Raw genomic sequence first — 72,089 nt, 5'->3', positions numbered from 1 at the left:
AAATGCTCTGGGCCTTATATAGTGTCTATAATCTGTGGTGTTCTGTAGTCAATAGTGTAAGAATAGTGTAATAGTGCATCAGAAAACAGTGTGTGTTTTGCAGATTCCAATAAACTGGACCTAATCTATGGTGTTCTGTTACCAATACTGTACTGCAACAGAATACTGTGTCTATATCGTGTTATTTGCACTGTGTGTATGTGTTATACGGATCCTTCTTTGTGCAGTCACGATACTTAGTAACATTTGGTATGGTATTTTCAACTATGTGAATGCAATCAGTTACATTGTAGCCTTACCCGTTTTGTTAAAACATTGCCATGGTTGCAGTGTTCCGTTATTACAGATAAACAAGGGAGGACAAAAAATTGTTGGCCTGGCCAACAATATGACGGTTCCTCAGGGGATCTTTAATGTAATGTTAGCCCCGAAGAAGCGTCAACGTGAAACAGCCGGGCCAATGATTATTTTTTGTCTCCCCATGTTTATCTGTAATTTGGCATAGATTGAATAAGCTGTTGAAACAGGATCGGCGAGTGCAGCTTTATGTATTCTATGGAAGATAAATGTTTAATTTTGGAGGCGAGCACTACAGAAAGGCTGTGTGACTGTCCGGGAAATTCTGTATTGTTATTAAGGGTTAATCCTGTTGCAGAGGAGTGGTGCTGGTGCAGTGTTGATTCGTTGAGGTGATGAATAATGCATACATTATTTGTACTTTCAAATATTCCAGAGATGGTCACAGACATGACTATTGTGTTTAAGAGGACATTTCATAAGCTCACTCTCAACTATCTCTGGAGCAAGATCAAAGAATCTGTCATCAGGTCCATGGTGCCCTAATCTTTCACACTTGCGTTCGGGGCTCCGCTTGTGAGTTCCGTTTTAAGGCTCTCACAAGCGGCCTTGGACAGATCCGTACGGCCCCAATGTATTCTGAGTGGATGCGGATCCGCTCAAAATGCCTCAGTCTGGCACCGTTTGACCTCAGTTCCGCTCAGCAGGCGGACACACGAACACTGCTTGCAGTGTTCGGGTGTCTGGTCGTGGGGAGCCAAACGGATCCGTACAGACTTACAATGTAAGTCAATGGGGACGGAGCCGTTTGAAGTTGACACAATATGGTGCAATTTTAAATGGATCCGTCCCCCATTGACTTTCAACGCAAAGTCTGGTTGGATCCGTCTGACTAACTTTCTGACAGAATTTTTTCTGAAAGATAATGCAGACGGATCCGTTCTGAACGGATCCCATCATTTGCATTATAGGAGCGGATCCGTCTGTGCAGACACCAGACGGATCCGCTCCGAACGCAAGTGTGAAAGTAGCAGGCCAGTATATGTCACTTGACTTTAGATGGCGAGACAGATTTCTATTCATATCACTATATTGGAGATAGTGACAGGGATCTGGCCAACCAATTTTGGGTTCTGCTTTGGACTAGAGATGAGCGAATTTATTCATAAGAATTGATTTGTTTCATCAAGCAGAATTCTGCACCTGTTACTGTGTGTCCCTAAACTAAGGACACTATCCTTGCCACTTCATTGACAGACCCGGACATCTCAGCCGGGCTGAGCCGGCCATGACACTCTCGCACTGAGAAGCAGCACAGGTGCAGAGCATGTGCCGCTACTGGCGCATGCAAAGTCGCTGCTCCACTAGTAGAAGCAGAGCCTCAGTACTTGCACCACTACTTGGAACAGCAGCATAGGTACGAGATTCACATTGTCATTGAGATGTTTGGACTTCTCAATCAAGCGGCAGGGGAAGCATCCTCAGCTTTGGGGATACCCTGTCGCAGGTTCAGAACTCTGCTTGATGAGACGAGTTGATTTTTTCAAATGAATTCCATTATCTCTACTTAGATTATTGGAAAAATTTATTTCTCCATTAGTGTGCTTTTTCTACATTAATTCCAGCTTCTTATTGTATTAGTGATATAACTAACCACTTTTATTTTAGTGGTACAGGTCACTGCTGCTACCCACTAACCTTGGGGCCATTTCATTCAGAATATTTTATTCTCCCACTGTATTGTAAATAATCTAGCTCCTCTGGTAATTCTGTGTCTCCACAGAATAAATAATCATTATTAAATAATGTTTCTAAAATTGGTAGGTGCTACACTCCCCTGCGCAATATTTGTGCATCTAACTGACTGAGCTAGTTGGGAGCAAATAAAGAAAGAGCGTATTAACAAATAATGATATATACCAATCTCCCCTTAACCAACTGACTAGTGGTCAACGAGCTACTGATAGAATGGTATGTACTACAAATATCGTTACAGAACATTTAGACATACTTTTAAGCACTTGTGCTTTACAGTTCGCTAATACACTGAACTGGCTCTGTAAGGAAACAGGTCCCCTGCTAACTACACATGATGCCAATACTCAACATATTTCTGTGCTGGGATCATAGCAGTACATCCTTAGGAGTAATACTAGAATGATGAGACTCCGCAGCTGACCGCACAATATCATAAAATTCATAGACAGTCAGTGTCCATACCTGCAACAATGTATTTAGACCACTACTCTAGTATCTAGTATCATTTTTTTAAATAAGTTGTTACATATTTGTTGTGGTGACCCCTGGTGTCCTATTTTATTCCACCTCAAAACATTTACGTAATATAGCATGTGTAGTGCCAAAAGTCATACAGCCTCAGCTGCTCAGTACTACCGCATGGAAACTCCTGTACAAGTGCGAAGGAGCGATTCCTGTTTTTCTGCAGGCCAGCCCATAAGAACCTATTTAAGTTTTCTTATTATCATGCGTACCTAATAAACTTTTTAGGTATCCAGTGTAGCTTTACTTTAATCTCAGTTTGCATATGGAATGCAGATTAGGGGGAGATTTATTTAACCCATTGTCGGTTAAAGAAAAATAGAAAAAATATATATATATTGGATGGCACTCAGTTATCTGGTGTTGCATAGAATAATCAAATACATTATTTATGCAAAAATATGTTTTTATTATCAAAAATACATGTAAAAAATTAAATTAAATTAAAAATGAATAAAAATAGAATGTTAATAGAAAAAAAAAACTGAGATGGAGATACTAATAAATGATTACTAATACATACATCTATATCATAGTAGGTTGAGCATTGCCCCTGTATGGTGTTGGTTTGCAGCCACAATCAAGGTTATCAATAGCCACCTCTGTAGCTAAGTTTAACTAACCGCTGAGATTCACCGGCTCGGCTGGTGCAGCATCCCATGTGGAGTCCCACGTGTTTGGGAAACTGTTACTTAAATGGTCCGCAGGATAATAGTATACAGGTTCTCCAGCTGTTGCAAAACTACAACTCCCACCATGCTTAGACTGCCTAAGGCTGCGTTCACACGGGCGAGATTTCCGCGCGGGTGCAATGCAGTAGGTGAACGCATTGCACCCGCACTGAATCCTGACCCATTCATTTCAATGGGGCTGTGTACATGAGCGTTTTTTTTCACGCATCAATTCTGCAATGCTTTAAAATCGCAGCATGCTCTATATTCTGCGTTTGTAACGCAGGACAGGGCCCATAGAAATGAATGGGGATGCGTTAATAACGCATTGCATCCGGATGCAATGCGTTGCGTTCCGTTTTTCACACAGGTTTCAACACTTGAAAAAGAAAGTGATAGACAGGAAGGAAGTGATTTTTTTCAGAGCTGCATGTCTGAAGCTGGATTGTTGTGTCTGCTGTTGCTGTGAGGTAGCTGGCAAAATGCCCAGACAGCCAAGCAAGCCAATGGACGTCGAAAAATTGATAGTGGTGGTCCAGGGCAGGCCCTGTCTGTGGGACACTCGGTCTGGTGAATACCATGACCGCTACAAAAAAGATGCTGCCTGGGAGGAAGTGGCCAAGGAGGTTTTTTCGAATGTTTGGGACAAAACTCCAGCAGTCAAGCGCCAAACTTTAAGTAAGTGCACTGTCCATATATATATATATATAGACATTTGTGATATTGGCTTTATGTTCAAAGTAGCATAGCACATGTGTAACATTGTCCTCCATTTTAACATAGCACATGTTTTATCTGAGAAGATAGTTTGCCATTTGCTATGCTATAGAGCAGTGTTGCACAACCAGTGTGCCTCCAGGTGTTTCCAAACTACAACTCCCAGCATGCCTGCACAGTCAAAGGCTGTCCGGCCATGCTGGGAGTTGTAGTTTTGCAACACCTGGAGGCACACTGGTTGTGCAACACTGCTATAGAGGACATCCCTACAAATCCACATGGTAGTCATACAGTATATATTTTTTTTTTTTGTAGTTGATGAAGTTAAGAATAGATGGCGGAGTTGTCGCGATCAATTTCGGAAGGAACTGGCCCATCACGGCCGCAGTGGTTCAGGGCCACTGAAGAAAAGGCCCTACATTTATAAGGAGCAGCTAATGTTCCTCAGACCCATCATGGACGTGCGCCCGTAAGTACATATGTTAATCCTATATGCTTACTGTTAAAAAAATACTAAATAATAAATATGGTATGTTGTCAAGGTAACCTGTCATCAAGTTTATGATAACCTCCCTGAGGACAGCATAAATTATAGTGACACAAATGCTGATTTCAGTGGCCTTTCACTTATATTATATGACCGAAAAGGAAGTAGGTTCTGAGAAGCAGGATCAGAATCATTGCAGGCCAGGCCTAGGAAAAAGTCAAATCTACCTGAGAAGAGTCATGGTTATTCATAATCTCCAGCTCTTCTCACCAATCTGCTAATGATGGACAGACTGACAATCAGCAGGTGACTCACCAGTCTGTACTTTATTCTGGCGTGATTATTATGGCCAGCATAAAGTTGATGACAGGTTCCCTATATAAACATGTAATTTAATAATGTTTTCTCAATTGAAGGACGGAAGACAACCTGGAGGAAGAGACGGAGCAGGCTGCCCAGCAGCAGCAGGCTGCTGCTGAGGAAGAAAATCCACCTTCCCTGGAGACAGAGGATATGTCCGAAGCTGGCCCATCCACCAGCTCCACGCCCCACATCCCTCCTACAGAGTATGCACCTTCACTACAGCTGGGGGCACGCCGGAAACGGTCAATGCCCACAGCTGAAGTGGAGGTGAATACTCGGGTACTCGACTACTTGTCGAGGGTCCGGCAGGAGGACCACTATGAATTATATGGGCGCAGTATTGGTGGCCTACTAAAAAAAGTACCGGAGGATCTTTATCTGCGGACCCAAGGCGCCATTGGGATCCTCCTTGAGGCAACCATACCGCCCAAAGATCCAACCGAAATATTTGTTGCGCTAGAAAATTGGCGCCTATATGGGAGTATCCATGGGCCACCATCTAGGCCTCCATCTATGTTTCCCAACAGGCCACCCCACTACCCTCCTCCTCCTCCTCGCCAACCATACCTCCCTCCACCCCAACAATATGGTCCTGTATATAGTACTGAGGCATCATATGCACAACCTGCACCCTCCGCAGCTCAGGCTGCTCCACCCCAGCAATTTGCCCCCTCTTCTCAGGGCAGTTACCAGCCCTCACAATCAGAAGTTCACCCCCCCACACCATCACGTTACTACAATTTGTAAAATAACGGAAGTTTGTTATTGTTCAAAATTTTATTATTTATGTCAAATATGACAATTTATGTTGATATTTTTTTTTCACTAAAAAGCAAACCATTTCAAACCAATTCGACTTTGTTATTTTTTATTACTAGTACAATACACAGTACAGAAAAAAACAAAAAACATCCATCCAGGATACATACAATGTATAGTCATCTTCACTGTATGAAAACAATATTATCTTTGGCCAGATGAGAACGGTTGTTGATTAAATGTAAATGACCCAGCAGGAGACATGAAATAGTCCGAAAATAATTCTCTGACTCTCAGTCCTGCTGAAGCTGCTCTTCCAAGTAGAGAAGGGTCTCCATGGGCTGCTGAAGTCAACACCTCTGCATCGTCATCTGGACTGGAGTCATGCATGCGAGTGAAATTATGGAGCAGTACACACGCTTTAATAACATTGTTTACATTCTCAGGGGCAAGCTGAATATCAGAATGAAAAATACGCCATTTGCTAGCTAAAATTCCAAAGGCACACTCAACATATCTTCGGGCCCTGCTTAAACGAAAATTGAATGTGCGCCTTTCCTGATTTAATCCTCTCCTAGGGAAAGGACGCATCAGGTTTGGCGATAGAGCAAAAGCCTCATCACCAACTATAACATATGGCGCTGGTGGGCCAGAAGAGCCAGGAAGAGGAGCTGGCTGGGGAAGGTCCAGTTGGTTGGACTGAAGCCACCGACCCATTCTGGAAGCCCGGAAGATGCGAGCATCTGCCGAACTTCCATAGGCCCCGATATCTACAATTATAAACCGGTAGTTTGTGTCAGCCAAGGCCAACAAAACTACCGAGAAAAACTGTTTATAATTATAGAATCGGGACCCTGAGCTCGGTGGCTTCTTCACCCGTATATGCTTGCCGTCAAGGGCACCAATACAATTAGGGAATTGTGCCCTATCCTGGAAGCCCTGTGCAATCTGAAGCCACTGCTGCCTTGTTGGTTGTGGCAGCACAGCAGCTCGCAGTCGCAACCACATGGTGGCACAGGTAGCCCGCACTATTCCTGATATTGTGGAGGTCCCCATGCGGAATTCAAAATGTAAGGAGGCAAATGAGTTTCCTGTTGACAAAAATCTGTGAAAAAAAAAAAAAAAAAAAAAGTTTACAACACTATCACCATCACATTTGTCATGCTATCATGCAGCTTACAATCAGCTATATATCGAACATAAAATACATGGTTTTTATCCTGACTGCAAAAAATTTAACATACCTCAGGGTTATAATTAGCCGTTCCTCAGCTGAAACACAACGCCGCATGTTGGTATTCATGAAGGTTAGGCCAGGCCTCAACTCCCCCAAAAGCAGATCAAATGTAGGGATGGACATGCGGCAATAACGAAAAAATTTGGCAGGGTGCGCACGGAGGTCAGCATACATAGTTAGAAACTGCCCTTTGACAGCCCTCTGTGCAATTATTGGGTGAACCCACATCCTCGTCCTCCGCGGTTCCTCCTCAAGCATTTCTCTCCGCTCTCCGAAACAACGAAATACCAGCCAGTGCAAAAGCACAAGATCAGGAGTTGATGCGGGCAAAGACGACATCCTGCTTACAAAAGGAACACCTCAAAATAGAATCACCACACTTCAGATATAGATCCACACAAAATGGAGCTGCCACAAACTGAAGAGCATGTTGGGTGTGTTTATATTGTGTCTCAAGTGAACACGTGACTCAACAGGATGTTTGCGTTTTTTTTCACGCACGTTAATAACGCATGTCATCCGGATGCTATCCGCGCGGAAATAACGCAAACACTGAACGCAATCGCTGTGAAAACTGACTTGCTTTTAAGCAAAAATCGCACGTTTTTACCTGAACGCATCCTGAGCTAAAACGTCACGCCCGTGTGAACTCAGCCTAAAGCTATCAGCCTGCAGCTGATGGGAGTTGTAGTTTTACAACAGCTGGAGAGCCGCAGGGTGTTGGAAAGAGGAATACAAAAAAAACACTAGGCTTTGTTAATTAGTTCACTTGGAAACATAAAGGAGACTTAAAAGTAAAGAAGCCTATTTGTTATAAATATAATCCCTATTTCGGCACCTGGAGGTTTAATGCGAGCTGTGCTTTTTCTATACAAACCCAGAGAGTGCACGATACAAAGTCCAGAGCAAGGCAACTTTCACAGACATGGAAATCTGTACATTTCTATTACCCCAGAAAGTTCTAGTATAGTGTATATGTGTAGTATGTGTTAGTATAATAATGTGTGTGATATATACTATATGTTAGTATAAGAATAATAATGTGTGTATTGTATACTATATGTAATAATAATAATAATAATAATAATAATAATGTGTACTATGTGTTTGTATAATTATAATGTGTGTGATGTGTACTATGTGTCTGTATATATGTAATGTATTATCAGTGGCACCCTACTTTTATTTATGAGGTCCAACTTTTATGCTTAAATGAGAAAAGCAGCGATTTCTGTCCATTAACCCATTCCAGTTTTGTCAATTTCTTTTTATTAATTTACTGACCTCCTGCCCATTAACCTTTTTTCCACTAACATTGCTTTATTTGATCACGGATGAAGTGGTGATATAGAAGAGGGGGGTGATTTACAGTACTGTACTGTGTATGGTTCCACCCAGCACTCCTGTTTTTTTAATTATTCATTAAGTTAATAATACTGAACATATAATTAATTGGAAAAAAAATTATAGGTAATAATTCCTATTCCCTTTGTTCTTTAGACTTCGGTTGTGCATTATGCCAGCAGCAACATACTGTACTGCAGATGGTGTATAGTATCTACAGATACTACAGGCGCTTCTGGCTTACTAATGAAATTGGATAGCGCTATGTGCTGACGCGACTCTGGAGGGAGCGCTAGCGATCCCTTGTATTACCTTATTGTATTATGTATGGTATTGTTTAATATGTCATTCATGCAATTTGGCAGGTAGACTTTTTGTAATATATAATATAATTATATATAGTATATTTCTATTTCATAATTATAGTGTAGTAGACAGTAATAAAATAGGTATAAATATATAATATTAAGTGCACAGATTTGTCCACCACAAGAACAGCTATCTATGAAATTATATGAATGGCCGAACTTGATCCATTCCTACATATATATCGATATGCATGTTATATTATATTACTAACTGCACTGAATTGTGCACTACAAAAAAGGCTACCTGCCAAATTACAGGAATGGCATATAGCAGTTCCTGTTATTTGGCAGCTAGCCGTTCTTGTAGGGGACAATCCTGTGCTAATGATATAGTGCGCATATTTTTAGAATATAATGATATAGTGTGGGTATAGGGTGGCTAGAGTTCCCCCTATAAACAGCAGACATTCTGGATTGACTTGATTAACATCACACACCTCTCTACAACTAAGCAACACTATTATTGTCATTATTAATAAGTAATATTACTAATAAATAAAATTAAAAAAAATTAAATAAAGGGGGACAGCATCCTTGCCTCCAGAATAATTTGGACTGCCATTTTCTTTTTGGGCTGATCTTTATATAACCAGGAGGTGTGTTTTCATTGGTTCCACAAGTCAAATGCCTGCCCATTCACACTAAAAACTAGGTTTCATTCACAGAATAGGCAGAGCAGGGGAGGGCATGTGACTTGTGGAACCAAAGAAAACACACCTCCTGGTATATAAGGATCAGACAGAAAAGAAAATGGCAGTCCAAATTATCTTGGAGGCAAGGATGCAGCCTCTTTATTTATTTTTTATTAATCAATATTTATTAGTAATATTAGTTATTATTTAATAATTACATTAATAATGTTGCTTAGTATTAGAGAGGCGTGTGATGTTATTCAAGTCACTCCAGGATATGTGCTGTCATCCTTGTCCCAGGAGGATGAACGCTGTTGTCTACGTTATAGGGGAAACTCTAGCCATCCATATGTATTAAGGCTGATTTCAGCCTGTATTTGTGGGCAGGGCGTAGCTCCCTATATATACCTGCTAATGCCTTCCCTCAGGTGGTGTGTCTCACTTACGTTCGTAGGAGGAGCCACATCTAGCTGACCAGCAAGCTTCACGTTTCTTTTTTCTTCGTCAGTGCAATTTGCTGCACGGTGCTACATTCTGGAGAGAAGTCTTTCTTGTCAAGTAAGTTCCTGGAGCATGGTGCTCCCGTATGTTCACGGCCGGCAGCAGCGCTCCCCTCAAATCTGTCTTGCGGTCCAAGGTGGAACGCACCTACTTCTGCCCGCCTCCTTCAGTCACTTCCAGCAGAGCACAGATCGTTCCTCCCACACATACCCGCCGGAGCCGCACCGGAGACCGCAGTTCAATAGCATGAGGTACCGTAGTTCGACTGAAGCGGGTGGCGCATGACTCCTTGTCTCAACATCAGGTTTTTGTCTGTTGCTCACATGGCGATACGGCCAGACATGCAGAGGATGGGTCACAAACATCACACGTGGCGATGTTTTCTGGTGTTGTGCCGTTACAAGCTGGTCACTCACTCATATAGATCTTCATAGGTTGTGTCACTGCTTCTGTTCAGACGGATGAGGTCTGAGAAGAGTTCTGTCTCCAGCAAGGTCCAGGCTCTGTGCCCCCCACTCCCTGCAGTTGACCAGCACGCCCCACATGTCACTCCACAAAAAAATAAATAAATCCCTAGCACATAGCCAGTTGAGTCATCCAGCCCATGTAGGCCAGGTTTTTTTTCATGCTCAGGCTTCACCCCGCCAGCAAGTGCCAAGGGTCCGAGTTTTCCCATGGTAGTCTCAACATTCCATATACACGGCAGGCTGGGAGGTTTCGTCATGACTCACCTGGATTGTCCAGGCTAAGGTCAATTTTGTATGTCACCTGGATCGTCCAGGCCATGTTTCATGTTTGTGTCACTTGGATCATCCAGGCCTAGTCTAATGTTGTATGTTACCTGGATCGTCCAGGCCAAGTCTGATGTTGTATGTTACCTGGATCGTCCAGGCATGTTCAATATGTTATGTCACCTGGATCGTCCAGGCCATGTTCATGTTGTGTGTTACCTGGATCGTCCAGGTCGTGTTTCATGTTGTATGTCACCTGGATCGTCCAGGCCTGGTCTAATGTTGTACGTTACCTGGATTGTCCAGGCCAAGTTTAATGTTGTATGTCACCTGGATCATTTATGGCATGTTCAATATGGTGTGTCACCTGGATCATTGAGGCTGAGTCTGGCGTTCTATGTCACCTGGTTCGTCCGGTCCAAGGTCGATGTGGTCACATAGATTGTTTAGTTTCGGCTGTCACTGATAACATGTCACATCATTTGTTCTTTCCGGGTTACCCTAGGTTGAGTCAAATGTTGAGCGATAACTGGACCTTCAAGTTAGCCACTGCTGTATCCACGTCATATGTCACACCTTGTTCGCCACACCCCATTCTAGTCTGTCTAGGCTCGGCTTTAAGAGATCAAGGGGTCTCACGGTCCCCATCCTTTCTCACGGCTACGTTATTCAGTTTACTTAAATTTTTCCCTCAGATTCCTAGAAGTGTCTCCAGCCACTATAATTCCCAAAGTAGGCTAAAGTCCCGCAAGGTAAGATATACGCAACAAGGGTTATAGCACTGGTAGGTTCTGTTCTCGCATATTTCAGTCCGTATATACCTTATCTAGCTCTTATTGTTGGTTTTTCTGTCCGCGGCAATCCATATCAAGTCATTCATCAAAGTTCGGTTCAGTCAAAGGCGGATCCAAGATGTCCCAGGTGTCTGATATAGAAGATAATGTCTCTTCCTTAGGCTCATCAGTTTCAGGTCGGGTCAACAACAGATCCCTCCGGAGCTGGACCATTCCAAAATTAATTGCCAAGCTGAACAAAAAAGGGATCCGGTATCCAGCATCTGCCAGAAAAGCAGAACTTTATAGACTTCTGATGTCCGAGGCTGGGCCCTCTGGGGAACAAACTTCCCTGTCATCAATACAGCTTACACTGTCCCAGCTCCAATCCTCCATCAGTGGTTTAGTCAGTTCGGTCTCGGACATCCAGTCCAGAGTTGAAGTTCTGGAAGTCCAGCCCTCAACATCCGGTCAAAGCCAGGCTACCACATCATCTCTGGCCGCCCCACAGTCTCTCCCAGGTATTCACATACCTACCCCCCAAATTGCCCCATCCCACTTTCTGCCAGAGAGTCTAAAAAAGGATATCGTGGCAGGGAGGGATATAAATCTAGCTCCTCATTGCGTCCCATGATGTTCCAGAAAATCGTGTGATTAACTGTGGGGACGTGTCGATAGTTATGAAAGCTAAAGATGCAGGTCTCAATAGGAAGTTGACCATTCCAGAATTCGTGCTAGCCTTCAGCGTATATAAAGATGTGGTCTGTTCAGCCCAGCCAGACAGAAGGGAGGAACTGGACAGATATCTTTACCGGGTCACCGACCTGGGTCAGAAATATGGTGGATCTGCATTTTACGATTACCACCGGTCCTTCTCTGCTAAAGCAGCAGCAGCACTTTCTCAATTCCAGTTTGTCACTAATTGGGCGGAGATGGACACTGAGCTATTTTGCCGGCACTTTGCGGGTCTCAGGGCCCCTACCTGCTCGAACTGCCAATCCATATTTCATTCAACAGATTGGTGCCCGAACTCTAACTCTGACACGCCTCAAGGGGTGTGGCCCGGTCCCTCTGGTACTCAGGGAAATTCCAGTTCAGTGGACAAACTAGGCCGGCCCATAATATACCTCGGCAAAAGCCAATTATGTAATAATTTTAATTTGGGAAGTTGTGCCTTCAATGCGTGTTGGGCCCTGCACATTTGTTCATTGTGTTTCAGAGTCCACCCTTGTTCCTTGTGCCCTAGTAAAGCCTCAAAGCAGTTATGACTAACCGACATCAATGTCGAACTGCTGTCGATTCTCCTAAAAAACCATCCCGACCGAGTCTTTACTGAATTCCTAATATCTGGTTTCCATGAAGGTTTTCACACAGGGATAATTGCTCTTCCTCAAGCTAACTGGGAGGGTCGTAATCTACTGTCAGACAGTCATGATCCAGATGCAGTCGAGATATTGATCCAAGCAGAGGTCAATAAAGGTTTTTTGCTGGGCCCCTTTTCTGACGTCCCCTTTCAGCACTGGCGCATCAATCCTATTGGTATCGTCTCAAAACAGTCATCAAATAAAAAACATCTGATCTACGATTTGTCTGCTCCACATGCTTCGTCCACTCCCAGCCTGAATTCACTGATTCCATCAGACGAGTACTCGATGAGATATTCTTCTATCGATCAGGCAGTCCAACTTATTTTGCTCTCAGGCAAGGGTTCTTGGCTCACCAAGGCAGATATAGCTGACGCCTTTAAGCTGCTGCCCATCCAGCCACAGCTTTGGGGTTTTTACGGCATCAGATGGTCTAATAAATTTTATTTTGCAAACCGTCTCACTTTCGGTTGCAAAAGCAGTCCCTGGCTTTTTGACCAGCTAGCACAGGCCCTCCACTGGATATTGGTTCACCACGGTGGTTTGCCGATTGTCATCCACTATCTGGACGACTTCTTGATAGTTGAGAAGCAGCATCCCCACCCGACCGGCTTAAACACTTTGAAGAAATTCTTTAAACAGTTACAGGTCCCGTTAGCTTAGAATAAGACAGAAGGGCCAGCCACACAGGTCACCTTCCTAGGTATTATCTTGGACACGGTCCGCATGGAAGCCAGGCTTTCTTCAGAGAAGTTAATTAAAATCCGAGTAGCCATGGACAGAGCTGTGCTAGTAAACTCCATCACCAAAACGGAACTCCAGTCTCTTCTGGGAATGCTCAATTTTGCGACCAGGGTCATGCCGCAAGGTAAATCGTTCATGTCAAGGTTGCTGCAGCTTCTTCCCGAAGCTCAGGATCAGGACAGCATCATTTCTTTAGATACTCATGCCAGAGCAGATCTGTACATGTGGAAGTCTTTTTTGTCACACTGGAACGGCATTTCTTTATTTATTCCTCCACGAACCTCACTCTCACCCATCATTTTTTCGGATGCAGCAGGGTCAGCCGGGTTTGCTGCTATTTTCGGCAACCATTGGTTGGCGGACAAGTGGCCCCCGGAACTAAGCTCAGACATAGAAGCCTTAAAATCATCCCCCCTCATAGAGCTTTATCCCATAGTAGCAGCTGCCCAAGTCTGGGGTAAACAGTGGGCCAATTCCTCTGTCCTTTTTGTCACGGATAGCCAGGCATTAGTCGACATCCTTGACAAACAAAGGGCTAAGTCCCCAAAAATCATGTCACTGCTACGCAGACTAGTATGGTTGTCCCTTTCTTTTAATTTCCGTTTTTCAGGGGAACATATTCAGGGACAAAGAAATGTAGCAGCAGATGCACTGTCTAGATTCAATTTATTTTTATTTTTTCAGGAGATGCCCGACGCGGATCCCACGGGAGCCTCAATCCCGTCACACAACACTCTAGTGATGGACTAGAGTCTTTCATCACGACAGCAAAACACCTCATAAGTCAATCTTTAGCCCCAAATACGGCCAGGAATTACAGAGCCGGGTTGAAAGCATTTAACAGTTTTAGACTCCTTTACCCTCAGGGCGGCCGCGACGAAACATCGTACTTGCTGGCGTTCATAGCTTTCTGTCATTCCCAACTCAAACTCTCTCATAGTTCCATCAAATTATAACTAGCAGGCCTCCAAGACCACTTCATGCTTAGTAATCCGGGTCGTTCTTCTATTTTTTCAAACCAGGCTATCAAGGCAGCCCTCAGGGGAATACAAAAAAACGTCAAACAAACTCCCTCCCGAAGACAACCGGTGTCCACCAAGCTGTTCAGGGATCTGTCTTCTGCGCTAGATGGCTATCCTTTTGGGCCCTTGACCAGCACGATAATACAAGCAGCCATGTTTTTAAGTTTTTACGGCTTTCTCCGACCAGGAAAATTCACCGGCAGCTCCCCGGGGCACGGGTGTCTCCGCAAAGACCAGCTGTCGTGGCATAATGACTATTTCGTACTGAGCCTACCACTGACCAAAACAAACCAAACAGGGCCACCCACGGAGATTAAATATTTCCCTACCCAAAATAACTGGTGACCAGTTCGGATCCTCAACAAATTATTATCCCTGTTACAGTCAGCTCCTCCTAACAGTCCTCTCCTGCCCTTCAAAGACAAACCCCTCTCTTCAAACCAATTCACGTCCCATATCCGTTCGTTAACGGCAGGCCTTGGGTACGACCCAGGAGCCATCTCGGGTCACTCATTACGTATCGGAGCGGCTTCGTCAGCATCAAAACACCAAGTCCCTGCTCATGTCATTCGTTCCATGGGGCGCTGGAGATCATCTTGTTTCAATAGATACATTCCGAATCCACAGAGGGAAATATCTCAGGCTTTTCAGTCATTGGCATTATAGCTCATGCGGGTTGGAAGTATACGAATAAACCGGTTTACACAACATAGTGTACTTGTCTTTTTGCCCTCTCCAGGCCTACCCACGCCCGTGGCTCCCGGCACAACTCAGCCATAGTTTAGGTTTGGCATGCCTTACCCACGTCCAAGACGCATTCAGCCCTGCCCATAAATATATATATATATATATATATGTATGTATGCAGTTTACTAGAAATGGGATAAGCGAGCACTCACACTATGGCGTCAGATATAGTTGATTTATTAATAGAACAATTGTAAGCATATATGTATAATAATTAAATAATTAAAATATATGAAAATATATTAAAATAATAGCAGCATACGTATTGGCAGCAGCAGCATTAATTAATAGCAACAATCCTCGATTACAGGGATGCAGGTGGGGAGGGTGCGGGCAGGGAGAAATGATCAAAAGGCTTCCCTAAATACAAAGTGCAGGTTATGTTGCGTTGCATCAATACAGTATATGTTGTCAGATACTGTATACGCTGTGGCAGCAGTGTGAACCCAGGGCTGAGCATAGAGATGTTCCCGACACCAAACATTTAGAGCATGCCGGCAGGCTCCACCGATGTCACCTCCACAGAGCGAAGGGCTCCATTCCATCAAGCGCTCACCGAGTATCTTCCCTGGTTTCTCTTCCAGCTTTGGGTGATAACATTAGCTATAGTGGGAATGTACAATATACAGGTCCTTCTCAAATAATTAGCATATTGTGATAAAATTCATTATTTTCTGTAATGTACTGATAAACATTAGACTTTCATATATTTTAGATTCATTACACACCAACTGAAGTAGTTCAAGCCTTTTATTGTTCTAATATTGATGATTTTGGCATACAGCTCATGAAAACCCAAATTTCCTATCTCAAAAAATTAGCATATTTCATCCGACCAATAAAAGAAAAGTGTTTTTAATACAAAAAAAGTCGACCTTCAAATAATTATGTTCAGTTCTGCACTCAATACTTGGTCCGGAATCCTTTTGCAGAAATGACTGCTTCAATGCGGCGTGGCATGGAGGCAATCAGCCTGTGGCACTGCTGAGGTATTATGGAGGCCCAGGATGCTTTGATAGCGGCCTTAAGCTCATCCAGAGTGTTGGGTTTTGCATCTCTCAACTTTCTCTTCCCAATATCCCACAGATTCTCTATGGGGTTAGGTCAGGAGAGTTGGCAGGCCAATAGAGCACAGTGATACCATGGTCAGTAAACCATTTACCAGTGGTTTTGGCACTGTGAGCAGGTGCCAGGTTGTGCTGAAAAATGAAATCTTCATCTCCATAAAGCTTTTCAGCAGATGGAAGCATGAAGTGCTCCAAAATCTCCTGATAGCTAGTTGCATTGACCCTGCCCTTGATAAAACACAGTGGACCAACACCAGCAGCTGACATGGCACCCCAGACCATCACTGTCTGTGGGTACTTGACACTGGACTTCAGGCATTTTGGCATTTCCCTCTCCCCAGTCTTCCTCCAGACTCTGGCACCCTGATTTCCGAATGACATGCAAAATTTGCTTTCATCCGAAAAAAGTACTTTGGACCACTGAGCAACAGTCCAGTGCTGCTTCTCTGTAGCCCAGGTCAGGCGCTTCTGCCGCTGTTTCTGGTTCAAAAGTGGCTTGACCTGGGGAATGCGGCACCTGTAGCCCATTTCCTGCACACGCCTGTACCTGTGGATGTTTCTACTCCAGACTCAGTCCACTGCTTCCGCAGGTCCCCCAAGGTCTGGAATCGGTCCTTCTCCACAATCTTCCTCAGGGTCCGTTCACCTCTTCTCGTTGTGCAGCGTTTTCTGCCACACTTTTTCCGTCCCACAGACTTCCCACTGAGGTGCCTTGATACAGCACTCTGGGAACAGCCTATTCGTTCAGAAATTTCTTTCTGTGTCTTACCCTCTTGCTTGAGTGTGTCAATGATGGCCTTCTGGACAGCAGTCAGGTCGGCAGTCTTACCCATGATTGCGGTTTTGAGTAATGAACCAGGCTGGGAGTTTTTAAAAGCCTCAGGAATCTTTTGCAGGTGTTTAGAGTTAATTAGTTGATTCAGATGATTAGGTTAATAGCTCGTTTAGAGAACCTTTTCATGATATGCTAATTTTTTGAGATAGGAATTTTGGGTTTTCATGAGCTGTATGCCAAAATCATCAATATTAAAACAATAAAAGGCTTGAACTACTTCAGTTGGTGTGTAATGAATCTAAAATATATGAAAGTCTAATGTTTATCAGTACATTACAGAAAATAATGAACTTTATCACAATATGCTAATTTTTTGAGAAGGACCTGTACTCCATTGACTACAACCCTCTGTTGTCTGTCCCTCAGCCACTGCCTTATACCACCTATAAAGAAGTTTTCTTGAGGCCTCCAGGTGGTCGACACACTTCAAAGTTCTAGAGCTCAGGGAAAAAACAAAGGCCCAGTGTGCTGGTGCAAAAGTTTTATTTAAATCTTTCTCCCATTTAGTTTGAAACGGGAATTTTGATATAGTGATTGAGAGCTGCAACCCCCTATAGGCCTCAGAAATACCTCCCTTCCGTATTCTGGGGTTCTGGAAATATGCAGCATACATAGAGGAATGCGTGGAGTGTGCAATGTTCTTGGATGCTAGGAGGTGGCGTAATTGAAGGTACTTATAAAAATCAGACCACTGGACTTGATACCACTCTCTTAAGTCTGTGAATGATATAAGAGCCCCATTGGTTAAAATTCGGGACACTGAAAGTATTCCTTTAGATTCCCATTGTGAGAAATCAGTATCCGGCAAGCAGGCACTGAAAGCTGACAACGGAGCATCCATAATCCTGAGTGGCAGAATTCTCGGGATAAGGGGACACTTGGTCCACAACGACATTCCAGCTTGACTAGTGATAGATGGAGATCGAGAGGGCGTTTTAAAGGTAATCCCTGTCACAGTTATTGCTGCAACGAGGGTGCACGAGTTAAGCTAGTTTCCATTTGTACCCATTTTTTCGCGGTGTCATTAATCCACCAGCTTTTGAGTTGGTCGAGCACAGTAGCTTGGTAATAGGTAAGAAGGCATGGACATCCCAGTCCCCCCAGTTTAACAGGCTTGTATAGAATATCAGCCGCTACTCTCGCCCTTTGTTTTTTCCATATAAATTGTGATATAAGGGCTTGGAGCGAGGCAATATAGCTGCGAGGCACAACGACAGGCAAGTTCCTAAATAAGTACAAGATCTTTGGCAAAAGAAACATTTTGGACGCAGCAATTCGACCCAACCAGGAGAGAGGGTATTGCGAATAGGCCACTATGTCATTTTTAATTTGTGCAATGATAGCGTTGTAGTTAACAGACTGGAGGTTACTTAGGGGGAATGTGAGGGATATACCTAAGTAAGGAATACTTCCTTCGGCCCATTTGAAGGGGAATTTGGCTGAGATGGCACTTTTGGTATCTAGCGAGAGCCACATTCCTAATATAAGCGATTTGTGAGAATTAATTTTATAGTAACTCACCCGACTAAACTGATCAATGATATTTGAGACAGCTGTTAAAGAGGTTAAGGGATCTTTAACTGAAATAATGACATCGTCCGCGAAAAGGCCTATTTTGTGTTCTGTTTCACCAATAGTAATACCTTTAATGTTCGGGGACAGGGGCGGACTGGGCCGGGGGGCAGGGGGGCAATTGCCCCCCGGGCTTCTCTGTCAGCTCATTGTCCCGGCCGGCTGGGCCGGAATTATATGTGACTGCAGCCTGCCCTGCGGAGGGAGACGGGGAGCTGGGGAGGCGTGCGGCCGGCAGCCTATCAGAGAGGCCGCCGGACAGGCGCAGGCGACGAGGTGACGTCATCGCGCCGCCTGACTGAGCCGCTGCGCGGCCGTAAAGATAAGACATCGACAGCAGCGCTGGAGGTGGGACGGGAGTATTTCAGTGAAGGTGCTGGAGGTAGGAGGTAAGTATAAGTCTGACTGGCTTTTTTTCCTTCTTATTTCTGTCACTGATAGGGGGGCCTATCTGGCTACTGGATACTTGCACATTATAGGGGGGCCCTATCTGGCTACTGGCACATTATAGGGGGGCCCTCTCTGGCTACTGGAACATTATAGTAGGGGGCCTATGAGCTACTGCCACATTATAGGGGGCCCTCTCTGGCTACTGGCACATTATAGGGGGGTATGGCTACTGGCACATTATAGGGGGGGTATGGCTACTGGCACATTATAGGGGAGGGTATGGCTACTGGCACATTATAGGGGGGCTATGACTACTGGCACATTATAGGGGGCCCAATATGGCTACTGGCACATTATAGGGGGGCCCTATCTGGCTACTGGCACATTATAGGGGGGCCCTATCTGGCTACTGGCACATTATAGGGGGCCCTATCTGGCTACCGGCACATTATCGGGGGGCCCTATCTGGCTATTGGCACATTATAGGGGGGCCCTATCTGGCTACTGGCACATTATAGGGGGGCTATGGCTACTGGCACATTATGGGGGGGTATGGCTACTGGCACATTATATAGGGGGGCTATGGGTACTGGCACATTAAAGGGGGGCCTATGGCTACTGGCACATTATTAGGGGGGCCTATGGCTACTGGCACATTATATGAGGGCTATGGGTACTGGCACATTATATGGGGGGCTATGGCTACTGGCACATTATAGGGGTCCTATGGCTACTGGCACATTATAGGGGGGCCTATGGCTACTGGCAGATTATAGGGCGGCCTATTGGCTACTGGCAGATTATAGGGGGGCCTATTGGCTACTGGCACATTATAGGGGGGCCTATTGGCTACTGGCACATTATAGGGGGGCCTATTGGCTACTGGCACATTATAGGGGGCACTATGGGGACATTAGCTCAACTGGGGACATTACAAGGGTGTATTTTTGGCACTGTCTATTATAAGGAGAATTATTACAACAGGGAAGGGGGCATTATGGTGGGCTTTATTACTCCCCCATGGTATGAGCCCCTAGTAGCAGCACCAGCCTCTCCCTGCTCTGCTATCCCTCTGCCCCTTCTCCAAATCCTTATTATGATATTTTTCTCATTAGGATAAAACACATCAGCTCCGCCGAGCCCCCGGACAAAGTGTGGAGGTGTCCGAGATCCCCAAGAGCCAAGCCAAGTAATTGTAAGTTTTCATATGAAATATGTTTATGTTATACACACATAGCATATACCGTGCCCCACAATATACAGTTTCTTCTGCAAAAGTCATCAGGTGTCATTGGGGGGGGGGGGGGGACACAGAGCAGCGCCCAGTGGGGAGGAGAGAATACACGGATGCAACACTGTATCAGCCAGAAAATGACACTTTCGGCATTATACCAAAAATTCCATTTTCGGCTGATATGTTTCGGCGGCTGATATATCGGAGCATCCTTAGTTTATTTTGTTTTCCTGTGTTGTAATTTACATGGCTGACGAAAGTGTCAAGGGGGGGGTCAGGAGGAGGCAGGGGAAATGGGTAAGCAGGAGGGGGGCTCAGTGGGCCTCTGCGTGTTACTTGCCCCATGGGCCAAAATTTGCCAGTCAGCCCCTGTTCGGGGATAACCTGATTTGGTGAGCTAGAGGTTCCATCATTAGTGAAAATAGGAGGGGAGAAAGGGGGCACCCCTGTCTTGTTCCATTAGTGATCCCAAAGGGCGAGGAGAGGGCTTCCGAGGAATATACTCTGGCCGAGGGTCTAGAATATAACACTAAGATGGAGGAGAGAAGCCTTGGTGGAAAACCAAATTTACCCAGTACCGCTTCAAGGTAGCCCCAGTGGATCCGGTCGAGCAGAGAAGGCGCTCGACGTTCAGTCACCACCGACATAATATTCAAAAACCTGCAGGTGCCATCCACTGTCTGTCGGTCCTTGACAAAGCCGACTTGATCAGCTTCAATTAATGTTGGGAGAATATTTGTCAAGCGGGTCACGATCACCTTAGCGTAGATTTTTAGGTCCACGTTAAGAAGTGATATTGGCCTAAAGTTAGAGGGAACATCTGGGGATTTCCCAGGCTTCGGCAGGGTGACTATCAATGCATTTAGCATTTCTTCAGGTAGAGAGCCTGAGGATGCAGCATCATTAAATAGCCTTGTTAAGTAAAGAACTAGTAGGTCTCTATGAGCCTTATAAAATTCATTGGTGAGACCATCCGGCCCAGGTGACTTGCCAGTTTTCAGGGTTTTAATTGCTACAGAGATTTCCTCCGGAGAAAAAACTGAGGATGTGTCTAGCTTTTGACTGTCTGTCAATGAGGGCAAATTTAGATGGTCTAGAAATGTTTGTATAGAGGGCAAAGAAGGTTGAGGCGTGGACGTGTCAGTTGAAAGGTTGTACAATGATGCATAGTACTTAGCAAACTCATCAGCAATGCCTTGCGGATCAAACACCCTAGACCCATCAGAGCATGATAAGTAAGAGATTCTATTTTTGGCACTACGCGACTTCAATTGTTTAGCAAGTAACACCCCTTCTTTGTTACCCTGCCAGTAATGTTGAAGCTTAAGCTTCCTTAGCATCAAGTCGTACTGATAAGAATTTAATTCATGCAGACGGGATTGAATTAACGCAATTGCTGATGCTCTATGAGGCAGGTAGGAAGACTTATTTAAGCGGTCCAGTTCAGCTAGCCTAGATTGTAATTGAAGTGACAACTGAGTTCTGCATTTTTTTATCATAGGAAGATTGCTTAATAAAATGACCTCTGAGAGTCGCTTTCATAGCACACCACAGAATACCTTCAGAGATTTCACCAGTATCGTTCTCCCTAAAATAATTGTGCAAACACTCAATGGTTTGTGGTGAGTAACGTGGACTCTGCAGGATAAAATTATTAAGCCTCCATATGGAGTGATGTGCAGAGGAGTATTGTTCTGCTATTTCAATTGCAATGGGTGCATGATCTAACCAAGTAATGGTATAGACATTTGAGGAGGCTACACAGGGCAGTAATTGTCTGTTGACCAAAAAGTAATCGATCCTAGTGTACACCTTATGGGCAGCAGAGAAAAAGGTGAAATCACGCTCAGTGGGGTGTTGGATCCGCCAGGCATCATACAGATCATGGGATTGCGTAAGTTTAGCCATTGCTGATGGTTCCCTAGCTCCAGTTGAGGAGGTAGAATCCATAGAAGGCCACATCACCGTATTAAAGTCCCCCAACACAATGAGACGTCCCTTCTGAATTTTGGACACTTTACGCAGAAGAGAGGTACAAAAGGCAGAAGGGCGTTGATTAGGCGCATATAAGGAGACAATTGTATATTGAACATTGCTAATAAGGCCTATCACAATGACAAATCTCTCACTTTTATCTGTCTCAACCTTTTCTACTTGAAGTCGAATCTTTGAATGCAATGGATACCCCCCTTTTTTTCCTCCCAACTGCTGGACCTGAGAATATATGGGGAAAATTTTTGTGCCTTAATCTAGGAACATCAGCAGGTAATAAATGTGTCTCCTGTACACAGAGTATGTCAGCTTGAAGGTGCTTAGTTTCTTTCCATAGTAAAGACCGTTTGAAGGGAGAATTTAACCCTTTAGCATTAAGTGAGACAATCTTAAATACCATGGTGAGAAATTGTCGAGGATGTGTTTAGCCGTAGTATCTTATATGAGAAAATCCCATATTGTATATGCACAAGAGTCATCATAGGAGAGAGACATACCTGAGAAGACATAAATGTGGCACTATAAACAGAAAAATAAGATAAAACAATAACATAACTAAGAGAGTATATGGCGGTGGTGACCGCTCGGATACAAAGAAATAGGTATAATATACCAAATTTTTGTAAGAAGGGTATTTGCAACATTGGGGCAGTATACAAGAATACTGGTCATATTCACAAGCTAGGATCGGCCTTAGTCAGCCGAATTAGCACCCTGCAAGGAAAATTTGTGGGAGGTAAAGGGAGAGAAAAAAACAGGCACAAAGTGAATGATAGATGAGGGCGTGGTTTCTCACCCAACCAATATTCACACAGTTTTTCGCTTGCGGCGTTCCACGGCGATCCATTCCTCCTCGACGCGTGAGTTCGGCGAATCTGGATGACAGTCGCCATGGGATTCAGGATCAGATAGGCCCCATTTTTGACACAGAGTCAGTGCAGACACAGAAGTGGAGGCCACTTGCATTGAGCCGCTGTAGGTAATAAGCAGCTTAAAGGGGAACACACATCTGTAAGGGATTCCATGCTTGCGCAGTAAAGCAGTGCTGGAGGCAAATTCTCGGCGCCTCGCCAGGGTGGCCGCTGATAAATCGGCAAAAATAGAGATGTCCTGAAATTTCTCCGGCAGAACAGGGGAGATTCTTGCTGCTTTCAGGATCTGTTCTTTAGCATGGAAGAAGGGAATGCGCGCAATAGTGTCGCGCGGTGCAGAGGAAGGTAAGGTTTTGGGCTGTCATCCTGCAAGTTAATCCAGAGGAAGGCAAAAAAAAACCTGTGAGGTAGAAGCCAATTTTCCTCACTTTAGGGGAATAAAAAATTCCTTCCCGACTCCAATCAGGCAATTAGAATAACTCCCTGGATCAACGATCCCTCTCTAGTAGCTATATCCTGTATTTTTATTACACTCCAGAAATAGGCCCCTCTTGAATTCCTTTATTGTACTCACCATCACCACCTCCTCAGGCAGAGAGTTCCATAGTCTCACTGCTCTTACCGTAAAGAATCCTTTTCTATGTTTGTGTACAAACCTTCTTTCCTCCAGACGCAGAAGATGCCCCCTCGTCACAGTCACAGTCCTGGGGATAAATAGATGATGGGATAGATCTCTGTACTGACCCCTGATATATTTATGCATAGTAATTAGATCTCCCCTCAGTCGTCTTTTTTCTAAAGTGAATAACCCTAGTTTTGATAATCTTTCAGGGTACTGTAGTTGCCCCATTCCAGTTATTACTTTAGTTGCCCTCCTCTGGACCCTCTCCAGCTCTGCTATGTCTGCCTTGTTCACTGGAGCCCAGAACTGTACACAGTACTCCATGAATGGTCTGACTAATGATTTGTAAAGTGGTAGGACTATGTTCTCATCACGGGCATCTATGCCCCTTTTGATGCAACCCATTATCTTGTTGGCCTTGGCAGCAGCTGCCTGACACTGTTTTTTGCAGCTTAGTTTGTTGTTTATTAAAATTCCTAGATCCTTTTCCATGTCAGTGTTACCAAGTGTTTTTACCATTTAGTATGTACGGGTGACTTGCATTATTCCTTCCCATGTGCATAACTTTACATTTATCAGTGTTAAACCTCATCTGCCACTTATCTGCCAAAGCCTGCAATCTATCCAGATCCCTCTGTAGTAGTATACTGTCCTCTTCACTGTTAATCACTTTACACAGTTTAGTGTCACCTGCAAAAATTTATATTTTACTATGCAAGCCTTCTACAAGATCATTAATAAATATATTGAAGAGAATAGGGCCCAATACTGACCCCTGAAGTACTCCACTAGTGACAGTGACCCAATCTGAGTATGTACCGTTAATAACCAACCTCTGTTTTCTATCATTGAGCCAGTTACTTACCCACTTACAGACGTTTTCTCCCAGTCCGAGCATTCTCATTTTATATACTAACCTTTTATGTGATACAGTGTCGAATGCTTTGGAGAAGTCCAGATATACGACATCCATTGATTCGCCACTGTCAAGTCTAGAACTTACCTCCTCATAGAAACTGATTAAATTAGTTTGACATGACCGATCCCTCACAAAGCCATACTGATATGGCGTTATTTGCTTATTTCTGTTAAGATGCTTTAACATAGCATCTCTTAGAAAACCTTCTAACAGTTTACCCACAAAATATGTAACATTTTCCGGCTTCCAGGCTCTGTTTTTGGACCCTTTTTGAATATTGGCACCACATTTGCCATGCTGCCAATCCTGTGGGACATTCCCTGTCAGTATAGAATCTGCAAATATCAGAAATAAGGGTCTGGCTATGACATTACTTAACTCCCTTAGGATACAGGGGTGTATGCCATCCGGTCCTGGCGATTTGTCTATTTTAATCTTTTCAAGTCGCTGTTGTACTTCTTCCTGGGTTAGACAGGACACTTTTAATGGGGAAATTATTTCAACATTCAGCATTTCATCCGTTTATTTTCCTCAGTGAATACATTGGAGAAAAAAATATTTAACAGCTTTGCTTTCTCCTCGTCGCTCTCTGCGACTCCCCCCTCATTACTCTTTAAAGGGCCGACACCTTCAGATTTATACTTTTTAACAATTATATAATTGAAGAACATTTTAGGGTTAGTTTTACTCTCTTTGGCAATTAATCTCTAAGTCTCTAGTTTGGCCACTTTTATTTGTTTTTTACATGTTCTATGTTTTCCTTATAGTTTTTCAGTGCTTCCGTGCTACCCTCCTGTTTTACTGATTTATATGCTTTCTTTTTGTCATTTATTGCTTTCTTTACAGTTCTGTTTATCCACATTGGTTTCTTTTTGTTCCTTAACCTTTTATTCCCATACGGTATGTACCTCTCACAATGTGATTTTAGGATGCTTTTAAAGATATCCCATTTTGTGGCTGTATTTTTATTTGTGAGGACTTTATGCCATTTAGTTAGGCCTATGGCCTCTCTTAGTTGGCTAAATTTAGCTTTTTTGAAGTTTGGTATTTTTGTTCCTCCCTGTAGAAACGCTCTTTTGAATGATAATTGGAAGGTTATTACTTTATGGTCACTATTTCCCAGTAGAGATGTCCCGAACTATTCGCCGGCGAACAGTTCCCGACGAATATTGCATGTTCGCTCCATGAGCATGGAAGTCGGCAGAAGCTCTAAGTTGAAATCCCGTTGCGATTTATAGAACTTGAATTAATGGCATTGCGATTTCAACTTTGCATACACCGAAATGGGACACTCCACCCCTTCTCTTCTATATAGAACCTCCTCCCTCACACAGACTTCATACACCGGCTCCATCTGACAGCTGCTGCTCTCTTTAGTGATTGGAACTCAGCGCTCCGGCAATAAAATAGGAACTCCATACTCTGAGAGTCTGATCACCACCAGATATTTAGGTCATAGCCAAGCTATAATGTTCCAGCGTCAGCCTACAGAACTGAAATAGCAGCTTTGGCAGTGACTGGAGCATAATAGCAGATTTGCAGATTTTTTTTTTTCCAGCATAGTGTCAGCCTACAAAGCTGAAAATGGAGATCTGGATGTGACTGGAGTATAAACGTAGTGTTGAGCGCAAATTTTCGAATAGCGAATTTCTTTAGCGAATATCGGCACTTCTCTAATTCGCGAATATTTTGAATATAGTGCTATAAATTCGATTTTTCGAATATTCATTTTTTTGTTTTTTTATTGTTATATTTTTTCTTTCCCACTTCCCTAAAGTATTTCTTACCTGTCCTTAGGATTCCTGGCTTCCTGGCTGCTCCACTCAGTGCCCGTTGCCGCTTCTGCCGACTTCCGTGCTCATGGAGCGTCCCCATCACCATGGGAAAGTCTCCATATACTAGAATGTACTGTCGGATTTGAGAATTACGTTGAAATCGCAATTCGCAATTCTGGAGCTTAATAATATTACAGGCTATAGCTACTAGAGAGGGGTCTTCCTCTGGATCAACTTGCGGGATAACAGGCCGAACTGGAGGACAAATGTCTTTTTTCGGCCTTATGTACTATGTTACTATGTTACTATGTTACTATGTTAAGTTATAATAATCGAATAGCGATTTCAACTTGGACCTGGTTTACTATGGTTGGCTTGGTAGAATTAGCGAATATGACGAATGTATTCGTCATATTCCACAAAACGAAGATAACAAAGTATTCTCTATCTTCGTTTTAGCTACCTATTTGTCAACTTCGCTAATTCTAGCAATCATATAGTAAAGTTTACTATAGAGACAGTGGTGTTTAATTCGCTATGCGATTATATTACTTAGCTTTTTTCTATAAATAGAATAATTATAATAATTATCAGGTATTATAATTATTCTATTTATAAAAAAAAAAGCAAAGTAATATAATCGCATAGCGAATTAAACTTAGCTGTCTCTATAGTAAACTTCCATATATGATTACTAGAATACTATGTTACTATGTTAATCCATTATATATTGGTTTAGTTAGGATTAATAATAGTTCTTTAGAATTTAGGGTTATGGACTAAGTAGTTAAGTTGATGCTTTTTATGTAGATTAATTACTTTATAGTGTTCATGTTTTACAGTTGTGTTCAAAATTATTCAACCCCCACTGAAATTTAGTGTTTTGGCCAGTTTGACATTGATTTTGATCATTTCAGTCATCTTGTTTACAATTAAATCAAAGAGGCACTTGTAAGTCAGACAAATATAACTGTCACGGCTGAGGATGGGGAAAAACCTCAGCCGTGCGATGCCAGAAGATGTTAACGGCTGCTTGGCCAGGACGAGAGAATTAGGGAGCAGGTCACCTCCTAACGCATCCCTAATCCAACCCTAACTCCTAGCTGCATGGGCCGACCTTGAAGGTAGGAGGGCCCATGCTCAGGAACCTCGGATCCCTACTCACCCTCCGCTGGTCCCTGAACTAGGAATAGGGTAAGACGACCTGTTCGTTCTGGACATGGAGGAACAGGAGTCTCACTGGCCAAGCTGCAGTGAAAAGGGGAACACAAACAGTCCTATGAATATGGCAGGTGAACTGCACTAGTTCCAGCCACCTGCCACCTGCCACAGCCTTGCTGACTGGATCCCTGTGCTGGCAAGCTGAAGTCCACACAATACAAAATGAACTCAGCACACACACACATCCACACACAGGAACCCAGATCCATAGCTGCACCGAATAACAAAGGAAAACATCAAGTGAATATCAACATAAACTTATGACCACAAGGGTGGCCCCCACTGGCAGATGGAATACACAGGAGGATGCTCCAGCTAACCATGGCTGAAGTACCCCTCTGAACTGAACTATTTACTGAGGCTTTATAGGCCCAAGTAGTCACACCCACACAGACACACCCAGTGTTCACACACACATAAGGGAATTAACCCTTCAAACACAAGGCAAGGGAAGACAGCCACTTAAAGGGGAATACACACGTAAACAAACACACTTCACCTGTTGCCGCGGGCAACGGCATGCGTGGCAATCATGTCCTTGGGATCAGCCAAAGGGCTGAGACACTGCCACCGCATGCACACAACACCACACGTTGCCACGCCCAACCAAGTGAAGGAAAGTGTCACAAAACATAGCCCTAGGCCGTGACAATAACATAGCATTTATAATGAAATAACCACAAATGTCTTTTCTGTGCTCACATCATTATCCGTTTTATTCAACCCCCAAGTGACATTCAATCTTAGTACTTAGTACAACATCCTTTTCCAGTTATAACAGCTTTTAAACATGAAGCATAGCTTGACACAAGTGTCTTGCAGCAATCTACGGGTATCTTTGCCCATTCTTCATGGGCAAAAGCCTCCAGTTCAGTCACATTCTTAGGCTTGCGCGCTGCAACTGCTTTCTTTAAGTCCCACCAGAGGTTCTCAATCGGATTTAAGTCTGGTGACTGCAATGGCCACTTTAAAATATTCCAGCCTTTAATCTGCAACCATGCTCTAGTGGACTTGGAGGTATGCTTGATATCATTGTCCTGTTGAAAGGTCCAACGTCTCCCAAGCCTCAGGTTTGTGACGGACTGCATCACATTTTCATCCAATATCTCCTGGTACTGAAAAGAATTCATGGTACCTTGCACACGCTGAAGCTTCCCTGTACCTGTAGAAGCAAAACAGCCCCAAAGCATGATTGACCCCCCGCCAAGCTTCACAGTAGGCAAGGTGTTCTTTTCTTCATAGGCCTTGTTCTTCCTCCTCCAAACATAGCATTGATCCATGGGCCCAAACAGTTCTAATTTTGTTTCATCAGTCCACAGAACACTATCCCAAAACTTTTGTGGTTTGTCCACATGACTTTTGGCATACTGCAGTCGACTCTTCTTATTCTTTGGAGACAGCAAGGGGGTGCGCCTGGGAGTTCTGGCATGGAGGCCTTCATTACACAGTATGCGCCTTATTGTCTGAGCTGAAACTTCAGTACCCACATCTGACAAATCTTTTTTCAGTTCCTCAGCAGTCACACGGGGACTTTTCTCCACTTTGCGCTTCAGGTAGTGCACAGCAGTCGAAGTCAGCATCTTCTTTCTGCCAGGACCAGGTAGCGTTTCAACAGTGACCTTTGCCTTGAATTTGCAAATGATGCTTCCTATGGTGTCTCTTGGTATGTTTAACATCTTTGCAATCTTCTTATAGCCATTGCCCTTCCTTTGAAGAGAAATCACCTCTTCTCTTGTCTTCCTGGACCATTCTCTTGACTTCACCATGTTTGTAAACCCACCAGTAAATGTCTAGAAGGAGCTGAGTATCACAGTCCTTTTAAATCTGCCTAATTGGTGCTTATTATGCTTGATTGCTGCTCCTTGACATCCACAGGTATTTTCAATACCTGATCGAAAACACTTGAGTGAACCTCTGTTCTTAAGAGTGGTAGTCTTTAAGGGGTTGAATAATTGTGTCAATGAAGAAATCACAAAAAAAACACATTTAATAATGTATTACAAAAACAATTGATGTCATTTTAGTTGCATTTGGTTCTTTAAAAAGTCCTTGTAAGATTTCATTCTGAACACAATTACAAATGTACACTAAATTCCCTAAAACCCTTTACAGCATTGGGGGTTGAATAATTTTGAACACAACTGTATATTACTGTTGTGTGTTGTACGTTCTTTGTTGACAGTTTCATAGTTTTTACACAATTTTTTAGATAAATATTAATATAGTTTTGTGCACTTTATTTTTTAGTCTAAGAAAATTTTTATATTTTGGATGCTCATTACATCCAATATTAAACAGTATGCCTCATTCAGATACTGTCACTACCAGAGCTTTGAGACGTTCTCACAGCTCTGTTTCTCCACCCTTGTGATGATGTCACTACTAGAGCTTGGAGGAGTTCCCTCTGCCCTGTTTCTCCGCCCCTGTGATGAGGTCTTTACTTTCTGTTTCCTTCCTCCCAGCTGTCTCTCCTGTGTTTGATTTCGCTGCCATTAAATCACCCCTCCTGCTTTGTAGGTGCGGATTATACTTTTCATTTGAGCTGTATCTCTCGCTTGAGTATCTTCACCTGTGTGATATCTTTTCACTGGATCTGTGTTCTGCTGAAGCAAGTACCTTGGATATTGTCTGCTGACTTTGGATCTGCTTTCACTGCAGCCGCAGCTCCTTCAGTTAAGTGTTCAGACATTTTGTGTTTCTGTTTCTTTGCTGACTGGATCCCAGGCGACCCCGGTTCCGTCCATATACTGAGCAGGGCACCGGTGGCCGTGCCCCTTCCACTATTGTAGGGGTTTCAGTGGTCATCAGCCTTAGGTACGCGGGCATGTCTCGATCCACCATATGGATCTGGACATGTGCATAGCAGCTTAGGGAGAGCTTTTAGGGTCTGACAGGGGTCACCCTTTATCCTCCCTAGTTTGGGTCCGGTCAGTTGCTATTTACTGTGTGTTGCTCACTTACAGCCGTGACAGATACTTTACGGAAATCAGTACACCAGTTACATCAGCTAGCTGTAAAAAAAACTTTATGTGGAATTAATTAGGGTCCGTGTTTTTGGACTGAGTGCCCAGACAGATATAGTGGCACAGGTCACTCCTGTACTCCATCAAGCCTTTTTAATAAAGTTTGGATTAAAAATGCTGTTCTTTTCAAGTGTGGACAGGAGATGTGAAACCTGAACCTGCAGAGAAATGAGCATGGTCTTTGACAGACCCTAAAGAGTGGTGATATACTAATATTTTTGTTACACTGCTTGGAGTGAATGCAAAGTGTGGGACTTTAGGTTATGCAATATCTGAAGTCTGAATAACAATTAGAGGTTGAACTTGAACTTGTTTATAATTGTTTGCTTGAATAAAATCTGCCTGTGGTGAAGACTAAACTGACACCTGTATGTGTGTGGGGATTTTAAAAAAAAATTAAAACATCAACAGAAAATATTTACCCTCCTGGCGGGGGGTGGTCACCACCTCGTCTTCTTCCTGCTCCTCATCCTCCTGGACATCATCTGCCTCCGGTGGGCTATGGGCCTGATGCCCCTGCCAATTGTCCTGCCTGCTCCTCATCCTCCTCATCCTCCATCATCTCCTCTTCCACCACCTTCTTCTTTACTTATTAGAGCGCTTAGCTCTTACTTTAGGAAGAGGCGACCCTATAATGAACGGTACACAAATTAATCTATGGTAGGATCTGGATGGGATAATGATTACCCCTATGTTTGATTTCACATGATTTGGTGTTCGATGAAACTATAAATGAAGTCTTTCAGATGGTTTACCGTTAAGTATGTTAATAACTAGGATGAGGTAGCAGCGGGTATTGGTTCGCAAGGTACTGTTGTAGGGTTATTGAAATGAGGTGAACCAAGTCAACTGTTTTGACATTGGATAAGGGTTTACATCATATATCTGTATCTTGCTGTGAGTGTATGTATATATTGTAAAGGGATAATCAGTAGTGATGTCCCGAACTATTCGCCGACGAATAGTTCCTGGCGAACATAGCTTGTTTGCGTTCGCCTCTGCGGGCGAACATATGCGATGTTCAGTCCGCCCCCTATACATCATCATTGAGTAAACCTTGACCCTGTACCTCACAGTCAGCAGACACATTTCAGACAATCAGCAGCAGACCCTCCCTCCCAGACCCTCCCACCTCCTGGACAGCATCCATTTTAGGTTTATTCGGAAGCTGCATTCACAGTGAGAGGAGGGAGAGTGCTGCTGATTCAATAGGGAAAGCGTTAGCTAGGGCATTGTTCTGTGTCCACAGACTCATCTGCTGTAAGGACAGCGTCCTGACAGCACCTCAAAAAGCCCTTTTCAGGGCTGGTACATCAGTGTGCTTTTTATTTATATATGTATATATATATATATATATATTGCAGTTGCCTGGCTGCCCGTGTGTGAGAGGCTGCAGGCTCAGTCATAGATAGCACTGTGTGCACAGTGCACACCATTCATACACGGTGTGACAGAAAATACCTTGCAGATAAAAAAATATATATATTTAATAATTTTCTGTGACATAATCACATTTGCAAGCCTGTATGTGTCAGGCCCACACATACAGTATACTGCTAGTGGCTAGGCCTGCACTCATACCATTACAGGGTGTCATTCACTGAAATACCTTGCAGGAAAAAAAATTATATTTAAAAATGTTCTGTGATCTAATCACATTTGCAAGCCCGTGTGTGTCAGGCCAACACATACTGGATTATGCCCACTGGCTAGTGGCTAGGCCTGCACTCATCCCGTTACAGGGTGTCATTCACTCAAATACCTATATTAGAGCATCTCAACGGAAATAAGCAAATAACGCCATATCAGTATGGCTTTGTGAGGGATCGGTCATGTCAGACTAATTTAATCAGTTTCTATGAGGAGGTAAGTTCTAGACTTGACAGCGGCGAATCAATGGATGTCGTATATCTGGACTTCGCCAAAGCATTTGACACTGTACCACATAAAAGGATAGTATATAAAATAAGAATGCTCGGACTGGGAAAAAACATTTGTATGTGGGTAAGTAACTGGCTCAGTGATAGAAAACAGAGGGTGGTTATTAACGGTACACACTCAGATTGGGTCACTGTCACTAGTGGGGTACCTCAGGGGTCAGTATTGGGCCCTATTCTCTTCAATATATTTATTAATGATCTTGTAGAAGGCTTGCATAGTAAAGTATCAATTTTCGCAGATGACACTAAACTGTGTAAGGTAATTTACACTGATGAGGACAGCATACTACTACAGAGGGATCTGGATAGATTGGAGGCTTGGGCAGATAAGTGGCAGATGAGGTTTAACACTGATAAATGTAAAGTTATGCACATGGGAAGGAAAAATGCAAGTCACCCGTACATACTAAATGGTAAAACACTCGGCATGGAAAAGGATCTAGGAATTTTAATAAACAGCAAACAAAGCTGCAAAAATCAGTGTCAGGCAGCTGCTGCCAAGGCCAACAAGATAATGGGTTGCATCAGAAGGGGCATAGATTCCCGTGATAAGAACATAGTCCTACCACTTTACAAATCGCTAGTCAGACCACACATGGAGTACTGTGTACAGTTCTGGGCTCCTGTAAACAAGGCAGACATAGCAGAGCTGGAGAAGGTCCAGAGGAGGGCATCAAAAGTAATAACTGGAATGGGGCAACTACAGTACCCTGAAAGATGATAAAAATTAGGGTTATTCACTTTAGAAAAAAGACGACTGAGAGGAGATCTAATTAATATGTATAAATATATCAGGGGTCAGTACAGAGATCTATCCCATCAGCTATTTATCCCCAGGACTGTGACTGTGACGAGGGGACATCCTCTGCGTCTGGAGGAAAGAAGGTTTGTACACAAACATAGAAGAGGATTCTTTACGGTAAGATCAGTGAGACTCTTAAACTCTCTGCCTGAGGAGGTGGTGATGGTGAGTAGTAATGAGTGGCAGGTGCCATATTCAATTTCGACGAAATTCGCGAATATTCGATAGAATATTCGTTTTATATTAGTCGAAATCGAATATTCGTCATTATTCTAGTTATCGCGATTATTATGTGATTTATATAATCGCGTATTGCGATTTAAACTTATAAAGGCTACTCTCCTATTGAAATAGCAATGCGATTAATTCAAGTTATAATAATCGACTTTCGATTTCAACAGTACTATATTCCATATTCATTAATTGTAGCCTAATATGGAATATAAAGTTGAAATCGCAATTCGATTATTTTAACCACTTAAGGACCACAGGTTTATACCCCCCTAGTGACCAGGCCCTTTTTTACAAATCGGCACTCCACAACTTTAGCGGTTTATTGCTCGGTCATGCAAGTTACCACCCAAATGAATTTTACCTCCTTCTCTTCTCACTAATAGAGCTTTCATTTGGTGGTATTTCATTGCCGCTGACATTTTTACTTTTTTTGTTATTAATCGAAATTTAACGATTTTTTTGCAAAAAAATGACATTTTTCACTTTCAGCTGTAAAATTTTGCAAAAAAAACGACATCCATATATAAATTTTTCGCCAAATTTATTGTTCTACATGTCTTTGATAAAAAAAAAAATGTTTGGGCAAAAAAAAATGGTTTGGGTAAAAGTTATAGCATTTACAAACTATGGTACAAAAATGTGAATTTCCGCTTTTTGAAACAGCTCTGACTTTCTGAGCACCTGTCATGATTCCTGAGGTTCTACAATGCCCAAACAGTAGAAAACCCCCACAAATGACCCCTATTTCGGAAAGTAGACACCCTAAGGTATTCGCTGATGGGCATAGTGAGTTCATAGAACTTTTTATTTTTTGTCACAAGTTAGCGGAAAATGATGATGATTTTATTTTTTTTATTTTTTCTTACAAAGTCTCATATTCCACTAACTTGCGACAAAAAATAAAAAATTCTAAAAACTTGCCATGCCCCTCACGGAATACCTTGGGGTGTCTTCTTTCCAAAATGGGGTCACTTGTGGGGTAGTTATACTGCCCTGGCAATTTAGGGGCCCAAATGTGTGAGAAGAACTTTGCAATCAAAATGTGTAAAAAATGACCGGTGAAATCCAAAAGGTGCACTTTGGAATATGTGCCCCTTTGCCCACCTTGGCAGCAAAAAATTGTGACACATCTGGTATCGCCGTACTCAGGAGAAGTTGGGGAATGTGTTTTAGGGTGTCATTTTACATATACCCATGCTGGGTGAGAAAAATATCTTGGTCAAATGCCAACTTTGTATAAAAAAATGGGAAAAGTTGTCTTTTGCCAAGATATTTCTCTCACCCAGCATGGGTATATGTAAAATGACACCCTAAAACACATTCCCCAACTTCTCCTGAGTACAGCGATACCAGATGTATGACACTTTTTTGCAGCCAAGGTGGGCAAAGAGGCACATATTCCAAAGTGCACCTTTCGGATTTCGCAGGCCATTTTTTACACATTTTGATTGCAAAGTACTTCTCACACATTTGGGCCCCTAAATTGCCAGGGCAGTATAACTACCCCACAAGTGACCCCATTTTGGAAAGAAGACACCCCAAGGTATTCCGTGAGGGGCATGGCGAGTTCCTAGAATTTTTAATTTTTTGTCACAACAGAACATGTAAACTTTAACTTTTTGAACTAAACATTAACCTGTTTGCTTACTGGTGTTTTTTTTTTTTTTTTTTTTTTTTTTTTATTTACCTTTATAGAACAAACCTCTCCTTCCCCATGGGTCAATGTGCAAAGCGCAAATCGCTTAAAGATGTGGCGAAGTGCGTTATGCACTTTGTCCCAGGTGAAAGGAGAGGTTTGCAGCAGCTGTGTGAGTGAATGGGCCCTAATAGCCCTGTGTGCCTGTCCTGGTGAGATGATCCCTATGCTAGGTGTACCTGTGTGTGGTACTTCCGGAAACACTCCCCTAAGCATAGGCAGGGTGGTCAGGACAGTCAGGACAGAAATAGCGGGTGTCACGCCTTATTCCACTCCTGCTACAGACACGACATCTTTTTCGGGGTGACGGGTGGGTTGAGGTACCAGCAACGACATTGGGGAAATGTCGCTCGTGTTGACGGCTAACTACACTGGTGGATGGGGCCACTGAACCTCCTGGGTACAGGAGGTTCTCGATGATCTCTTCCTGAAATTTGAGGAAGGATCCAGTTCTCCCAGCCTTACTGTAGAGAACAAAACTATTATACAGAGCCAATGGAATTAAATATACAGACCAGTGGCGTTGCGAGGGGGGTGCGGGGGGTGCGGGCCGCACCGGGTGACACCAGTCTGATGGGGTGTCACCCGCCGGAGTTCTCCTTGACTAACTAACTTTAGGCAGGGCCGGCGCTTCCATAGAGGCAAGGGGGGTTCTCTCCCTCCCCCCTGTACTGCTGCTGGCTGCCTCCGCCAATGAGAAGAGGGATGGGGGGAGGAGGAGGGGAGGGGCTGTGGCCACTGCGCCACCAATGATGAAAACTGACCTGTAATACAAATACAAGAGGCGGGTGCCGGAATCAAATAGCCGGCACCCAACCTCTATGACAGGGAGCGGCACCTGAGGGGTTAACTGCCGCTGATCGCAGCCCCCTATCATAGAGGTCGGGTGCCGGCTATTTCATTCCGGCACCCGCCTCCTGCATTTGTATTAACATTGAGTGCGCCCCATCACCCCCAGTATAATAAACATTGAGTGCACACCCCCCCCCCCCTCCCAGTATAATAAACATTGGTGGCGCAGTGGGAAGTGCCAATGAGGGTTAAAAAATAAAATAAAAAATTAACTCACCTCCACCAATTGATCGCGCAGCTGACGGTCTCTTGCTTCAGGACCTGTGGTGATGTCACTAAGCTAATCACATGGTCCATTACCATGGTGATGGATCATATGATGTACCATGTGATGACCACAGTGATGTCACCACAGGTCCTTTGACAGGTCCTGAAGAAAGAACAGGAGACCGGCAGCTACACGATCAACTGGAGGAGGTGAGTTAATTTTTATTTATTTTTTTAACCCTCATTGGCATTGCCCACTGCGCCACCAATGTTTATTATACTGGGGGGGGGGGGCGCTTTTAATGTTTATTATACTGGGGGGGGGGGCGCTTTCAATGTTTATTATACTGGGGGGGGGGGGCGCTCTCAATGTTTGATATACTGGGGGCGCTCTCAATGTTTGATATACTGGGGGGGCGCTCTCAATGTTTGATATACTGGGGGGGCGCTCTCAATATTTATTATACTGGGGGCGCTCTCAATGTTTATTATACTGGGGGGCGCTCTCAATGTTTATTATACTGGGTGGGGCGCTTTCAATGTTTATTATACTGGGGGGCGCTCTCAATGTTTGATATACTGGGGGGGCGCTCTCAATGTTTGATATACTGGGGTGGCGCTCTCAATGTTTGATATACTGGGGGGGCGCTCTCAATGTTTGATATACTGGGGGGGGCGCTCTCAATGTTTGATATACTGGGGGGCGCTCTCAATGTTTGATATACTGGGGGGGCGCTCTCAATATTTATTATACAGGGAGTGCAGAATTATTAGGCAAGTTGTATTTTTGAGGATTAATTTTATTATTGAACAACAACCATGTTCTCAATGAACCCAAAAAACTCATTAATATCAAAGCTGAATATTTTTGGAAGTAGTTTTTAGTTTGTTTTTAGTTTTAGCTATTTTAGGGGGATATCTGTGTGTGCAGGTGACTATTACTGTACATAATTATTAGGCAACTTAAAAAAAAACAAATATATACCCATTTCAATTATTTATTTTTACCAGTGAAACCAATATAACATCTCAACATTCACAAATATACATTTCTGACATTCAAAAACAAAACAAAAACAAATCAGTGACAAATATAGCCACCTTTCTTTGCAAGGACACTCAAAAGCCTGCCATCCATGGATTCTGTCAGTGTTTTGATCTGTTCACCATCAACATTGCGTGCAGCAGCAACCACAGCCTCCCAGACACTGTTCAGAGAGGTGTACTGTTTTCCCTCCTTGTAAATCTCACATTTGATGATGGACCACAGGTTCTCAATGGGGTTCAGATCAGGTGAACAAGGAGGCCATGTCATTAGATTTTCTTCTTTTATACCCTTTCTTGCCAGCCACGTTGTGGAGTACTTGGACGCGTGTGATGGAGCATTGTCCTGCATGAAAATCATGTTTTTCTTACCTTGCAGACTTCTTCTTGTACCACTGCTTGAAGAAGGTGTCTTCCAGAAACTGGCAGTAGGACTGGGAGTTGAGCTTGACTCCATCCTCAACCCAAAAAGGCCCCACAAGCTCATCTTTGATGATACCAGCCCAAACCAGTACTCCACCTCCACCTTGCTGGCGTCTGAGTCAGACTGGAGCTCTCTGCCCTTTACCAATCCAGCCATCTGGCCCATCAAGACTCACTCTCATTTCATCAGACCATAAAACCTTAGAAAAATCAGTCTTGAGATATTTCTTGGCCCAGTCTTGATGTTTCAGCTTGTGTGTCTTGTTCAGTGGTGGTCGTCTTTCAGCCTTTCTTACCTTGGCCATGTCTCTGAGTATTGCACACCTTGTGCTTTTGGGCACTCCAGTGATGTTGCAGCTCTGAAATATGGCCAAACTGGTGGCAAGTGGCATCTTGGCAGCTGCACGCTTGACTTTTCTCAGTTCATGGGCAGTTATTTTGCGCCTTAGTTTTTCCACACGCTTCTTGCGACCCTGTTGACTATTTTGAATGAAACGCTTGATTGTTTGATGATCACGCTTCAGAAGCTTTGCAATTTTAAGAGTGCTGCATCCCTCTGCAAGATATCTCACTATTTTTGACTTTTCTGAGCCTGTCAAGTCCTTCTTTTGACCCATTTTGCCAAAGGAAAGGAAGTTTCCTAATAATTATGCACACCTGATATAGGGTCTTGATGTCATTAGACCACACCCCTTCTCATTACAGAGATGCGCATCACCTAATATGCTTAATTGGTAGTAGGTTTTCGAGCCTATACAGCTTGGAGTAAGACAATATGCATAAAGAGGATGATGTGGTCAAAATACTCATTTGCCTAATAATTCTGCACGTAGTGTACTGGGGGCGCACTCAATGTTTATTATACTGGGGGCGCACTCAATGTTATACTGGGGGGCGCTCTCAATGTTTATTATACTGGGGGGCGCTCTCAATGTTTATTATACTGGGGGGCGTTCTCAATGTTTATTATACTGGGGTGTATATAATGTTTATTATATTGACCTTCTACTATGCAGTCTGTATTCAGAATGCTATTATTTTCCCTTGTAACCATGTTATAAGGGTAAATAACACAGTGAATAGACTTTCATCCTAGCAACCGTGCATGAAAATTGCACCGCATCCGCGCTTGCTTGCGGATACAATGTGATTTTCACGCAGCCCCATTAACTTCTATGGGGCCTGCGTTGCATGAAAACGCACAACATAGAGCATGTTGCGATTTTCACGCAACGCACAAGTGATGCGTGAAAATCACCGCTCATCTGCACAGCCCCATAGAAGTGAATGGGTCCGGATTCAGTGCGGGTGCAATGCGTTCACCTCACGCATTGCACCCGCGCAGAAATCTCACCCATGTGAAAGGGGCCTAAGGGTGAATAGGACAAGGGTTCCAGCCCCTAAGGGGGCTAATAGTAAGTAAAAATAAAACACAAACACTAAGGCTACTTTCACACTTGCGGCAGTGTGATCCGGCAGGCAGTTCCGTTGTCAGAACTGCCCGCCGGATCCGTCGATCTTGATGTGACTGAAAGCATATATGAGATGCATCCGGATGCGGATCCATCTCACAAATGCATTGCAAGAATGAATCCATCTCTCCGCTTGTCATGCGGACAGACGGATCCGTCTTGTATCTTTTTACACATTTTTACCGGCATGAGCAGACCGGAAGGACGGATCCTGCATTCCGGTATTTTGAATGCCAGATCTGGCACTAATACGTTCCTATGGGGAAAAATGCCGGATCCGGCATTCAGGCAAGTCTTCAATTTTTTTCGCCGGAGATAAAACCGTAGCATGCTGCGGTTTTCTCTTTTGCCTGATCAGTCAAAATGACTGAACTGAAGACATCCTGATGCATCCTGGATGGATTACTCTCCATTCAGAATGCACGGGGAGAAAACTGATCAGTTCTTTTCTGGTATAGAGCCCAGAGGACGGAACTCTATGCCGGAAAAGAAAAATGCTAGTGTGAAAGTACTCTAAAATATTAAGTTTAAATCCCCCCTTTCCCAATTTTACATATAAAAAATATATACAATAAATAAACATATTACATAGCGCTGCATCCGAAAAGTCCAAACTATTAAATTATTAAAAAATATCTCCTATGCGGTGAGCATTCACCATTTTTTAGTCACCTTGTCACCCCAAAAAATAGGATAGGACTGTTCTACTATGGGCCGAACATTTCATAAAATGCGAAATGCATGTGGCTTTTTTGCGTGGTATTGAGTATCGCAATACTTTTTTATGGTGACGAAAGCTAATCAAAATTTTGGTATCGAAACAACCCTATGCAGATCTGATTGGCGTAGCGTTGTCACGATACCAAAATTTTCATTCGGTTTCGATTTGGCGACTAAAAATTTAATTTGGCTCCTAAATTTTACAGTTCAGGAGCCAATGGCTACTAGGTATTTTTTTTAGTCTGGAGTCCTGCTATTAGAGGCCGGCGCAGGCAGCACGATGACGTCATCGAGCCGCCTGAGCCCTGAGCCGTACACAGCCAGAAGAGGCCTGCATCGCATCGCTGCCAAGGAGGTAAGTGTTTTTTTCCTTTTTTTTTCTGTACAATACTGATGGCTACTGGCACATGATAGGGGGGCCCTATGGCTACTGGCACATGATAGGGGGGCCCTATGGCTACTGGCACATGATGGGGGGCGCCTATGGCTACTGGCACATGTTGATGGGGGGCTTAGGCTACTGGCACATGATTAAGGGGCATCTATGAGGGAACATTTCACTGGCACATTATTGGGGGACATCTATGGGGGCACTTCTTACTGGCACATTATTGGTGGCACTATAGGGGCATCTACTGAGGCCACAAAGAACGGTTATTTTATATGGGGGCTCTGTATAGGGGCATTTTATACTGGGACACATTGTGGTGGGTACTATGGGGAAGGGGGGAGAGGACTACTACGGGGGCACTGAGAAGGAATATTTTATGCTTACAAATTATGGGGGACACTGAGGGCATCTACTGGCGCACTATATATCGGGCATTTTATACTGGTACATTATGGGGGGCACTAGGGGGGAGAAGAGCACTATGGGGGCATTTACTGGGGTCACTATATAGGGGTATTTTATACTGGCACATTATGGGGGCACTATGGGGACATTAGCTCAACTGGGGGAATTACAGGGGGGTATTTTTTGCACTGACACATTATAAGGAGAATTATTTCTACTGGGTGGGCATTATGGTGGGCGTTATTACTCCCCCATGGTATGACCCCCTAGTAGCAGCACCAGCCTCTCTCTGCTCTGCTATCCCTCTGCCCCTTCTCCAAATACTTATTATGAAATCTTTCTCATTAGGATAAAACACAACATCAGCTCCGCCGAGCCCCCGGCCAAAGTGTGGAAGTGGCGTCCGAGATCCCCAAGGGCCAAGCCAAGTAATTGTAAGTTTTCATATGAAATATGTTTATGTTATACACATATAGCCTACACTGTCGGGTGTCACCCAGGGGGGGTGACACCATTTTCTACCGCACCGGGTGACACCAGCCCTAGCAACGCCACTGATACAGACACCTTCTTATACCAGCGTCTGGTTCTGCGGGAAACTAAATACGGAGACAACATCTGGTCATTGAAGTCCACCCCTCCCATGTGAAGGTTATAGTCGTGGACTGAGAGGGGCTTTTCAATGACATGGGTTGCTCGCTCATTTGTAGTGTCGTGTCTGCGTGAATGGAGGAGAGCATGTAAACGTCACGCTTGTCTCTCCATTTCACCGCGAGCAGTTCTTCGCTACACAGTGCGGCCCTCTGCCCCCTTGCAAGACGGGTGCTAACGAGCCGTTGGGGGAAGCCTGCGCGACTAGTTCGCGCGGTACCACAGGCGCCAATCCGTTCTAGAAACAAATGCCTAAAGAGGGCCACACTTGTGTAGAAATTGTCCACATAAAGATGGTACCCCTTGCCGAATAAGGGTGACACCAAGTCCCAGACTATCTTCCCACTGCTCCCCAGGTAGTCAGGGCAACCGACCGGCTCCAGGGTCTGATCTTTTCCCTCATAGACACGAAATTTGTGTGTATAGCCTGTGGCCCTTTCACAGAGCTTATACAATTTGACCCCATACCGGGCGCGCTTGCTTGGGATGTATTGTTTGAAGCCAAGGCGTCCGGTAAAATGTATCAGGGACTCGTCTACGCAGATGTTTTGCTCTGGGGTATACATATCTGCAAATTTCAGGTTGAAATGGTCTATGAGGGGCCGAATTATGTGGAGCCGGTCAAAAGCAGGGTGGCCTCTGGGACGGGAGGTGCTGTTATCACTAAAGTGCAGGAAACGCAGGATGGTCTCAAATCGTGTCCTGGACATAGCAGCAGAGAACATGGGCATGTGATGAATTGGGTTCGTGGACCAATATGACCGCAATTCATGCTTTTTAGTTAGACCCATGTTGAGGAGGAGGCCCAAAAAAGTTTTAATTTCGGAAACTTGGACTGGTTTCCACTGGAAAGGCAGGGCATAAAAGCTTCCCGGGTTAGCGGTTATAAATTGTGTGGCATACCGGTTTGTCTCTACCACAACTAAGTCTAAGAGCTCCGCAGTCAAGAACAGCTCAAAAAATCCCAGGGCCGAACCGATCTGAGCTGTCTCAACCCGAACTCCAGACTGGGCGGTGAAAGGGGGAACTACAGGTGCGGCTGAAGTTGGGGACTGCCAATCAGGGTTTGCCAGCACCTCAGGGATTCTAGGGGCTCTACGGGCACGTCTTTGCGGTGGCTGCGACGGGGTCACTACTGCACGTGCCACCGTACCAGCTTCAACTGCCCTTCTGGTGCTCGCTACTTCACCATGTTCTACGGCAGTGCTGGTACTAGGTCCAGGAAGGGCTGGGCTGCTGGTGTATGCCTCACCACGTAATCCGACAGCACCAGCCCCACTCTGCTGCTCTTGAAGCGGATCCTGCGCAACCTGCGGTCTAGCGACACAGGGCCGGGTACGCCTGGTGCTATCAGGGACCTCAGCCTCCTCGTCCGAACTTTGGGTCAGAGAGCCACTGCTTTCTACAGGTTTGTATTCTGACCCGCTAGATTCATCAGATGAGGGTTCCCATTCCTCATCCGACTGGGTCAGAAGCCTGTAGGCCTCTTCAGAAGAATACCCCCTGTTTGACATGTGGGGAACTAAATTTAGGGGTATTCCCTGAGACTACCCAAGAAAAAAAAGCAAGCCTGTCTTACAAATGGGAGGCTAGCGAAGTACCAGAGGCCACTGCGGTTGATAAAAAATATCAAAACAGATTTTTTTATCGCCGCAGCGCACATTCGTGCAGTGATCAAAAAAAATATTTTTTGTCACTGCGGTGGGGCGGGCGTGGGTGAACGCACGTGTGGGCGACCGATCAGGCCTGATTGGGCAAACACTGCGTTTTGGGTGGAGGGCGAACCTAAAGTGACACTAATACAATTATAGATCTGACCGTGATCAGTTTTGATCACTTCCAGATACTATAAAAGTACAAATGCTGATTAGCGATAAGCTAATCAGCGAATCAGTGACTGCGGTGGGCTGGGCGCTAACTGATCCCTAAACTACCTAACCAAGGGGCCTAAACTATACCTAAAACCTAACGGTCAATACCAGTGAAAAAAAAAAGTGACAGTTTGCACTGATCACTTTTTTCCTTTCACTAGTGATTGACAGGGGCGATCAAAGGGGTGATCAAAGGGTTAATAGGGGTTCAGGGGGGTGATCTGGGGCTAGTATGAGGTGTTTGGTGTACTCACTGTGTAGCCTGCTCCTCTGCTGGATCCAACCGACGAAAAGAACCAGCAGAGGAAAGATCATATTTACAAATATGATCTGACATATGGCCTCTGATTGTTTTTTTTAAAAATCAGCAACCTGCCAGCCGCGATCATTGGCCGGCAGGTTGCTGACGAGATACTTCTCGACGAAATGCCGGCCCGCGATGCGCATGCGCGGGCCGGCTGTGACGAAATCTTGCGTCTCGCGAGATGGCGCGCCGATGCGTCCAGGAGGAGTAAATCAACCACCTCCCGGACGCATCGGCGCGTTAGGCGGTCGGGAGGTGGTTAAATAAACGATAAAATCGCTTTTTATTTTTCAAACTGACAGAGTAGAATCGTCAACCCTCCCCTCTCCTAGCTTGAATAGCCAATGGGAATGGCCTGTCACACCTTAGCAACATCCATAGCAACCAATCGGTTAGTAGCCTGCCCCTTCGCTATATAAATCAAGACACCGCCCGGTTGCCATTTTGTGGGTTTAGTTGTTGTAGTGAGAGGAGCAAGAGCGTTTCTCAGTCTGTTAATTGAATTGTTCATTGATCTAAATTATAGTTTATTAGATAGATAGGGATTAGGGAATTGAATAATTAGATAGTTTGCAGGGTAGTTCAGAAAGTTAGTTAGTTTAGGCAGTGTTAGGGCTCAGTTTATTATATAAAGTTCAGTGTAGAGTAGGGACTAGTTAGTTTGAATTGATTAAATACAGATAGGGAATTAGTTAGTACTTTCAGTATCAATTAGCTTAGTTATTAGGGTTTAGTGTTAGGATCAACTATATTATTTACAGATAGAGTTAGGTTTTAGATTAACTTCCGATATATTAGCTTAGTGTAGGGTCTTAGTTTAGTGTCCTTCCGTCTAAATTTGTAGTTTTTCATTGTCTGTTCCAAGTTTGTTCGTTTTGTCTTAGTCCGTCCGTCTGTCTTTGTCTTTGTGCCGTTGAAGGTAGTTAGGAGAAAAACAAAAAAAAGTTTTACTGTTACTTGGGTTCGTTTTGTCTTCGTCCGTCCGTCTTTGTTCCGTTGTAGGTAGTTAGGAGAAAAAAAAAAAAAAAAAAAAGTTTTACTGTTACTTGTGTTTGTTTTGTCTTAGTCCGTCCGTCTTTGTCTTTGTGCCGTTGTCTTAGTCCGTCCGTCAGTCTTTGTGTTTGTTCCGTTGTAGGTAGTTAGTAAAAAAATAAATAAAAATGTTTTACTGTTAATTGTGTTCGTTTTGTCTTAGTCCGTCAGTCCGTCCGTCCGTCTTTGTGTTTGCTCCGTTGTAGGTAGTTAGGAGAAAAAAAAAAAAAAAAAAGTTTGACTGTTACTTGTGTTTGTTTTGTCTTAGTCCGTTCGTCCGTCCGTCCGTCTTTGTGTTTGTTCCGTTGTAGGTAGTTAGGAGAAAAAAAAAAAGTTTTACTGTTAATTGTGTTCGTTTTGTCTTAGTCCGTCCGTCTTTGTGTTTGTTCCGTCGTAGGTAGTTAAGAGAAAAAAAAACAAAAAAACAAAAAAAAGTTTGACTGTTACTTGTGTTCGTTTTGTCTTAGTCCGTCCGTCCGTCCGTCTTTGTGTTTGTTCCGTTGTAGGTAGTTAGGAGAAAAAAAAACAAAAAACAAAAAAAATTTGACTGTTACTTGTGTTCGTTTTGTCTTAGTCCGTCCGTCCGTCTTTTTGTTTGTTACGTTGTAGGTAGTTAGGAGAAAAAAAATGAGCCACAAAGGTGAGGCACGCAGCCAGAGCAGTAGGGGCAGGCGAAGGAACGCCGCTGGACAGCAGCCAGCAGTGGAGCACGCCTGATCCCAGATTTTTTTGGGCATTGCAGCCGCCCAATTGGTTTGGACGAGGCGGATGCAATTGTGGCATATGTGGCACAATCCAGCGCCACCGATTCATCCGCCCAGGCTCGCAGCAGGAGCAGCAGCATCAGCAGCGGTGGGGCAACTCCTCCTCCTGCTTCACCACCCCCCAGTCCCCAAGATGCTACCCTGCTCCTGTTTAGCGAGAGTGAGAGGGACATCTTGGGGGACTTAATGCAGGAGGGTGATCTTCAATTTAGTCCACCCGATTGTCAGGACCTTATGGAAGGGATAGAGGAGGAGGAGGGGGTACCTCCTGTGAGTACCCCAGTGACATCCCTTCCAACTGGTGCGGGTGGGGTCAGCCACACTACTCCCGCACCTAGTCAGACTCAGGTGTCAGTGAGGGGACAGCAGAGCCATGGCAGGGGCTCCATGTTAGCTGGTCCTCTCGGTCCATCACATGGGGGCCTTGAGTCTGAGGAGGAGGGTGACACAGAGTGTGTTCCACCTCCTTCGTCACGTGATAGCAGCACTGACGAAGGTAGGCAGGCCAGGCAAATGGTGCACCAGGTCACCAGGGAGCCCAGTGTCAGGGGCTCCACTGGTACGAGCGGCAGGCAGCAGCAGCCAGCTCCTACTGTGCGCACCGAGCCTGAACAGGCGCAGGTATCCTCCGCCCCATCTAACCAGAGGTTGGGGCGGAAGTCGCCTGTTTGGGCCTATTTCACCCTGGCAGCAGATGATGTCACAATTGGCATCTGTCAGCTAAGCCATGCCAGGGTGAGGAGAGGGAGGTGTTTGGCTCGGCTGGGTACCACTGCCCTGACCCAGCACCTTAGAGTCAATCACTGGCGGGAGTGGGGAGAGATGCGTGGTGGTCGTAGCAGCAGCGCCACCACCAGTGTGCAGGGGACAGCACCTCCTGCCACTGTTCAGCATCAGCAGCAACCGCAGACTCAGTCCCACTCCACCACTCCCTCTCCTAGAGGTATTGGTACCGGCAGCCATACCTCTGCCTCCACTGCACCCTCCTCCAGGTCCACCTCCTCTGCCGTCCGGCGGCAGCCCTCAATTGCTGAGGCTTTGGAACGCACCGCGCCCTACACCCCCGGGGACAGACGTGTGCGTTCTCTCAATGGGCTCCTGGCAAGGGTTATTGCCCAACATCTGCTAACCTTCAACCTTGTGGATAGCAATCCATTCAGGCAGATGTTGGAGCAGGCCCAACCTAGATGGCGTGTCCCCAGCCGCCATTTCTTCGCCAGGACCGGCGTTCCTGCCCTCCACCAGCATGTGGTGCAGAATGTATCCCTGTCGCTGGATCACGCTGTCAGTGACAGGGTGCATCTGACCATGGATACATGGACCAGCAGGCATGGGCAGGGGAGCTACATTAGTTTTACCGCCCATTGGGTGTCCCTCCAAGGCGCCGGGGAAGGAACAGCGGCATCAGACTTTGTGGTGCCGCCACGGGGTGTCCAGGGTGGAAACACTAGCCTTCCTCAAGCCACTGTCTCCACAGCTGCTGAGCCCCCCAGCAAGCGTCCCCGTAGCTACGCAAGTGTGGGGCACGTCCGCTGCCAGGCCGTTCTCCAGCTTGTTAGCTTAGGGGAACGGAGACACACTGGCCCTGATGTTCTATCAGCACTACAGGATCAGGTCCAGAAGTGGCTGACACCCCGAAGGCTCCAGGCAGGTATGGTTGTCTGTGACAACGGCAGCAACCTCCTCGCCGCCCTCCATGCTGGCAGTCTGACACACGTCCCCTGCATGGCACATGTCCTCAACCTGGTTGTCCAGAAATACCTACGGACATTTCCAGGGTTGAGTGACATTGTGCAACGTGTCCGTCGGATTGCCAGCCACTTCCGAAGCTCCCCAACTGCCTCCGCGTCCCTGTCCAGACTGCAGCGGGACAACAGCCTGCTCCCTCACAGGCTGCTTGTCGACAGCGTGACGTGGTGGAACTCCACCCTCCACATGCTGGAGAGGTTGTGGGAGCAGAGAAGGGCGGTGAGGGAATACCTGCTTGACCTAGGCACTCCAGGGCCAACCAACCCACTCCCATACATCACTAATGCGGAGTGGGGACAGATACAGCAGGTCTGCCACGTGTTGGCCCCATTCGAGCAGGCGACCAAGATGGTCAGCGGGGAGCATGTCAGCCTCAATGATGGGGAGCATGTCAGCCTCAATGACGTGCTCCCCTTAGTGTTCCTGCTGGACAGGACACTAGATTGCCTGCTCGAGGCTGGGGAGAGTGCCTTGGTGGAGCAAGATGAGGCGGCCTTGCTCCACCTGGACCAGGCCCAGGATGATGTGGAGGTGTAACGGTCAGCAGAGGAAGAGACCGTAGAGCAGGACTCAAGTACAGTGCAGCAGACAAGGAGGCTGAAGCAGAAACCGGCTTTATTAAAAGAGAACTCTAACTGCCGGAAAAGCAGATTTACAGTATGAACAGCTTGAGAATTCACAATAATGATAATGAAAATTTGCATAAAGAACACAAATGAATCACAACACAAACACAAGTACAGAAAATGGCAGGCTACTCTCTTCTAGGTAGTCCTATCTGTCCCCGCTACCCGGGGTGCACCTCTACGGTGCACTAAACTAAATCCTATTCCACTATGTCCTAGCTCAGATTAGCATCAGTGCACTCACAGTTCTGTGTCCGGCACATACAGGCAGATACAGTCTGGGTCCTGGTCTGGTTGCTTGCTTGCTTGCTTGCTTCAGCGTGACTCAGCTCTGGCAGGGGTGATGCTGCAAGCCTCACTTTGTAGTCTCTGTAACTCTGGTTAGAGATAATCAGCAGCTCAGGACGTATCATCAGGCAGGGCCTGGAATTCACTCACAAGCCCCTCTGGTAAGTGCCTCACACTGCAGCAGTCTCTCTTCTGCACCAGGAAACATCAGCTCAGTCAGAGAGCAAACACACTCTAATGTCCCAGATACTGTGTCACAGCAGGCAGGGAGAAATCACTCTAATCCTCCCTGTGGATCTCCCTCTCAGTGGACAGCGTCCTTCTTCCTGTGTACTCAGACACCTTCAGCCCAGGCTCTCTGCTCAGCCCGGGAAAAAAAACCTTAACTCCTTATCCTCTGGAAACAACCCCTCTCACTTTCCTACTCAGCCACAGTGGCCTCCGGTGGCTGGAGGGAAACATGACAGTCTGATATATATATATATATGTGTTGGAAATGTTGCTGGATGATTAGGGCTGCCTCTTACAGAGGAGGAGGAAGACATTCACTACGTCCAGGAGTCTGTGCCTGGTCAGGAGGGAGAGACGGTGTTGGGGGCACCGTTAGTCCAGGGGTGGGGCAGCAGCAACAGGGACCACCATGAACAGTAGCTTGAGGACAAGGATGTCATGGTCCCTGGCAGCCATGATGAGGCACAGCGGGCTGTTCTGTTCCCTATGGCTGCCCACATGCTGCGCTGCCTTAGGAGGGACCCCCGGATCAGGAAACTGAAGGAGAGTGACGATTTCTGGTTGGCCACCCTTTTAGACCCTAGATGCAAGGGGAAGCTGGAGCAGTTCATCCCAGCCAGCCGGAGACAGGCCCGGATGGAAAAACTGCGGGCCTGTCTCATCAAACGGCTGGAGGAGGCTAACCCGCGGCCTCAGGCTCCAGTTCTCCCTGCCCATCTCACCCAGCCAACGGCTGGTCCCAGCAGCACCAGCCGAGTTGGTGACCTTATGGGTGAGATGAGGCAGTTCTACCAGTCTGCGCGACCCAGTAGCAGCAGCAGTCACCACCAGCGGCTGGCCCGCATGGTGGCTGACTACATGGGGTCAGTCGGTGCTTCCGACAGCATCAGCACCGACGACCCCATGGAGTACTGGGTCGCCAGGCTGGACACCTGCCGTGAGCTCGCTCAGTATGCGCTGGAGCTACTGTCTTGCCCCCCCTCCAGCGTACTGTCTGAGCGGACTTTCAGCGCGGCAGGTGGGGTGGTCACGGACAAGAGGAACCGTCTGTCCACTGACTCCGTGGACAGACTCACCTTAATCAAGATGAACGAGTCCTCGATCGGCAGTGACTTCTTGGCCCCCGCTGTCGGTTCAGGCCGTTGAGAGGTCCCTTGTCCATCACTCTCCTTTTCTCTCCCTCCCAAAATCCGTTGTTTTTTAATCTTTTTAACTTATTTATTGATATTTTTAATTATTTATTACATTATTTATTTATATTTAAATATGAATTGAATTATTTATGAATTAAACTGAATTTCTTTTTGATCAATTTAGTTATGAATTTATTGATGCATTATTTATTTTTTATATTTATTATATATATATTTATTTATGATTTTGCATTATATTTTTAGTTATTTTTACATATATATTGTATTTTTAAATGTATTTAATGTATAATATGTAGATTATTCAAATTATGAAATGTACAGTTGGTTTTTAATTATATTTATGTATTGATTAATGTCAGTATTGATAGTTTTTTAAATAATCAGACATTATTTATTTTCTTAATTTACTTTTTTTTTAAGTAATTAGTGTGCATGGCCACACAGCACACAATCTGACCTCACTAGTCTACGCCAGGTTTCCTGATCAGGCACATGGAAGATGCAGCAGAACACTGTGTTTTCACTTACAACGACATCATGTGTTTTCTTGAAGCCAGGGGGCTGTGGAAGTGTCGGTGTTTAGCAGCGGCTCTTTCATTCCTCCTCATGTCTGTGAGGAGGAATGTGTCCCGACGCTCCACCCACCCATACACGATCAGTAGCGCACACACGCTAGTCTACATCCAACTGCTACACCCATCCCTCATGTGCCTGTATGAGCACGAAAGGTAGTGATGAGTCAAGTTTCATCGGCCGGAGTCTGGAAGAGTTCCGTCATGATCCGACGGGGGCAACGCAAACTCCCTTAGGCCATGAAGCAGCGTTGTTCCAAAGCTGATGGAAGTGTCCACATTGGGGCTTCCACCAGTGAGCAACCTGCATGATCTCTTGCCGGTCATAGGGCATAATGATCCATTTTAAGTGGCTATTTTGAACAACCGGGGTATTGATGTCAGGCGCAAAGGGTGCATACTTCAACATGGCACAGCGGATCACCAACACTGTCATCCAGCACAGTGCATTTTTCATTCTGTTAAGAGGGGAACAAATGTTCTTCAGTTACATAGAACTGACAGTAAACTGTTTGTGCATAACGATTAGCAGCTTGGCTACTTTTACACGGGCGTTGCAGATATGGTCCGAATGCGTCGCGTGAGCTTTCATGTAAAATCATGTGATCTTCCAAGCAAAGTTAATGACCTCTCAAATGTATGTATACTAATGCCAGAAGCCTGACTAATAAAACTGGTGAACTGGAATTAGTGATGTGTGAGGAGAACTATGACATAGTGGGAATAACTGAGACATGGCTGGATGATAGCTATGACTGGGCGGTTAATGTACAAGGTTACAGTCTGTTTAAAAAGGATCGTCAAAACCGGAGAGGAGGAGGGGTCTGCCTCTATGTAAAGTCCGGTCTAAAGCCCACACTCCGCGAAGATATAAATGAGGGACATGAACATGTGGAGTCACTGTGGGTAGAGATACATGGAGCTAATAACAACAATAAATTACTAATAGGAGTTTACTATAAACCACCTAATATACCAGAGTCCACAGAAAATCTATTACTAAACGAGATAGACGAGGCGGCAAATCATAATGAGGTGGTTATTATGGGGGACTTCAACTACCCAGATATAGACTGGGAAACTGAAACTTGTATATCTCATAAAGGAAACAGGTTCTTGGCAATAACCAAAGACAATTACCTTTCCCAACTGGTTCAGGACCCGACTAGAGGGACGGCCATACTGGACTTAGTATTAACCAATAGGCCGGACAGAACAACAGACGTGCAGGTTGGGGGACACCTGGGAAATAGTGACCACAAAGTAGTAACCTTCCAATTATCATTCAAAAGAGCGTTTCTACAGGGAGGAACAAAAATACCAAATTTAAAAAAAGCTAAATTTAGCCAACTAAGAGAGGCCATAGGCCAAACTAACTGGGACAAAGTCCTCAAAAATAAAAATACAGCCACAAAATGGGATATCTTTAAAAACATCCTAAAATCTCATTGTGAGAGGTACATACCGTATGGTAATAAAAGGTTAAGGAATAAAAAGAAACCAATGTGGATAAATAGAACTGTAACGAAAGCAATAAATGACAAAAAGAAAGCATATCATTCACTGAAACAGGAGGGGAGCACGGAAGCACTGAAAAACTATAAGGAAAAAAATAGAACATGTAAAAAACAAATAAAAGCGGCCAAACTAGAGACCGAGAGATTAATTGCCAAAGAGAGTAAAACTAACCCTAAAATGTTCTTCAATTATATAAATGTTAAAAAGTATAAATCTGAAGGTGTCGGCCCTTTAAAGAGTAATGAGGGGGAAGTCGCAGAGAGCGATGAGGAGAAAGCAAAGCTGTTAAATATTTTTTTCTCCAATGTATTCACTGAGGAAAATAAATTGTCAGATGACATGCAGAATGCAAAAATAAATTCCCCATTAAAAGTGTCCTGTCTGACCCAGGAAGAAGTACATCAGCGACTTAAAAAGATTAAAATAGACAAATCGCCAGGACCGGATGACATACACCCCCGTATCCTAAAGGAATTAAGTAATGTCATAGCCAGACCCTTATTTCTGATATTTGCAGACTCTATACTGACAGGGAATGTCCCACAGGATTGGCGCATGGCATATGTGGTGCCAATATTCAAAAAGGGGCCAAAAACAGACCCTGGAAACTATAGGCCGGTAAGTTTAACATCTGTTGTGGGTAAACTGTTTGAAGGTTTTCTGAGAGATGCTATATTAGAGCATCTCAACAGAAATAAGCAAATAACGCCATATCAGCATGGCTTCGTGAGGGATCGGTCATGTCAGACTAATTTAATCAGTTTCTATGAGGAGGTAAGTTCTAGACTTGACAGCGGCGAATCAATGGATGTCGTATATCTGGACTTCTCCAAAGCATTTGACACTGTACCACATAAAAGGTTAGTATATAAAATGAGAATGCTCGGTCTGGGAGAAAACATCTGTATGTGGGTAAGTAACTGGCTCAGTGATAGAAAACAGAGGGTGGTTATTAACGGTACACACTCAGATTGGGTCACTGTCACTAGTGGGGTACCTCAGGGGTCAGTATTGGGCCCTATTCTCTTCAATATATTTATTAATGATCTTGTAGAAGGCTTGCATAGTAAAGTATCAATTTTCGCAGATGACACTAAACTGTGTAAAGTAATTTACACTGATGAGGACAGTATACTACTACATAGGGATCTGGATAGACTGGAGGCTTGGGCAGATAAGTGGCAGATGGGGTTTAACACTGATAAATGTAAAGTTATGCACATGGGAAGGAAAAATGCAAGTCAACCGTACATACTAAATGGTAAAACACTCGGTAACACTGACATGGAAAAGGATCTAGGAATTTTAATAAACAGCAAACTAAGCTGCAAAAATCTGTGTCAGGCAGCTGCTGCCAAGGCCAACAAGATAATGGGTTGCATCAGAAGGGGCATAGATTCCCGTGATAAGAACATAGTCCTACCACTTTACAAATCGCTAGTCAGACCACACATGGAGTACTGTGTACAGTTCTGGGCTCCTGTAAACAAGGCAGACATAGCAGAGCTGGAGAAGGTCCAGAGGAGGGCAACTAAAGTAATAACTGGAATGGGGCAACTACAGTACCCTGAAAGATTATCAAAATTAGAGTTATTCACTTTAGAAAAAAGACGACTGAGGGGAGATCTAATTAATATGTATAAATATATCAAGGGTCAGTACAGAGATCTATCCCATCAGCTATTTACCCCCAGGACTGTGACTGTGACGAGGGGACATCCTCTGCGCCTGGAGGAAAGAAGGTTTGTACACAAACATAGAAAAGGATTCTTTACGGTAAGAGCAGTGAGAATATGGAACTCTCTGCCTGAGGAGGTGGTGATGGTGAGTACAATAAAGGAATTCAAGAGGGCCATGGACGTATTTCTGGAGCTTAATAATATTACAGGCTATAGCTACTAGAGAGGGGTCTTCCTCTGGATCAACTTGCGGGATAACAGGCCGAACTGGATGGACAAATGTCTTTTTTTGGCCTTATGTACTATGTTACTATGTTACTTTTATCTACGATTGTGGTAAGTCATTCATTTTTTTTTCCACGGTGGTTCAATGCGTTGTGATGCGCTTTTCACGCCTCAGTTAAAAATATTAAGATTTATTTAGAACATATCTTAACAACCATCATTGAAAAACGTGCCCACACCTGCTTGAGGATGCGATGCATTTTTCACCCAACCCCATTAATTTCTATGGGCCGTGTCTTGCTTTAAAAATGCAGGATAAAAAAACAAGCTGCATTTTTTAAGCAACGCACAACTGATGCATAAAAAATAAAAGCTCATGTACACAGACCCATAAAAAATAATGGCTCATGATTCAGTGCGTGTGCTATGTGTTCACATCACGCCAGTGGCGTACCGCCAATATAGGCAGACCACGCATCTGCTACGGGGCCCGTGCCGAGGGGGGGCCCGGAGTGGATAGAAGACCCCGCCCCCTACCTACAATGTCTCCAGTTGTGTGTTATGACATTGCCACAGTCCTACCTATCTGCGGTTCAGACGAGCCCTGCTTCCCCCTCTGCTCAGGCCCCCCTCCTTCCTTACATACATTGTGTGAACTGGCCAATCAGCATTTAGCAGTGCTAAGCTCCTGCTGCTGATTGGCCAGTGTATCGCAGCAGCAGACAGAACTGAGCGGGCGGGACACGGCACTCTGCTGTGTGATGTAATACTCTGCTCAGTGAAGCCACTGCCCTCCAGCCCCCAGTGTCGCCGGCAAGTTTCACTGTGTGCCACAAAGTGAGTTGCAAGAAGTGAGTGCCTCTATGTTTAAAAAAAAAAGTTAGTGAGTGGATGGTTAGTGTGGGGAAGAGGTGGCTCTGCTGGGGCAGAAGCAAGCAGAGTTCCTGAGCGGGGGTAGGGGGGGAGGGGTTGGTCACTCTGTTCTGTATAAAAGGCTTATCATATAGAGAACAGTGTGTCCCTCCCTCCAAGAACTTTGCTTGCTGTTCATACTCATATGGAGGACAGTGTGCCATAGGACAGTCTCCCCTCACCATGAACTGTGTGGGGGTGGAGGGCTGGTGCACACTAGTATCAGCAGCAAAAATCTTCAGATGTAGGGGGATGGGCTATATCAGGCTTTAGCACAGTGGCCACAGGCAGGAGGAGCGATATGTATGCGGGTTCCTGCACTCGCTCACCTGTGCTCGCATACATATCGCGCCCTGTGCCCACTCTGCTAAAACCTGACATAGCCTATCTTATGCCGGTGTTCTGCCAGATTTCTATACCTTGCCAAAACGCTATACCGGAAGTGACGCGGCCGCACAGGAATCAGCTGAAGGAGGGTGTGTACGGGGCTGCGCAAGCGCACATCCACTGGATTAGCAAAAAATCATTGCAGCGCCACGGGAGAAGGACTTCATGCGCATGCACGAAACCATACACCGTGCGTGCGCACTTAGGGGTAGGTAGATTTTCCAGCGCAAAATGTTCCATCAGATCTCCCTACCCCTGAGTGCGCACCCGTGCACAACTTATAAGGAGCAGTTCATCCTTACAGCAGAGCTGAGTGCAGAATATCGAGGTCACCACATAGCAGAGCTGAGTGCGGGATATTGGGGTAACTCAGGGGTAGGGAGATCTGATGGAACATTTTGCGCTAGAAAATCTACCGACCCCTAAGTGCGCACGCGCGGTGTATGGTTTCGTGCATGCACATGAAGTCCTTCTCCCGTGGCGCTGCAATGATTTTTCGCTAATCCAGTGGATGTGCGCTTGCGCAGCGCCGTACACACCCTCCTTCAGCTGATTCCTGTGCGGCCACGTCACTTCCGGTATAGCGTTTTGGCAAGGTATAGAAATCTGGCAGAACACCATAGCAGACAGGCAGGAGCAGTGATGTGTGCAGTACATGGCTCACTGCACCCCAGTGAGATCCTTACTCCCATACACCAGTGTAATATCAGTGGTTCATTCGGCGCCTATTTCACATAGAGAAAAAAATTGTTAGAAAATGTCTTACAACAAAAGGTATTTACAATAGGGTTTAATAAACTTTATTTAAAAGTTTAAATACACTTTGTCAGGGATGCCGAACCCCCAGCTGGTGCAAAACGAAATCTTCTTGCCTGCCCTGCCTTGTAGTTGCAATAGCTGGAGGGCCGTAGGTTGGATATTCCCGCTTTAAAGGGGTAGTCTGGTTGTTTGAAGTTATCCCCTAGCCACTGGAAAGGGTGAGGGTGTGGCAGGGGAGGAGCCAGGGCAGTTACTGGGATGGGCAAAAGGTGGTAGTGGGCGGAGCTGGGGGCCCAATTCAGACTCTTGCTATGGGGCCCAATGATTTCTATGTACGCCCCTGCATCACGCATTCCTACCGTGTGTTTAAATCGCCCGTGAGAAAGAAGTTGATTTTTTTTCTAATTTTATAAAATAGTATTCTTTCAGGATTTATATAAATCTACAGTAATACGGTCCTCTAAAATGCAGTTGTATGGAGGAGTAAAAAAATCACCACTTAAATAGATCAGATGTGGTAGGTAAATATATAGATGTTGTCTATAATGCAATATTAATATATCTATCTCACCCATTTCAGCCAAGAAGCAATCAAATTTGCTAATAGTGCTGATATCAGCATTCTATTGGTCCGTATTACTGCACATAGATATAGAACGTAAACTAAAAACAATTTTTTATTATATAAAATACTTAATTAAACCATAACCGTGATTAATAAAGCACAAACAGTTTATGTAACTGAAGAACACATGTTTCCCTCTAAACAGCTTGAAAAATGCATTGTGCTGGATGACAGTGTTGGCGATCCGCTGTGCCATGCTGAAGTATGCACCCTTTGCGCCTGACATCAATACCCCGTTTGTTCAAAATAGCCCCTTAAAATGGATCATTATGCCCTATGACCAGCAAGAGATCATGCAGGTTGCTCACTGGTGGAAGCCCCAATGTGGACCCTTCCATCAGCTTTGGAACAAGGCTTCTTCATCGCCAAAGGGAGTTTGCGTTGCCCCCATTGGATCATGACGGAACGCTTCCAGACTCCGGCCGATGAAACTTGGCTCATCGCTGCCTTCGGTGCTCACACAGGCACATGAGGGATGGGTGTAGCAGTTGCATGTAGACTAGCGTGTGTGCGATACTGATCGTGTATGGGTGGGTGGAGCGTCAGGACACATTCCTCCTCACAGACATGAGGAGAAAGAAAGAGCCGCTGCTAAACACCGACACTTCCACAGCCCCCTGGCTTCAAGAAAACACATGATGTCGTTGTAACAGATAAAAAATTGTTCCGCTGCACTTTCCATGTGCATGATATGTAAAATGAGAGATCTTGTTCTATATGTACATGTTAATTCCTTTATATATTTACATACATTTTATAGATATCTATAATGTATATAATTAATCTCAATATGTCTCAGTGGATGTATGTTGTTGCCCGGGTCTGGTGGGGGCCCATTCCCGGGAACACACTGCTGCTGCCCATATGACACCTGCTGCTGCTGTCGGAGATGTCTCAGTTTATGTATCTTGTTGCCCGGGTCTGGTGGGGGCCCATTCCCAGGATCACACCGCTGCTGCCCACACATTGGCTGCTGATGCCTGTCCTGCTGAGTTAGGCCGAGATATTTATAGGCCTTATACTGCAATCTAACTTCTACCTGCTGATGATGCTGCTGCTCATCGACCTCACGTTGACTTGTCTGTATCACTTTTAAAACAACGTTGGCTGCTGATGCCTGTCCTGCGCAGTTAGGCCAAGATATTTATAGGCCTTATACTGCAATCCAACTTCTACCTGCTGATGATGCTACTGCTCATCGACCTCACATTGACTTGTCTGTTTGACTTTTAAAACAACGTTGGCTGCTGATGCCTGTCCTGCGCAGTTAGGCCGAGATATTTATAGTAGAACCGAAAAAAGAAAAAAGGGCCTCACTATAATAATGTTTTTACAGATAGTGCCTCTAAATATATGGACTTCAGAAAACGAGATAAGACCTGGGCAACACAACTCGGGTCCATCTTTGGAGAATCAGCGGCGGCTGGGGCAGAGTCCAGTAATATAAAGGATTTGAAACTCAAAATTAAAGATCTGTTGCAAAAACGGATTAAAGTCTGGTGGAACAAGGCCTCACTTGAGCAGTACCTCCAGAGAGAAATTATCCCGCGGGGTTTAAGATTACAGCTATTTCCTGCCTTTGAGGTGGAGGACCCATCCTTTGTAGGGAAGTGGGAGGACACACTAACTCGGTGTTCCCGCACCCTAATTGAGCTCCTGATTGGGGCAGATAGAAAAACATTGGAGGTTGTGGAGAAGGAGATTGATAGTTTACGGGAACAGATACAACGGACGGTACCAGCTGAAGCTTGTGCATTATTTGATGGTGAACTGGAGGAAGATCTGGTGAAATGGGAAAAAGAAATCCAGGCCCTTAAAGTGAAAAAATTCCAGAGAGATCTGGTTGACTTTCAGAGTAACAAAGTATATCGGTGGCACATGACAAGAAGCCGTACACGAAATTCATCACTCTCTTTATCCACAACTTCCACTAATAGTCAAGGATGTGGAGAGCATTTTTTAGAGGAGCGCCGGGGATCCGGCGAGGGAGGCGGCGAGGAAAATTGGACCTCCCGTTTAAGAACAGCATCTACAAAGCGAAAGACAAGGCAGAATTATGCCCTGGGGAAACGAGCAAAGAGATATTAAAGGTAATAAATTTGTCAGATACTGTTCTTACACAGCCCCAACTAATTGTCTTGCGGAGGGGTCTGACTTTTTCACCGACGGGAAAATTTGATTTTTTCCTGTCGGTGAAGGACTTGGAACTCTTCGCAAGAAAACTGTGTTTTAAAAAATACTTCAATAGGGGTGGAGACCAATCTGATCTCTCCCCTATCGAGATACAAACTTTGAATGATTTACAATCTTTATTGGAGGAACAGGAACCAGATGTGTCCAAATTTCCCGTGCACCTGCACCGCCGATCACAGCATTGGCCCCCTACAGCCTCTTGTCCAGCAGTTGACATATTTGTTAAATTAGTTAAACAAGATCTTGAAAAACTATGCGATAATAGATCGCATGATAATCTCAACAGAGAGCTACGACAGGCTATGAAGGAACTTAAAAATATGAAAAATATTGTTATAAAACCTGCGGATAAGGGGGGCAATGTTGTGGTCTGGCCGGTGCGGATGTACGAGAAAGAGGCCTTTAGACAACTGGGGGACACATCTTGTTACCAGAAACTAAAATCTAATCCCATGATACAATATAAAAATGAGCTGGACGGTATCCTGAGACATGCATATGATACGGGCATTATAGGCATGAAAATGTGGGAAGGTTTGACAACCGAATTTCCGGTACTTCCCACATTTTACTTATTGCCGAAAGTACACAAAGACCCCAAAACACCTCCGGGCAGACCGATAGTGTCTGGGATTGGGAGCCTATGTGAGACTATCTGCCGCTTTGTGGATTACTACTTACAAAAATGTGTTGAGACCCTACCCTCCTTTGTACGGGACACCACTGATGTCCTTCATAGACTCAGTGGTGTGCATTTGGACAAAAATATGGTTCTGGTCACGTGCGACGTCGAGTCCCTGTATACTTCCATCTGCCATGACCACGGGCTGCGAGCGTCACGATTCTTTCTCAGTACAACTAAACTAGACAGCGATCTGATTGACCTAATCATGACGCTGTTGGAGTTTGCATTGACACACAATGCTTTTACATTTAAGGACCGCTACTTCCTACAGCTCCGGGGAACTGCGATGGGGGCGACTTGTGCGCCCTCATACGCAAATCTTTTCCTGGGGCTGTGGGAGAGGGAGATTGTCTTGAATTTGGAAGGTCATGACGCCGTAGTCTCGTGGTCAAGGTATATTGATGATGTGCTGTTCATCTGGCAGGGCTCGACGTCGCACTTGAAGAAGTTTATGGATGATCTTAACTCCAATGACCAAAATATAAAATTAACGTGGGTTTATAGTGGCGAGCGTGTTGATTTTTTGGATCTTGCTATTACTGTGGAGAATGATGGCCTGTTGGGTTTTGACATACATCGGAAACCCACGGCCACAAACTCACTACTGTTCTCCTCCTCTTCGCATCATCCACAGGTCGCTCGCGCTATACCCATTGGACAATTTTGTCGAGCTAGGAGAATTTGTTCTAGCGAAGTAAGTTTTGAGCGAGAGGCAGCGGATCTCTCTAGGAGACTCCGAGAGAGAGGGTATAGCCAAAAAGTAATCAAAAAAGGCTATGATAGGGCCAAAAACTCCTCGCGGGATAGTTTGCTTAAACAATCCTCACGCAAAAAAGAAAAAGAAAAAGATTTTGGTTTTCCTAGGTTTATCACCAACTTCAATGCCCAATGGAGACAAATACAAGATATTCTCCACAAACACTGGCAGGTTCTTCGCACAGATAGAGACCTGAAAAAAGTCATCTCGGATAGGCCTCTAGTCACTTGGAAGAGAGCTAAAAACTTGAGAGATATTGTGACCAGGAGCCACTATGTGGCCCCCACTACGGGAGGGATATTTGGAGATAGGGGCCCACAGTGGGGTTTCTTCCCCTGTGGCGACTGTACAGCATGCAAATATATGATCCGGTCAGACAAATTTACTAACACCAACAGGGAGAAGGAGTACAAAATTGTGCATCACATCTCCTGTAAAACGGAGGCGGTGATCTATCGTGCTGAGTGCCCCTGTGGCCTGGTCTATATAGGCATGACCACGAGGGCACTCAGAACGAGAGTCCTGGAACACATCCGTGACATTAAGGCTGCTGCCGAGATTACAGAGTGCGAGAAACTTAGAAAGTTGAAACCAGTGGCAAAACATTTTAGGGAGATGCATGGTTGTAATCCCAGGGGTATTCTATTTAAAGGGATAGATCGGGTACGGTTGGGGATTAGAGGGGGCAATATTAAACGTTGCCTCCTCCAAAAGGAGACCAAATGGATGGTTCTGCTCAATACAGTGACTCCTCATGGATTAAATGAGGCTTTGAGTTTCAAATCCTTTATTTAGGGTAGCGTTGTTACTGAATTTTTTCAGTGATTTTAACTGTTTTTTATTCTATTTAGTTCTTGTGTGGACATGGTACGATGAGTGGAGGTGTTCGAGTTGAGGAGCAGTTCCTATATGTATCGGAAATTGTATGATGCAAATGGAGAGGAAGATATCAACGGGAAGAAACATTATGATCCCTCTATTTATTTCTGCGTGGGTGGTTCCACAGTTATTTGACAAGGAATAAGCTATGATATATGGGCTAGACTATTGGTGAATAAATCTGTATGGAGTAAAATTGGAATGTGATGTTGTTTCAGAACTTTATGTATATCATTAGGTGATGCTGTGCCCGATCAGGCTGGTACAACCATGACTGATGGTACCCAGCTGCTTTTGGACACACCCTCACCCTTTAACATGAATAGTTAACCTTATGAATATTTATTATTAAGAATTTTGAAATTCCTACTTATTTAGTTAATATTCTTTGCACAGATAGGTTGTTGGGGGGTGTAATATAGTCCGTGCTGGGAGACATTATTGACCAGCACAGCCTTTCTACACAAGCTCACAATGTCCGTTTTGGACAATTAACTATGCACATGATGGGTGTTGGATGATGCTATTGACCAGCACGGTCTCTTTACATTAATTCATAATTTTGGGTTCAGGGTAAATGATTGTGTATATTTGGGGGTGACGCTGGGGGTGTGGCGATGGGCCTGACTGCACTGAGCCCACTTGGTTAAGGTGGGGTCGGTGGCACTCTGGTCCATCGATCATCCCCCGCAATACTTCATAACAATTATTAATGTAAACATTTTGTTCTTCCCCCTTCCAAAAATGCGGGTGGAATTTGCTTACGATATGTGTGAATTGAATGGATTATTGGTCTCACTTTGGAAGTATTTAAGCGGTAGTATAACCTCACAGGACCTATGTAGCCTTATTTTGAACGGGCTAGATAGGACGGGACCTTTACTGGGGAGGTCCCATATCTATATAATTATTGTTGCACGAGTCACTTGTAGTTACTATTGATAATATTGGTGAGAACATAGCATTGGTATTCGTTCTTCTGAAACACATTGCTCCTTTCTGTACATATACATAATTGATATATATACATCTTGTCTTAGAGGAAACACATATGAAATATTATTCAATACAATCATGTTCATAAAGTCTGCTTATTATAAATTTTTGTAATTATATATAGAATCATGATGTCATGGATATGTAAATTTATTATTAAATCATGACTCCATGGATACGCAAATTTATTGTTAAAAATCATGGGACCTAATTCATTATAAAAAATTATGCTATTCGTGATATATAAATTTGTAAAATTTGTGTGCATCTATTTTCATAAAATCATGGGATATAATTCATAAGAAATCATGCTATATTTTATATATTTAACCATGGTGTAAAATTTATGAATATTTGTACAAAAAGATGAAATTATGGAATCATGTTTACAGCATTCTCTGTATTTATCTTCCTCTCTTTATATATACTTTTTGTTGATTTATTGTTATCCATTTGTTTTCTCCTCAACCTCTTTTTCACCTTTATTTTTCTTTCCCCCACCCCTCCCCCCTGTATGTATCCCAATTATCAGCCATCCATACTCAGCGGCCTTAAGGCATTCCCGAACTTTATAGATCTCATGCAAATCCCACTAAGGGTTAAGATTGTTCGCCATATGTTCGGATGGGCTCTGGTATTTTCTGAGCCGCTTTGGTAGGCTCGCTGTAGAGGCTGATATAGCGCTTGGCCAGGATGCGCTGCGCGCCGGGTCACGTGGTGACGCGGCTACGTTTCCTTGGGAGGCGGGCTGGAACGCACGTTTGCGTTCCACCCCTCCTCCTGATGAATGCGGCGTCTCCATGATGTCCTCGGCGCGCACCATCAGGCACAAGCGCTCGATAAGTAAGTATCAGCTGAAACATATTAATTGAAGGTGTAGCTGCATGAGGGGTATAAAGGGGGAGCCATGGCCACATTCACATTAACCTCCTGACGAAGCTGAGGCGAAACGCGCGTCGGGGTTCCTTCCAGCCCTGTGTTCGGTGCCTCCACCCTCCATCATGTCTGTGGGTATGTTCACGTCCCCAGTGGATACTTTTTTGTGGGAGTTTGATTGTACAGCCTGATATCTTTAACTCACTATATATGGGCAGATTGCATCTAGATGTATTTGATGGATGTGTTGTAATCTTGTGCTCCAGTATATTATTATCATTTTCTGCTGTATTCACACAATAACCTCTCCCTGGGTTGTGCAGCGAGTTGGATATCACAGACACTTGTAGTGGATGTTTACTGACACTCTCTACTGGTGAATCACCTCACTGCACATCACACTGACATGTTGTTCATCTGTTTGGTGGGTGTTTGAGGCACCGACGGGGGGGACTATTGTTTCCAGTCTGTTTTGCTGACTATTCTCCATAGCATATCTGTGTATAAAACATATTTTATGAATTTTTGTGATCCATTGATGATCTAATAAAGTATTTATATTTCTACTGGGCATTCTATGGTTGTTTTTATAGCAGCATTTATAGGTTTACGAGATATTTATAGGCCTTATACTGCAATCCAACTTCTACCTGCTGATGATGCTGCTGCTCATCGACCTCACATTGACTTGTCTGTATGACTTTTAAAACAACGTTGGCTGCTGATGCCTGTCCTGCGCAGTTAGGCCGAGATATTTATAGGCCTTATACTGCAATCCAACTTATACCTGCTGATGATGCTGCTGCTCATCGACCTCACATTGACTTGTCTGTTTGACTTTTAAAACCACGTTGGCTGCTGATGCCTGTCCTGCGCAGTTAGGCCGAGATATTTATAGGCCTTATACTGCAATCCAACTTCTACCTGCTGATGATGCTGCTGCTCATCGACCTCACATTGACTTGTCTGTTTGACTTTTAAAACAATGTTGGCTGCTGATGCCTGTCCTGCACAGTTAGGCCGAGATATTTATAGGCCTTATACTGCAATCCAACTTCTACCTGCTGATGCTGCTGTGTGTCTTGGTGCTGTTAACTTAGTTGTAGAACTTTGACCAATAAAGTTAATCTTATAGTGCCATTGCTTGTATTTAATCTGAATATTTAGTCCTATGTATGTGTAGAACTTACACTATAGCGTTGACATTTATAAGATTTTGTGTTTATGGATCCTGCCTGCGTAGTTGTGTGAAAAAATTTGCAGTGCTTTTAGTGAAGAGTTATCTTTTATAAGCTGATGCCTGTCATGACAGTGCTGGGTTACGCAGATCGAAGGGTAGCCCTTGTTCTGTAGCTTTAGTATTTAAATTGTCTGCCATTATTCTGCTAAATTATGATTGATCCTTGTATTACATTACAAAAAAATTACTTGTTTAAGCAGTCTGTCAAGATTGTTTGGAGACAACCAGCATGGACCACTTATTTTCAATCGTAGTTACTCTAGTATATAGTATTGAAATTCTCAGAAATTGGTGTTCATGTTTGCTATTCTGACATGTGATATGCTCATTATGTATAATCAATGATTAAGATAATATAAAAAAAGATTAATCTTTATTTTAAGTGTTAATAATCAACATTCACCAAATTTTTTTAATTGATTACATTTTTTATTTTAGTTTGTTATTTTAAAAAAATTGTGTTTGGGTGAGCCTAGTTGTGGTTGTCACTGTTAAAGGTGGGAACTGCACCTGGCCTTCCATTGTCAGCAGTTGAGCAGTTAAAACTGTACAGGACTGATTGATAAACACAAAAAAAGTTTATTATTTTATTATTTATATTTTTTTTATAAAAGGATCGAGGTTCGAACATGGTGTCGTCAGTCATCCTGGGAGGGATGTATGACTTCCGTGTTGGCCTCTCTCTACATGGTTTTGTGTGACTGGCGTCATACGCAGCCGTGTGGTAATCCGGTTTTGTGAATGTAGAATTATTGGCACATTTTGATGTAGCTATATACATTATTAATTTAGTTAAAGAATATATGTAATGAAAATTATCACCTGATTATTATAGAAATCATGTCAACATTTTTTGAGAGATTCCACTAAATTCATCCCGGTTTTCTTTTGTTAATGAGGATGAAATGCTCCAACAATGAAATTTGCGTAATCACTTAAAAATTTTCTAATCCATGCTGTTTTTTTCTTCTAACAATAATTTTTTTTATTTCATTGAAACTTTTAATTTTTTTATTACATAAATGTCATTTTTAAATGACATGAAAAAAATAAATGCACATACAGTTTTAGTAGTTATTCATTTCCACACTGTATGTATTAAATTTTTAAAATAATTTATTATTATACTATTTGATATATTGATAAATTAATAATTTAGCGGAATTTTGTTCACACACGTAGTAATATATATTTTTTGTCAAATAATAATAATTTTGAAATGTAATTAGTACTTGGCACTATTACGTTTTTACACTACTTGACTACTGTGCAAAACTTTGGAAAAAAAATTGCTTACAGTTCATTAACCCATTAAGGACCAGGCTCATTTTCACCTTAAGGACCAGGCCATTTTTTGCAAATCTGACCAGTGTCACTTTAAGTGCTGATAACTTTAAAACGCTTTTACTTATACAGGCCATTCTGAGATTGTTTTTTCGTCACATATTGTACTTCATGACACTGGTAAAATAAAGTCAAAAAAATTAATTTTTTTGCATAATAAAATACCTAATTTACCAAAAAGTTTCAGTTTCTCTACTTCTGTAATACATAGTAATACCCCCAAAAATTGTGATGACTTAACATTCCCCATATGTCTACTTCATGTTTGAATTATTTTGGGAATGATATTTTATTTTTTGGGGATGTTACAAGGCTTAGAAGTTTAGAAGCAAATCTTGAAATTTTTCAGAAATTTACAAAAACCCAATTTTTAGGGACCACTACAGCTCTGAAGTCACTTTGCAAGGCTTACATAATAGAAACCGCCCAAAAATGACCCCATTCTATAAACTACACCCCTCAAGGTATTCAAAACTGATTTTACAAACTCTGTTAACCCTTTAGGTGTTGCACAAGAGTTATTGGCAAATGGGGATGAAATTTGAGAATTTCATTTTTTTGCCTAATTTTCAATTTTAACCCATTTTTTTCCACTAACAAAGCAAGGGTTAACAGCCAAAAAAGACTGTATCTTTATTGCTCTGACTCTGCCGTTTACAGAAACACCCCATATGTGGCCGTAAACTACTGTACTGCCACACAGCGGGGCATAGAGTGAAAGGTGCGCCGGATGGTTTTTGGAAGCCAGATTTTGCTGGACAGTTTTTTTGACACCATGTCCCATTTGAAGCCCCCTGATGCACCCCTAGAGTAGAAACTCCATAAAAGTGACCCCATCTAAGAAACTACACCCCTCAAGGTATTCAAAACTGATTTTACAAACTTCGTTAACCCTTTAGGTGTTGCACAAGAGTTATTGGCAAATGGGGATGAAATTTGAGAATTTCATTTTTTTGCCTAATTTTCAATTTTAACCCATTTTTTCCACTAACAAAGCAAGGGTTAACAGCCAAACAAGACTGTATCTTTATTGCCCTGACTCTGCCGTTTACAGAAACACCCCATATGTGGCCGTAAACTACTGTACGGCCACACAGCGGGGCGTAGAGTGAAAGGTACGCTGTATGGTTTTTGGAAGCCAGATTTTGCTGGACAGTTTTTTTGACACCATGTCCCATTTGAAGCCCCCTGATGCACCCCTAGAGTAGAAACTCCATAAAAGTGACCCCATCTAAGAAACTACACCCCTCAAGGTATTCAAAACTGATTTTACAAACTTAGTTAACCCTTTAGGTGTTGCACAAGATTTAATGGAAAATAGAGATACAATTTCAAAATTTCACTTTTTTGGCAGATTTTCCATTTTAATATTTTTTTTCCAGTTACAAAGCAAGGGTTAACAGCCAAACAAAACTCATTATTTATGGCCCTGATTCTGTAGTTTACAGAAACACCTCATATGTGGTTGTAGACCGCTGTACGGGCACACGGCAGGGAGCAGAAGGAAAGGAATGCCATACGGTTTTTGGAAGGCAGATTTTGCTGGACTGGTTTTTTTGACACCATGTCCTATTTGAAGCCCCCCTGATGCACCCCTAGAGTAGAAACTCCAAAAAAGTGACCCCATTTTAGAAAGTACGGAATAGGGTGGCAGTATTGTTGGTACTAGTTCAGGGTAGATATGATTTTTGGTTGCTCTATATTACACTTTTTGTGCGGCAAGGTAACAAGAAATAGCTTTTTTGGCACGTTTTTTTTTTGTTATTTACAACATTCATCTGACAGGTTAGATCACGTGGTAATTTTATAGAGCAGGTTGTCACGGACGCAGCGATACCTAATATGTATACAATTTTTTTTATTTATGTAAGTTTTATACAATAACTTCATTTTTAAAACCAAAAAATTGTTTAGTGTCTCCATAGTCTGAGAGCCATAGTTTTTTCAGTTTTTGGGCGATTATCTTGAGTAGGGTCTAATTTTTTGCGGGATGAGATGACAGTTTGATTGGCACTATTTTGGGGTGCATATGACTTTTTGATCGCTTGCTATTACACTTTTTGTGACGTAAGATGGCAAAAAATTGCTTTTTTTGCACAATTTATTATTTTTATTTTTTATGGTGGTCACCTGAGGGGTTAGGTCATATGATATTTATATAGAGCCGGTCGATACGGACGCGGCAATACCTAATATGTATACTTTATTTTTATTTATGTAGGTTTTACACAATGATTTTATTTTTGAAACAAAAAAAATGATGTTTTAGTGTTTCCATAGTCTAAGAGCCATAGTTTTTTCAGTTTTTGGGCGATTATCTTGAGTAGGGTCAAATTTTTTGCGGGATGAGATGACGGTTTGATTGGTACTATTTTGGCGTACATGCGACTTTTTTGATCACTTTTATTACCTTTTTTGGGAAGTAAGGTGGGCAAAATTTCAATTTTCTCATAGTTTTTATTTTTTTATTTTTATGGCGTTCACTGTGCGGGGAAAGTAACATGACCGTTTTATAGATCAGGTCGTTACGGACGCGGCGATACCTAATATGTGTAGTTTATTTTATTTTTTTTAATTTTTATTCAGTGATAAATGTTTTTTTTTTTTATCTTAACTTTTTTCACTTATTTTTTTTTTTTTTTGACCCAGACCCACTTGGTTCTTGAAGATCCAGTGGGTCTGATGTCTGTAAAATACAGTACAGAACCTATATAGGTATCTGTAACTGTATTTTACTTACACTGAACAGATCTATGCTTTCAGCATAGATCTGTTCAGCACCATGGACAGCAGGACGCCTGAGCAGGCGTCCTGTTGTCATGGGAACCTTCCCCGTCTGCTCAGTTATGGTCAGAACTGCGCAGACGGGGAAGGGTAAGGACGGGGCTCTGGGGGGGCTGTCTGGGGGCTCTCTCCCTCTCCCATCGGGGGGCTGCAAAGGCACAGCAGCCCCCCGATCGGAGAGGGAGGGAGCTCCCTTTTACTGTTAACCTTTTCCATACAGCGGTCCGTACGGACCGCTGTATGGAAAGGGTTAAACGGCTGACATCGCATCAACGATGTCAGCCGTTTATACCAGGGTGCCAGCAATGTGCTGGCACCCTGGTATACCCACTGTACACCAACGATTATTCAATGGGAGGCGGGCGGGGGATCGCGATCCCGCCTGCCGCACCGCCCGCCTCCCGCAACGCCCCCACTGCCTGCGACACCCCCCCTGCACCTCCCGCCGCCATCAAATCATGCAGGGGTGCAGGGGGGGGTGTACTATATTGATTTTAGACACTCTAAAGTTTCTGATCCCCGCGGTCAGGGACCGCGGGGATCAGAAACTGCAAAAAGCGCAGCAAACCGCAGGTCTGAATTGACCTGCGGTTTGCTGCGATCGCCGACACGGGGGGGTCACATGACCCCCCCTGGCGTTTTAACAGGATGCCGGCTGAATGATTTCAGCCGGCATCCTGTTCAAATTAACCCCTGCGGCGCCGGAATGCCGATTTTAAAGTCAGGACGTACCGGTAGGTCCTTGGTCCTTAAGGACTCGGGAAATAGGGCGTACCGGTACGTCCTATGTCCTTAAGGGGTTAAAGAAACAAATTTAAAAGTAAATTTTCTTTTTTGGTTTATACAAGATAACTTTGGCCTAAAAAGGTATAGTTTAAAAAATATATAATATCCCAGATGCACTTATGAAATGTGGTCATGAAATAGAAAAGCGGAAGGGGCTGTCAGTTGAAACTTGTTATCTGGAGAACCATTAAGAGTGGATAGATACTACTGTATAGTTACCCTGCTTGGAGTGAATTCAAATACTCCTAAATAAAACAAAATGTGTAGTATAACAGAGAAATCAAAGTTAGGAATGCAACTGGATTATTATTCTTGGCTTGAGGAATATCTGCCTGTGGTGAAGACTAAACTGACACCTGTGTGTGGACAGTGAATAATTTAATAAATACACTCAAAAATATTTTGACTCCAGGATGGTGGTGGTAAAAACATAGTCGTCATCCTACTCCTCAACTTCTTCCAGTGACTATGAGGGTAATGAAGGTGGTTGGTGAGAGGGTACAGCTTCACCTCTTACCCACATCTGGTGGGCTAGAGTCTGAAATATGGCCCAATGGTACCGCCTGCTCTTGCTCCTCCACAGAGAAATTATACTCCAACACATTTTTTAATTGAGTTCTGAAGAGGAACTTATAAAGAATAAATTACTTCAAAATAACAGATATTTTTTATTTATTTTTTTAAGTTAAAGCATAACCAATTTTTACGTCTGAAAATTAGTATATGATGGGTTCTGGATAGAATAATTATTATATCAATGTTTTATTGTGCTTGTTTAGGACTAAAAACAAATTACAAAACAAGGGTTAAAGATAGTTTAAAATAGACTAACTTAATATCTCAATTAAGGTAATATTTTTTTGGGTAAGGTACTAATGCTGTTACTGGCTGGATGATTTAAATTTAGAAATAAATAAATATAAATTTTATTTGAAAATAGGTTAATAGGTTAAATCATATAAATATAAATTTTATTTGAAAATAGGAAAATAGGTTAAATCATATATCTTTAACGATGGTCCTTCTTCTAGAGTAAATATATATATTTATTTATTTCTATATATATATAGAAATAAATAAATATATATTTACTCTAGAAGAAGGACCATGATTCGCGCGGGTATATTTCATTTTATTTTATTTTTTTCATGTTTCAATGGGTCATTAAATGAAATAAACAGTATCCTATTAATAGTGAATGTCGAAAAGGCTAATTTTCTATAATTTGACAAAGATCTGTGCAATAGTTATGAAAAATCCTGTGCTTGTGCTGGGTCCCCCATGAATTTATGAACAATTACACGCCACCCCTCTGCCTTACAGCAGACCGTCACCACATTTATCATGTGAGTGAGGCCCCAGCATTTTCATATCTAGGTTCTATCTCCTATCCTCAATACAGGCATGTCTCATTATGCTAATCCTCCCTACCAGCTCTCGGCATGTCTGAGGTGTAAATTAACCAGGCATAAAGGTAGGGGCAATTAGCATGTGTTTAGTTTGGGTGCCTAACAATAGCAACAGGAGACATACAGTCTATGGTTTCCTTATGAAGCTGCATGAGGTGTGAGGTGATCTCAGCAGATGGTTATTAGGGTCTGTTGTCTTCAGAGGCTACAGGTGCGGTCATATGAACGTCCTGCTTCCTGGCTTAATATTCTTAATATTCTTATTTTACATTAACATCCTGATTATATTCCTCAAAATATTTATGAATCAGATCTGGAAAGGGACATGACATTGCGTAAGACCTAACTCATAACATATCGCTGTGTGGTTGTGCCATCATCCGTCATATGACTGAATATTTCAGGAGCTGAAAACTGGTCAAAACTTGTGATCAGTGCTTCTTGCAACCGGGGATAGGACCAGCGAGTTTGTATTAACTGATAAGACAACATGTGTATGGCTGTTAGGCTTGTATTGGCTATCATACTGTAATTTATTTGGGTATGTATCGGGATAGTACGTCCAAGAGAGCATAGAACACCACAACAATTCTTTCCTGTTATCAATGGATCTGTGTTCAAAGTTTCATTGAAATCAGTGGTTGTTTTTTTGGAGTTTTTGAGGGACAGACATACATATGGTGCATTTGAGATATATATATATATATATATATATATATATATATATATAAATATATATATATATATGTATATATATATATATATATATATTTAAGAGCAGAAAATCCACAGCACATCCAAGTAGTAAAAAGTAAAAAGACGGCTTTATTCACCAGACACGCGACGTTTCGATCCGCTCAATGGGATTTTTTTCAAGCAGTGACAAAAGTGGGCAGTGCATAGTGCATATTTATGCAGTTTAAACATCATTAAACAATTAGCAAATCAAGTACATTTATCACATATAGTACACTAAAAAAACGTAATAAAAATAATATTATCACTTGTATTAAGCAGTCAAACTCTATAACTCATTTGAGTGTGTCACAATGGCATTGTTCCTTCTTATACAATATATCATAACCATAGAAAATATAACATAATGAATTAATTGTGATAATAGTGAACACAGGTGTAGATCTTTTTAATACCTTAATAATCACAAGTGCAAGTCTTCAGTCGGAGATGACATGGATCGCGGGAGTGTGTGATGGAGTCAAAACACATGGATCTCGGCGTATCAGGCGATGCAATGCGCATGTCTGAGGACCTTTCCAAATAGTCCGGTCACATGATCGCGCGTAGACCGGTCACATAGTGCGCATGTCCAAGGACCTTGGAACATGTGATCGCACCATGTGATCACGTACCCGATCACGTGAATAGATGCATCACGTCACACAAAAAGAAAGGGGATTCTAAGTGCTCCGTAACCTTACGCAGCCTAAGAACAGCTGATCGTATATCCGATCATGTGTTCCAATGTATGATCACCCCATCATGGAAAGTATACGCATGTAAAATAATTAGTTAAATAGTATAGTAGCCTTAATGGCATCTGCAGTTCAGCACATGAAAAAATTGTCTGTACTAGCATATCCTGACCACCGACCATGTGTCAGTGTTAACCGCAAATTACCGGCTCCAATGTGAGAGGTATATGTATATGGGTCAGTGGTTCATCAGGGAATTTGACAGGCAACATCATAGACGGAAGTACCGTTATTGTAGAGAAGAGGAAGAAGAAGGTGCATAGTGCGCGGTAGTACCGCCAGGTACCAAATCGAGTTGTTAGCTCAAAAATGGTAAGTCTAGTGCCTCCCAGTCATATCGAGGAACACAACCAATGTGGCCCGATTGTCGCCACACAACCACAGGTTGGAATAACCCCCTGTTCATAGGATCCCATTCCTGGAAATCCAGTGTAACAGACCCGGGGTCATCCTCTAGGCTGGGGGGCAATCACAAAAAAACACCCATTGGAAGAATCCTAGTGTCGCCTATCCCTCTGGTGCCACTGACTCCAAAGACACCCCCCCATAGCCGGC

The sequence above is a fragment of the Bufo gargarizans genome, chromosome 11, assembly GCF_014858855.1.
Source record: "Bufo gargarizans isolate SCDJY-AF-19 chromosome 11, ASM1485885v1, whole genome shotgun sequence".
In the NCBI taxonomy this organism is placed as follows: Eukaryota; Metazoa; Chordata; class Amphibia; order Anura; family Bufonidae; genus Bufo; species Bufo gargarizans.
This window is presented reverse-complemented; position numbering follows the sequence as displayed.